Raw genomic sequence first — 72,089 nt, 5'->3', positions numbered from 1 at the left:
TACTCCGCGTAACTTGAACGCGTAATGTAGTTGGCCTGTTCATTTCAGTCAACCAGGGGAGGCAACTACATTACACGCTCAATGGTCCTCATTGACCATTATAAATCAATGAGGAAACTACATTACACGTCAGGCGCTGTGTGCTGCACAGGCGTCAAAGCACGCGGGTGTGACGCGTTCAGTTGATAGTTGCGCAAGTAATATGAAACGATTCTGACGCCATTGTGTGTGTGTGTGTGTGTGTGTGTGTGTGTGTGTGTGTGTGTGTGTGTGTGTGTGTGTGTGTGTGTGTGTGTGTGTGTGTGTGTGTGTGTGTGTGTGTGTGTGTGTGTGTGTGTGGTATTCATGAAGTCTGTGTGTGTAATATAACACTGATAAGGATTGATGGATGACATACAGCTGTGTATTCATCAGCAGGCGGAGTCTCTCAGCAATTACAGACCATCCAGGTTCAGCACAGCAGTCAGCAGACCTTCACCCATCAGACCAGCTCGGACATCCAAACCCCTGCCTCCTCCACAGGTACGAATTAAGCCCCACCTCATTTATTTTGAAGGTGGTTATGTGCCTTTTATTGTGACGGTGATTATGTGCCTTTATTTTGAAACTTTATTCCAAATCTATGTTTTGGGGGTGCTATATTGTCATATATATTATGATTATTATAATTATTGTAATTCTAAAAGATTATATTGATTTCAGTTTATTTTGTTCTCATGTCTTGCTGTTCCTCTGCAGCCAGTCTTCCTGCGTCCATCGTGTCCTCTTCGTCGTCCTCTTCCTCAGTTGCAGGTCACATGATGTACCCTGGTGGACACACGGTGATGTACGCTGCACCGACGTCCTCGCTGAGTGACACCGGTCTCACCGTCCTCAACACCTTTCCCCCAACAGGCCACGCCCAGTCACATGACCCTGGTACCTTCTTCTTCTTATTATTATTATTATTATTGTTATTATTTTTATTACAGTTTATTATTGATCTCTTTCAGGCGCTCTCCCGCAGGTCTTCCTCACCTCACTGCCTCCGGTTGCTGCTCAGATCCCCGTCTCTGCAGTCCAACTGCACCCGGTATGACCTCACTGAGCACTAGTACTACTACTACTGGTACTACTTCTGCTACTGCTGCTGCTGCTGTTCATACTGCTATTTATATACTACTGATACTACTACTAATATAAATTCTACTGATGCCACTGATACAACTGTTGATTACTATTCAGAGTTCTTCTGATACTACTACCAATAGTACTACTACTGATATGACTACTGATATGACTACCACTAAACCTGTTGTTGATACTGCTACTTATAATTCTACCGTTACTGGTGATTAGTACAAGAGAAGTACTACAAATACTTGTTGTGTGCACTTTGTCCAGATGGTGATCAGTCAGCAGAGCAGCAGTAACCTGACAGAGTTGCAGGTCGTCAGTCTGGACGTCCACCAATCAAAAGACGACTGACTGTCTCCTCCTTCCTGTTGACTTTGTCATCGTCAAGTTAACAACAAGACATCATCAGACGCTTCACACAGGAAGTGATGGCAACATCTGAGATTTCCACAAAAGTCTAAAAGAGTATCTTATGAGTAAACAGGATTCAAAATGACTTCTAATCAAAATATTCACAGTCACCTGTGTGTTTATTATGGGTGTGTCTGTTCTCATTATGTATCTCTTTCAGTGTTTTGGTTTCACCTTTCAAAATAAAAGTGGCAAAAACTTTGAGACGCTACTTAAAGCAAAAATCCATCAAAAGGCTACAAGTCACGTGACTTGATCTTCCTGCTTCGTCATGATTCAGATCAAAGTCTGATTCAAGCAGGTTCAACATGTGTTAGGATACTGTCTCAGGACGCTCAGTTACCTGAAAACAGATGGTGGGCACATGGACCCTGAGCAGCTCTCAGTCTGATCACAGGATGTGAACTGATGTGGATTGGATGGACTTCGTCGGACCGGCAGAACCTCGTCAGACCTGCTGGACCGTATTTCTTTGATGAACTTCAAAGACTTTGACCATTAATGCCACAAAGTGAAGCAGGTCAAACCCTCAGCTGTCTGACCCCTGACCTCTTCATGTGTTCATCCTTTCATCCAGTAGTGCTATCATCATTCGTTGTTAGCAGCAGGTTGTTTCCTCTGAGCAGAGCTGAAGGAAACTGTGGAAGAAACACTCTTCAGGTCCAATTCTGTAGCTGGTTCAAATGAGGTTTAATCACTGACAGCGGAGAAAAGAAATTCACAGTGTATCCATGAAGATCCAGTCTGTTGAATGGCCTGGCCGAGTTGGATTTATACAGAACATTCGAGAGAACAAAAGGGAAGGCGTCATGAGTGGAATTGCATTGAATCAACATGTCTCTCTGCAGAGGAAGAGACATCTGTGGATGTCTACAAGGTGTGACTGTTCTCGAGAGCTAGACGATGTCACTACAGGGGTCACCCATCGGGCCTTGATCAATGTATGTGAGACAGATGTTACGGCGACAGTTCAGGAAGAGGGAAAGATCAAAGAGTCTTTTCATCAAGACGGCAAGAGTTAAACACAATAGAAAAACAGCTCAGCAGGACATTTGATGTTTAGAGAGAAAGGAACATTATATGAGATACAAATAAGAATTGTAAGGTAACACATTTTCTTCTACAAAACAATCAATAATCAGTCAATAAAAGATGTTGTGATGTGAAAATGTGTTCAACCAGCAGGAGGGGCTGATCAATGCTAGACTAAGCAACTCCTGGGCTCGAAAATAAAGAATTTTATAAACTGAGTCTGGTGAAAAGCTCTTCCTGAGACTCTGGATAAAAGGAATGAAAATAAAGCTAATTAGTAGACTGTTATGTCTAGGGGACATAACAGTCTACATAACAGTAACAGTCTATTTATTTATATATACATATTTCATTATGCAGTGTGCCTCTCTCTCTCTCTCTCTCTCTCTCTCTCTCTCTCTATATATATATATATAATATATATATAATATATATATAATATTTATTTATATATATATACTGTATATATATAATATATATATATATACAGTATATATAAATAAATAAATATATATATATTATATATATTATATGTATTTATATATATATATACTGTATATATATATAGAGAGAGAGAGAGAGGCACACTGCATAATGAAATCAGAGAGGGAGGACGGGAATGGGATGTAGTGGATTCTGTTCCTTTTTAACATCACAGGGTTTGTGGGTCGGCTATAAGAAATAGGGTCATATGATGTGACGTTACACTTCGCCACAGTAGGGGGCGCTGTGTACTTTCAAAGCTGTTTGCGAGTGAAGAAGAAGACCGCGTCGCTAACAGAGTACGTCATCGACGCGACACGTGTGGCGGTCTTTCTTTCCCCGTGTTAGCAGTTAGCAGTTCTACGGAGAACAGCACAATTATTTCTCCGGATTCTCGGTGAGTTAGAGCGGAATAAAGAGCTCAGAGGAAGATGGCTGCTGCCGGGCTGCAGGGCAGGAAGAGGATCATGAGGGAAGAGGACATGACCAAGGTGGAGTTCGAGACCAGCGAGGAGGTGGACGTAACCCCCACCTTCGACACGATGGGCCTCAGGGAGGACTTACTTCGCGGCATCTATGCTTACGGTAGGTCGGGGATCCGCGCGGCCTCTTGCGGAGCGTTAGCGCAGGATGCTAACGCTAACTGTTCATCACCGCGATGTTTTTGAAGTATCCAATTAAATGAAATAGCAGCTGCATCTGCTTGTATTTCTCTACATAGTTTCGTTAAGGTTATACATGTGTGAAATTTACTTGATTTTGTTATTAAATCGCTCACTTGAGTCAACATTAGCCATTCCCGCTAACGCTCCCTCCAGTTCCGGTTGCTGCGCAGTAAAACAAAGACTTTAAACGTCTGTCTGGAGGTTCGGGAGATGAGCAGAACTACTTTACATCTGTAGATGATGATCGTGTATATTATATATAAATGTTGTTGTTGATAGGACCGACAGAAAATATCACAGTATAATAACCCTGCTGTTTTTACCACATGATTAATGTGACTGACTTTTGTTTTTGGGGTTTCAGGTTTTGAGAAACCGTCAGCGATCCAGCAGAGAGCCATCAAACAGATCATCAAAGGCCGAGACGTCATCGCCCAGTAAGAACTGTGTGACCTGTACTGGTCTATAGTGGTATTTACAGATCTGTACTGGTATTTCATTTTCTTTAGTGGTATTTATTGGTCTTTAGTGGCATTTGCGGGTATTTACTGGTCTCTACTGGTATTTACTGGTCTGTATCAGCCTGTTGTCCTGATCCTGGGTCTACGGAACACAGCAAACCTTGTGACCTCATGTATGGATGTGGATCCTGGAGGAGCTGGACTACCTGTGAACCTGATTGCCTGGCAAATATTAAAGTGTTTCGTGCAGGAAACGTAGTGCTGAAGCAATAACGGTGTCACTGCGTCACGAACAAACCCTCTAAATTCCCAGGTCTCTGCACAGGGCCTGAACATAACATCTAGCAAGTACATCACAACATAGTCACCTTCTTGTCCTGACCAATCCAATAATCAACACTGAGGAGCAGCAGTTAACGGGTCTAAGTTAAAATGAGACGTGATGCCCCCTTAGCAATGTGGCTCTGTGACAGTCAGACAGTGAAATCACAAGGTATATTTCACTTGGCTGGTGGCTGATAACCATTTATACTTCTGTCTAAAATACTGACCAAGTAAATGTTGCATTCAAATAAGTGTCAGTTTTGCTTGTGATCACAACAAATCCTTGTGACTCCACATTCTATTCAGTTTTATTTAGTGTCAAACTGGGGACAGACAGACAGAGCAAAGCCATCATAGCTGTTAACTGTTAAACTAAAGTTGCTACAAGATCTACAACTGGAATTTTGCGGTGTGATTGTTGGAGCAGAAATAGTGTGCGTTTAAAGTGTGAATGCAAGGTGGGGATTATGGGGTATTTTGAGTATGTGTGTATTTTTTACACATTCCATAATAGAAAGATGCGTCTGTGACCCTGGTCCGTCACAGAATATGCAACATCAGCGGGGCAAATTAGACCATGGGCAGGCTGTGGTTCAGTGGTAGAGAGAGTTCGAATCCAGGCTCCTCCCTTCTGCATGCCGAAGTGTCCTTTTGGGCAAGATACTGATACACCATTGGCATGTGAGTGTGTGTGAATGGGTAAGGGTGACTGAATGTAGTGTAAAGCACCTTGAGTAGCTAGTAAACTAGAAAATCGCTATAAAGCAGGTCAATTTACCATCAGGTTAGACATTGGCAGGCCACAGTCTAGGTAATTTATGGGAAACACGGCAATGGTCTACAGCAATCTGCAGTGGTCTGTGTTATCTGTCATTCTCTAAAAGCCGGTCTCTGATCCGTCCAGGTCTCAGTCTGGAACAGGAAAGACCGCCACCTTCTGTGTGTCGGTGCTGCAGTGTCTCGACATCCAGGTCAGTGTTTCTTTCTGAGTACATTTAAGTTCTACTTTTTCCAAATACATATTTATTATTTGTCATCTTTACAACATATGTAACTTGAATGAAATGAAAACTATGATGACACTGTGCCGTGATGCATTTCCTGTCTGCAGGTGAGGGAGACCCAGGCGCTGATCCTCGCTCCAACCAGAGAGCTGGCTGGCCAAATTCAGAAGGTAGCAGCCAACCAATCCTTTATCAGCAGCAGTGATGTGACGCTGATTTCTGGTGTCTGATTGGCTCAGTGTCTTCTGTGTGTTCAGGTGCTACTGGCTCTGGGAGACTACATGAACGTCCAGTGTCACGCCTGCATCGGAGGGACCAACGTGGGCGAGGACATCAGGAAACTGGACTACGGTCAGCACGTGGTGTCTGGGACACCTGGACGAGTGTTTGGTGAGTGTGACACCAAGGCAGAAGCTGTGTTATGGCGGTAAACAAAGTCCATGCAGATGGTAGAAACCTGAAAGGTAGGGAGCTTGTGTTTGAGCTTCTCCGGGTCCAGGTGACAACTGCAGGGCGCCTTTTATCCAACATTCACAGACGCATTCAGTTCACTGTAATGGAACATCTGATTTGGTTCTAAACGGATTTGGTGGATTCATGGATTCCTGGTGACATTTGAAAACATCACATTTGACTCTGAGAAAATTCACAGACAGGTCAGGATGTCACAAACTGTTCAGGGATCAGCTGAGGATCAAACCACACAACATCTACATGAATGTTTTTTTTTTAATCATTCTGTAGCTCCTGTGTATTCAAACCCCAATAATCACATTTTGGTGAAAGTAGCATGAAAATGTTTCCTCGACCTGACGCAGGTTTCTGTGTGATGCTCCATATCCAGAATCTAGATGTCCTTCTTCATATGTTAACTTAGATGGTGGTCGGCTCAGCAAACAGGTCTACTCACATGGAAGCGAAGAAACACTCTGAAAGCGACACAATAAACAACCAAACAAACCGATTGAAGCAGCGGCAGACTACCCTGTTCTAAGAGCTAAAATCATAGTTTTAGATTATGAAGTCTTCACTGAATACACTGGTTTCAGTGTGACTCCGTTCTGACTGCTGGGTGGTCAGCCTGTAACGTAGCCAATGGGAAGCTGACGATTGTCTGTGGGTGTTTTCTGCAGATATGATCCGTCGCAGGAGTCTGAGAACGAGAGCCATCAAGATGCTGGTTCTGGACGAAGCTGATGAAATGCTCAACAAAGGTGAGACTGAGCATGTGCAAGTGTGTCTCCTTGATAAATGCGTGATGTCACAGTGAGGTAATGTCGCACAACTGAACTCTGGGAAACGGAACAGAGTGACAGCGTAACCTCGTCACAGGTGGTTTTCCTGCAGTTTGCAGAAAATCTTAAAACGTCAGTGGTCTCTTTAACCAAGTGACTGGTTTTTGTTCACATTTTATCTGAACGCGATCTGAAGCCACCAGAAACACTAAATATCTGCTTTACCTTCAGTGCCACATACTATTTGTAGGTGAAGCTGAGGGATGCAATGAACCCTGCTGATGGACTGGATTTCCTTTTCTGTTCAGGTTTTAAGGAGCAGATCTACGATGTGTACCGTTACCTGCCTCCGGCCACACAGGTGGTCCTGATCAGCGCCACGCTGCCACACGAGATCCTGGAGATGACCAACAAGTTCATGACCGACCCAATCCGCATCCTGGTCAAACGGTCAGTTCACATACACATCCAGCAAGTCAAAGCATGTAGGAGATGTATGAGATATCTAGAAAGGGTTCAAGAAAAGATCCAATATTGTATGTTTGTGTGCGCGTTTGACCCCCCCAGTGACGAGTTGACCCTGGAGGGCATCAAGCAGTTCTTCGTTGCCGTGGAGAGGGAGGAGTGGAAGTTTGACACTCTGTGTGATCTGTACGACACTCTGACCATCACTCAGGCCGTCATCTTCTGTAACACCAAGAGGAAGGTCTGCTAATCTTCACACACAAGCTTCTTACACCTCTGTATTTCTCCCATCCTTTTATGTAATGGTTTGTGTGTCTCAGTCCAGCCTGCACACGCAAAGCCTGCTGGGTGAACTTGAGTCTTGTCTGTGTTTCAGGTGGACTGGCTGACTGAGAAGATGAGAGAGGCCAACTTCACGGTGTCGTCGATGCACGGCGACATGCCTCAGAAAGAGAGAGAGTCCATCATGAAGGAGTTCAGATCTGGAGCCAGGTAACAAAAACCAGGTCCCAGACAAGGACTCTGTAGTTCATGCTGTTATCACAAGGACCGATGAGACCGACAGACAGACCATGCACGTGTTAAGAACACTTCTGTTACAGTCTGCGTACCTGCACATGTAGATTTATGTGTATTAATCTTCCATCGTTAATATGATTTCAATGATCCCTTTTCAGTCGTGTGTTGATCTCTACGGATGTTTGGGCTCGAGGTCTAGACGTTCCTCAAGTTTCTCTGATCATCAACTACGACCTGCCCAACAACAGAGAGCTCTACATCCACAGGTACGCATCACACCTGCTGCACAGGAAGTAGTCCCACGGACAGCTGTGCATCCACACACAACATATCCCTCCACAGAAAGTCGTCAAAATGTTAAATTAGCCGTGAACCTTGAAGTTCAGCATGTCTAAAATTACTTCTAACCTCCTCCAGGATTGGTCGGTCCGGTCGTTATGGCCGTAAGGGTGTGGCCATCAACTTTGTGAAGAACGATGACATCAGGATCCTGAGGGACATCGAGCAGTACTACTCTACCCAGATCGACGAGATGCCCATGAATGGTACGAAACAACCTGGCAATCTGGCACATGCTCTCACATGTTCAGACTCAGCCAATCAGAATGAGGCTGAAGCTCTGATTCCACAAAGTGTGCTGCTTTGGGTTTTAGAAAAGAATAATGAGTCAAGTGATAAATAAGTCCATGTGTAACACCTGTTTCTGTTGTGTTTCTCTGCAGTGGCCGATCTGATCTAAACTGGACGATGTCACACCAAAGCCCCGCCCCTTTAACATTCTCTTATTTTCTGTCTTTATTTGTTTTTATTAGTTTTAGAGTGCATTTTTTCATTTGACTGTTGAAGTGAAAACAACTGTAAGGGTGATTTTTGTAAATAAAGTTGTTTTGATTCCATGTTGGATTGATCTCTTAAATTCCATCTCAGTGACTCAAATCACATTTTGCTAAAAGCTGAAATAGTTTTACTTGTCCTGGTTTTATTGATAAAATAATGAAATCAAAACTGATTTCAATGGTATTCATAGTGTCATCTGACAACGGCAGTTATCTCAAGACACTTTCCACGTCGAATAACGGCTCAGGATTCAGGAATCAATGAATTTCCCAACATCAGTAGGAGCATCAGTTACAGCTCCACCTATTGGAGAGAAAACACCATCTTAACAGACTTGATGTAGACATCTGGAGCAGACCAGGCTCTTTGGTTCCATCTGCATTTGGTGCATTTGGATCCATCTCCCAACATGTCATCGTAGAGCAGAAAGCAGTCAATGATGAGCAGCATCACAGCAGCGGGTAGGGCTGGGTATCTTGAGAACATTTCCAACACCTTGAATTTGATACACGATACTTGTTTTGATACTTTTTGTGTGAAAACCTCATAGTATAATTATTAACAAACAATAACAGTTTATATATACTTAAACTGTTGATAATGTAAACATGCTGAATCCTTGAAATTATGGTTCATTTTAACAGTCTGACATTGTGAATGAAAGGTATTAGTGTTGGCAAGCAAGCCTTCACGTTGAAGTGGGCTACAGCGCGATGGCACTTATTCTCTGCTGGGAAATAGTCTGGGGATAAGCTCCACTGCTGGCATTGTCAGAGGAACCTTGGTATAAGAATCCAAACTAGCATCCTACTGCTAGTGTAATAGAATGTTGGAATACTCAAAATGCAAAGGAAAGGAGCTCCAATGCTTTCTTTCAGATCTCCTTTAGCATCGGATACAACTCCTTTACCAAAGGAAAGGAGATTACGCCGACCCACAATTCCTTGCAAGAGCAACATTTAAAGTCCTGCACACCTCTGTCGTTCATGAAAACCAATGATATGCCTATACGACATATAGTAATTGTATTGTAATTGTGTTTATAGATGTGTGTGGACAATAATAATTTAATGGTATTTGTATTTATTTATTTCAATTGTTACAAATGTTTTGAAAAAATGAAACTAAAACCACAAATGAAATGTAAATACAGCAAACGGTCAAACAGGAAGGAGGAGCTGCTGGACTGAAGCTGGGGCCTGTTTCAGGTAGCTGGTTTAACATACTCTGGGTGCAGTCGAATAGTCAAAAAATAAGGTCCTAACTCCTATTCCTATCTCCTATTCCTTGACCTCTGGGGAAAACGTCACGGGGTTAAGGAAAGGCGATAGGAGAACTCAAAAGGACTTAGGAATAGTCGACCGCGGTGCTCAGAGAATCCGACCGGACTTTCACTAAGCTACGTCATTATAACGCGGCCGCTGATGATTGACAGCTGATGATCGGCACCAGCGATTGACGTGCGTCTGCACTGGAGAAACTACAATAATGGACTACAAAAAACGCATCGTCCACTTCTCCACATGTTGGTTTTATAAACAGCTGGTTCACTGACCGGCTTCAGGTCCAGCAGCTCCTCCTTCCTGTTTGACCGTTGTTTTATTTACTTTTCATTTGTGGTTTTAGTTTTGTTTTTGTCAAACATTTGTAACATGATTGAAATAAATAATAAAAAAAAACATTCAATTATTATCACTGTCCACACATTTATTATCACTATTCCAATTACTATATGTCTGCATGAAAGTTAATGTTAAATATGCAAATACACATATCGTTTGTTTTCATGAACGGCCGAGGTGTGCGGCACTTTAAATGTTGCTCTCGCAAAGAATTGTGGGTCGGTGTAATCTCCTTTCCTTTCGCATAGGAAGGTCCGTTGCATCCTATGCTAAAGGAGCTCTGAAAGGAAGCATTGGAGCTCCTTTCCTTTGCATTTAGAGAATCCGAACGGCTCTTATCATGGCGGCCACTTGTTTACTTCCGGGTCACTTCTTCAGTTAGGAACCTTCCTAAGCAAAAAAGACTATTCGACTGCACCCTCTGAGTTTAATCCTGCGCTCTGAGTTGGTTGACTCAGAGTTCAGGGTTCAAAAGCAACTCTGGGTTTTCGGTTTGAGAACAGGTGATCAGCGTTGGTTTAATCAACTCTGAGTGTGTTCACGCTGGGTTGGGGGCGTGCCTGTTGACTTTAAAGAGCCATCATCAATGGATCTCTGATAACATGATCAAACATGGACCAAAACCGTAGATCCGCATACTTTTCCCCCACGGAATTAGAAATTCTAATGCACGCACATGCCGAGCAGTTACCAATTTTAACCAAAAAAAGCAATACCGCCGCGGCAGCGAGAGCGCGAGAGAGAGCTTGGCAGGAAATAGCTGAGCAAGTCAATGCGTGAGTAAAATAAAACAGTCAAATAAAATGAGAGGAAAGTTTAATATCTTCCACTTATTGAATATGTAAATTGTGTGTGTCAATATACGCAGGAACAACCCCAGTTGCCCCAAGAGGACTTGGCAGCAAATGAAAATGAAGTACAAAAATATAGTTCAAACAGGTAAACTAATGTTTAATTGAAATCAAATCAATTGTGCTGTTTTGCCTGCTCTACCTAATTCAACAGCTATATTCAACATGTGATGGGTCTATATTTTTGCAGTAAATGTAAGTAATACATTTCTCAGCCACCCCAACACTGCCAATATAGGATTTAGATATATTAGAAGGCTACACCTATAGGCAAAATGCATTATATGTATGTATGTATGTATGTATATGTATGTATGTATGTATGTATGTATGTATGTATGTATGTATGTATGTATGTATGTATGTATGTATGTATGTATGTATGTATGTGTCTTCAAAATAGGGCTTACTGAATATTAGGGTAACATTTTCCTCCATGTTAGCAAATCGAAAAAAAGCAGAGGCCCGGAAGACTGGAGGGGGTCCACCACCTGCAGCCCTCACAGTGGCTGAGGAGATAGCCCTCAGCCAACAGAGTATGCGTCCTGTGGCTGAGGGCATCCCTGGAGGGAGCTCCTCTGATCCCCCCACCCCCCAGGATCGAAGTGCTTTTATAAGAGGTTGGTTATTCAAAATAATTAAATATGTACACGCAACCCAGCGCGTTGCAAATTAGATGGGGCAATATTCTGGCTCAAGTAATAAGTTCACTGTCTAATCATCTTCTTCCAGTTACTGATGGCGTCATCGCCCTACTGGAACCAGATGCCCTCACCAACCTCCATGCAATTGTAACAATTCTTCACCTTCCACAGATTATTAATAATGTATTGATAATTGCTGAACACAACTGTTAATGTCATTACAGGAAGATGATGGAGAAACATTGTCTGCGGCATTTGAAAAGGAAGAGGAAAGGCCTATTGAGGTTAACACCTTTTTAAAAATAACATCTAAAAGTTGATGATAGCGTTGTACAATTTAAAACTGACATCTTCTTTCTCTCAAACAGGATGAAATCGAATTCAATGAGAGGCCAGCCACTTCTAAATCACAGCTTACCTCTGTAAGATTCTCCCTGGAATTATAATGAAACGCTCTACTTGGTACTGTGAAATCCAATGTCATCTTTTGCATTCCTATAGCTTCCAGTCAAAGAGCTCTATAAAATCTATCTGGAAAAACTAATAAACAAAGCAGACTTGGAAATGGACCACATTAGGCAAAAGATGAAAAAGGAAGCTTTGGAGATCCAAATTTTGGAACACAAGTTAAAGGTGGGTGAGGTGCAAACTGGGATACTGTTTCCTTCTCCAAAAACATACCCAATATGACTCTTTTTTTTTGGTGCTTTCAGGAAATAAAGAAATCCTCATAAAAAGTAGATTGTCTTCATTAGAACACGGGCTGTGGTGGGACAAGTTCTTTTATTGAACAGTGTCACCCCCTACCAGAGGCTGGGTCTGTCACATGAGTTTACATACAGGAAGGTGAAAGAATGCCGAAAAACATTTCGGAAATAAAATACATTTAACTACATAGAAAACTCAAACAAAAGGGTTTTGGCAGAGTCTTTCTCGAACCACCCTTCCCTCCTGTGGATTCATGGCATGGTTTGGGTTGATGTGCTGATGCTCATCTGCAACTGTAGGTGGGCAATTTTCCCCTCTCAAAATTGCGATGTTGTGAAGCACCACACATGCAATTATTATGTCGCATGCCCTTTCGGGTGTGACTCGCAGCATTTGGAGGCACTGAAATCTAGCCTTCAGGATCCCGAACGTGTTTTCCACCCTGGCCCTCGTCCTCATATGCGCCAGGTTGTAGCGCTGCTGTGGTCCTGGCACGGGATCGGCATACGGGGTCAGAAGGCAAGGCTGGCAGGGGTACCCTCTGTCACCTAAGACATGACCGTCGAACTCTCCTACGATACAGGGGAAATATTAATCATCTGAACAAATATGGATTATAAGTCCTTCAAATATATATAAATATATATATATATTCATTTAGTGAAGGAGCTTTAATAGGGATATGCGTTCCATCGATGCACCCGATGACACCCGGAAAACCTAGAACATTACAAATTAATTTATTTAATTAAATTGTGCACATTATTTATTAAATTAAAACGTTCCAAGAAACAAATTGTTGCTACATTGTTGCTACTGTTACCTGCAATTCTGTAGAACTCTTCCTTAATTGTTCGTATAGGTCGGTGACTTGGAAACATCACAAACGTGTAAAGAAAACGTTTCAGTGCCAAAGTCACATTTCTGACAGCCCGACACACGGTTGCCTTAGAAATGTGCTCGGCGTCACCGACGTTGTAAAGAAAACTGCCGTTGGCAAAAAAACGGACTGCCACACAAATAATTTGTATCGAACTTAAAGCATGCCCCCGGTGCGTTTGGCAGTTAACGTGGGGGCTGAGAAGGTGGTCTAAATAAATGAGAGATCGCGCTGAAAAACGATAGCGCTCGTGAAGGAAATTGTCAGGAAAAGAAAGTATATCCAACCGGGGTCTTAATAATCGTTCCTCACGGAGATTCCTTCTGAGGATCGCAGCCTCTAGGTCCACGGGCTCTCGGAGAAAAGGACATGCCATTTCTAACACTTCCTTCTGTCGGAGAGCTGCCTTCAGCCTTATAGGCAACAAACTCAGAGTAGGTCTAACCACCTAGCGAGCAGGTTAGACTCACGGCGTATGTTGCCGCAGCAACTAACTCTCGGTTGCGCTGAACCTGCTACCTGAAACGGAAAACCCAGAGTTTCCACTAACTCAGAGTGAACAAACTCGGGGTTGCCTCAAAACCAGCTACCTGAAACAGGCCTCTGGTCAGTGAACGAGTTGTTTATAGAACCAACAACATGGGGAGAAGTGGACGTACACTTTTTGTAGTCCATTATTGTAGTTTCTCCAGAGGGGATGCACGTCACTCACCAGTGTTAATCATCAGCTGTCAACCATCAGCAGCATTATAATGACGTAGCTTAGTAAAAGCACAGCGGTTGTCTTTTCCTAAATCCTGATGAGTTCCTTCCAACCTTTCCTTTAACCTCATGACATTTCACCCCGAGGTCAAGCAAAAGGCATTAGGAACTAATTTTTATTTATTTATTATTTTGCTTAGGAAGGTTCCTAACTGGGGCTGCACGGTGGTGTAGTGGGTAGCACTCTCGCCTCACAGCAAGAGGGTCCCGGGTTTGATTCCCGGGTCGGCCCGGGCTCCTTCTGTGTGGAGTTTGCATGTTCTCCCCGTGTAAGCGTGGGTTCTCTCCGGGTTCTCTGGCTTCCTCCCACAGTCCAAAAGACATGCAGGATGGGGACAGGTTAATTGGTGACTCTAAATTGCCCGTAGGTGTGAATGTGAGCATGAATGGTTGTTTGTCTCTACATGTCGGCCCTGTGATGGACTGGCGTCCTGTCCAGGGTGTACCCTGCCTTCACCCGATGACAGCTGGGATCGGCTCCAGCCCCCCCGTGACCCTGAATACAGGATAAGCGGTAGACAATGGATGGATGGAGGTTCCTAACTGAAGAAATGACCCGGAAGTATATAGCCTAAATGACCGCCATGATAAGAGTCATTGGAATTCTCTAAATGCAAAGGAAAGCAGCTCCAATGCTTTCTTTCAGATCTCCTTTAGCGGATACAATGGATCTTCCTTTATGAAAGGAAAGGAGATTTCGCTGCCCCACAATTCCCAATACAGAGCCAAACTGTGATTCTAGATGACTGGATCAGAGCATCTCCAAACCTGCAGCTCTTGTGGGTGATGTTCCCGGTGTGCAGGGGTCACTAGCTATCAAAAGTGTTGATAGCTAGTGACCCCCCAAAAGGAAAACTGCTGAACCAGTAACAGGGTCATGGGCAGCGAAGGCTGTCATGGTGCCCATGCTGACCCCTGAACTGGGGAACACATGTGGATGTTACCTTGACAGGTACCACCTACATAATCATTGTTGCAGACCAAGTATCTTTAAGTGTGGAAGTGACATTATAGGTCTGAGTCGGTTCACAGAGAATTAAAGAATGCACCATTATTCCAAATCACCGACTCTGTCTTTAAAGGTCCCATATTACACTGATTTTCCTCAATTTCACACAGCTGTCAGAGGTCCAACAACACTGTTTTCAATATGCATTGCCCCAAACCCATCCATGGTCCTGAATGGTCCAGACAAAAAAAAAAAAAAAAAAAAAAACCTTACCTATAGCACTCTGATCATAGCACTGTTGCTCTTAAGGTACTACTTTACTCAGATGAGGACCTAACACTTGTTCTATTTTTAGCTCTTACTTTATCGGCAATGATACGTTGTGGTTTCTTTGTTTCCTTCTTTTGACAAATGTACTTATTGTAAGTCGCTTTGGACAAAAGCGTCTGCTAAATGACCTTAATGTAAATGCTAATGAGCTCCGTCTGTCATCGCCTACTTGGAGAGCGATGGAGAGGGTGCAGCTTAAGCTAGCGGTAGCATGCACCAATGTTTACGTGGATGTATCGCTATGGCACGCCTATGTGGCTCTGGTGAAGTTGCTGGGTCCCGCATGGTCGGGACAGATCCTTTAACAAGGCAAAGCCAGCTTTGTACTGACCCTCATTACTGAAGCAGCCCGATGTGAAGTGGTTAGCACACACATTCAAGCTAACACGAACCGTAGCCGGCACATTGTCATTAAAAATGAAACGCAACCACCGTCTCTTCTGTTCTTCTGTAGCTGGGACAGAATATAAGCACTTATGTTGATTTGTACAACCAACAACAGAGCAATCTGTGTGTCTGGCTCTGAGGGACGACAATGTGAAACACCGATATCTCACTGCTGTCTCACAGCAGGTACACACCGAACTTCACCTCGGTCATGAACGCCCCCTCTCGGATATCTCCTATCATCGCGCCGAAGCAAATGAATCCCTTCGTTACGTTACAACAGGATCTGAATCTGAACAGCCTGTAGGAGCGCCATTGTACCAGTGGGGGGCTGCAGAGACCATGCAGGAGTCGCTTGTTTTCCTCATTCTGTGAGTTGACAGGCTCAGGGAAGACCAGTTTATAGGTGTAGAAACCAGAGTAAACCTGTTTTTCATAATATGGGACCTTTAAGCTGACACAGGAGTTGTGGAAAAATGTGGAACATGCGTTGGACGAACCCCCAGGAGAGACCTGGAACAGGAGTTGGGCAGACCCCCATGGAGAGACGTGGAACAGGAGTCTGGCAGACCCACGTGGAGCAGGCGACGGACGGACTCCCCACATCGGAACTGACTTGGGGTTGGATGTGGAAATATGCAGCTTGGGGGGCCGACTTTTCCTTGAACCCTGCCTTCTTCCTGGAACAGACAGCAGGCTAACTGAGTGGCGACTAGCCAATTGGAAGCTATGAGGCACTCCCAGAAATGGGTCAGTAGCAGGCTATAGCAGGTTGTGGTGCAGATAGGAGATTTCCTGACTGAGTGGGCCTGACTCAAAGAGATAACTAGAACAAAGGTTTAATGATGAATGAAAACAATAGCAGTATGTCTAAAAAATATATAAAAAGTCATATTATAGTATGTTTAAAATCATTTCCAACGTTTTCTGTGGACCAATCAGAGAGGAAAACATTTTTAACATTAAAGAGAAAAGAGAAGTCTTTTGCTCACAGTACTTTAATATTTGGAGGAAAGACACTGCATTCTGTCGTCAGATATTATGCAACAGCTCTCATGTTTTCATCATCCAATAGACAGCTGCTGTTTCTAAACAACCTGTCACACACACTCACACACAAACATAGGAAATTGTATTTTTCAAACATTTTAGATCCAATGCCGTAGCAGCTCGGGTTCATTTCCACCAAGTGTAGTGTCACTGCAATGTTGACTCATAATCAGAGCGCTACCAACTGGCGATAGGAAATGTCAAGTTTTTCCACTTTTATGCACTCCTCCTCATGTGTTGGCCTCGTACCCCTCAAATTTGGTCAGAAAAGCCTCCAGACATTGCTAATGATTACTGTTGAAGATTGGGATGATGCCTTGATCGCTGTTACCGCTGCAATGCTTTTTCGCCATATAAGAGAAAGTGATGTTTCCAGTGGGTTGCTACAGTCCCAATGTCGTGAAACTTTGTACACCAGTCAAGTATGACCACTTAAAATGTTTGATAAGGTATGGGTGGTGGATGGGTAGGCGGCCGCAACACTGGCAGGGGGTCGTAGCACTCCCGACTTGCGTGTATGCGAGGGACCATGCATCACTACTTGCGGTTTTAATTAATTAATTTTTTTAAATAAACTACATTTTCAAACTCAAACAGATATTCATTGAGATGCAATGCTACTGCTCCAGTCGTCTTCAACATCCCAGGTTTTTAGAAGTCTCCTTCATCACTTCATCGCTGTTTTGTCAAAATGATGAGATCAGACACAAACAGAAACAATCAATAAGAATTTGGACAAGATGAAGTTCAGAAACTTGCCAGAAAACTCAGATATTCCGCATTCACCCCAAATGCAAATCAAATTTCCGCCTTGTGTTACTTGCACAAAATTGACCACAGGATATTTGCGTCACTCGCACTAGACGAGTACGCCAGTTTTGCTGCTTTGTAATGTTGTGAAGTCCCAGATACACCAGGAACCCAGAATAAACTATTTAGCTGTGATTTAATATCAATAACCAGATGAAAAGGATGCTGAAATAACTCCATAATGATGGTGATCAGTAAAAAGTGTGAAGTCATGCTTTGTTAGGTCTGTCTGCAAGACCATACGCTAACTACTTTTACTAATTATGCTTGTACTCTGAAAGGAGTCTGGATTGATGGGTTGTCACGGCCCATGGCTGTTATGCCCTGCCCTGGGGCCTCATGTATCAATGTTGCGTACGCACAAAAACATGGCGTACGTAATTTTCCACACCAACATTCAGATGTATCAAAAGTGAAATGAGCGTGGAAATGTGCGGTGTCCCACGGCAGCTTCATGGCTGGCGTACGCACGTTTCTACAGCTATTGTTCCTTTGGCGACACTCTGAGGTGATGCTGGGAAACTGTTAATTATGTGAAAACAATTAGTCCTCAGAGTAATGTGCACATCAGAGACACATTAATGGACAATTAACACACACGTGTTTGCAATCATATGGATGGATATAAAAGCATGCGCAAAGTGATGAAAAAATGGCATTAACAATGGCAGCATGGCCTTGTTAGAAGACATCGCAAACGGTAACATCAGACGTGAGAGGGTGTTTAGAGAACGGGAGGATATGTTAGCAAATGACGACAACTGGCTCATGAGTCGTTTTAGGTTGCCGAGGCCAGTGTTACTGGAGCTGTGCGCAGAGCTGCGGCCGGCCCTAGAAAGAAACACAGCCAGGAGCCAGGGGTTGTCCGTGCCCACACAGGTGCTGACCACTCTGGGGTTTCTGGCAACAGGAGCCTTCCAGAGGGAACTGGCCGACCGGTCAGGAGTGTGCCAGTCCACTCTGAGCCGAGCCATGCCAGCGGTGTGGGACGGGATCATAAGAATGTCATCCAGGTACATCAAATTCCCATACAATGCTGTTGAACAGGCCAACATTAAAGCGCAATTTGCAGCAAGAGCCGGTTTCCCTAATGTAATCGGAGCTATTGACTGCACACATGACACATGTTGCTGTAAGCGCCATCACAGGATGAATTTGTTTTTGTCAACAGGAAACATTTTCATTCAATAAATGTTATGTGATGCGCAAATGCAGCTCACCAACATCGTGGCAAGGTGGCCTGGTTCAACGCATGACTCGTTCATTCTTACTAATAGCATGGTTGGTAACAGGCTGGAGGCTGGCACGGTGCGCGATGGGTGGCTTCTCGGTGAGTAAATGTATCCGTTTAATTGCGCCCCGAATGTAAACCAGCACGATGCCCATTTGGGCACGTGCATTCAAATATGTGCATTTGTTTTTCCCTGGTGAAAATAGAGTGGCAGAGCTATCTAACAAGCCCTTTATTGTCTCCTTGTGTTCAGTATTTGTGTCGATAAACGCGTGCGTAAAGTTGGAAATGTCACACTGCAGTAGCCACGGCGCACTTCTGCAGTCATTAATATATATAATAATATAATATATAATATATTAATATCCTCCTGTCCCCCCGCCCGTTGCGGTCACGCTTCGGCGGTGGGCCGAAATCCTCCGCTTCACCTCCACCTTCACGTCGGACCATTTCTTTTTTATTTCAGGGAGTGTGCGCTGCTCCGACCCCACAGTATTCACTGCCTCACACACACGCTCCCACTCACATTTCTTTTTTTTTGTGTTTATGCCTGATGAGAGGCTACCAAATAATACTGGTCTTCGAGTCTCGACTTCGTTTAAGAGCGTTTCGAGCTCAGACTCGGTGAAGTTGCGCTTCTTCCCTTTTTCATTTTGTAGATCTGATGGTGCAGAGAGGGGAATCCCCGGTGCAGGCCCTATTTAAATGCATTTGCATATTTAAATGGAGGCGTGGACAGGGAGGAGTTTAGCACTTCCACATGTGCGCTTAATTCTACGTTGATTGGGATGTACAAAGGAAAAGTGCTTGGATCCATGTGTACGCACACTTTGATACATCCGATTTTTTTTGTGCGTACGACCGTTTCTGGATTCTAGCGTACGCCATTTTTCAGTAGGAAATCCACGCAATTCTTAGTACATGAGGCCCCTGGTGTCTGTCATCTCGCTCCAATATGCAGATGGAGTGTGCCAGCCCTCGCTCCTGATTGGTGCCCCTGGTTCCTGCCTCTCCTCTACCTGCTCGCCTGCCTGGGACTGCCTTCTCTCTCCTGCACTGCGATTGGGTCGCCCTGCTTCAGTTCGCCGGACCAATCCTGCCTTAGCTCGTTATCTGCCTGTTTAAAAACCAGCAGCAGAGAGTCACTCGAGGCCGCTGTGATTTAACGTGAGCAGTTGGCCCCTTCTATCTCCTTGTTGGTTGCTAGTGCCTTGTGTTTTCTGTGGACTCCTGTAACTCCTGTTTGTTAGCCAGAACGTGCACGGTTCCTTTTGTGTAGTGTGTGTGATTCACGTTGATGGCTCTGAGCTTAGTTAACCCGAATTAACCTGATTATTGTGAAAACGCTATTTCTCCCACGTTGGACTTAGGGGCGCTACTCCTGTTTTGTATTTCAGTTTTGTCGTTTTTGTACCTTTTTGTTTGGGAATAGCCTCCTCCTCCCTTAGTTCATTGTGTTTTCTTTTACCTTCCCTATTAATAAAACAATTTAATTGTTGCCTAACCGATTCCATCCGGTGATTTGTTATTTCCCCTTTCCCCAACAAGCTGGGGTCGTAACATGGGTGCTATGCTAACATTTGTAGTTGTTCCATCAACACTCCAAATAAGGTCATCTAGACATAAATACTGCAGCGACCTTGTTGTTTCGACCACAGACAGTCTCTGGTTTCTCCAGTCTAGTCTGGTCTCTGGAGTAATGTGAGCTACTATCGTAGACCTCTGGGGGACCGAAGACACAGGAGACAACATTTTGTTCCTCCATTTAGAATTCAGCAACATCAGGGCGATAGACCTTAGAGACACAGCCTTTAATGAATTTATTAAAATGCAAATTATGTGAAATTCACTTATTAGCCTCTTTCACATCGTGTCATTCACATATTGGCAGTGCCTAGAGAGTATTCGGGTCCATTCAAGTCTTTGCATTGCATGCAATCGTGTCCTGTGACATTCAGGAAACTGGAAGAAGCTTTAGAATTCTATCCAAATGTTTTTGAAAAATAACAAATTACAATATAGGAACACTGAGAAACCTAGTTGAGTCCTCAAAAGTTTAATCAGCCCCTTAGAAAAAAATACCTAGACCCTGTCACAATAACCAGGAATCTACTGCAACATTAGAAATCCATCAACTGAGAGGTTAGGTTAGAACATTGGAAAATGCACCAGAGCTGTCAAAAAGCAGTACAATCCTCCGGGATATGTATGAACTCATCAAAGTTCTTTGAACATGTTAGAGATTTACAGAACATGAAAAAATGGTCAAGCAGAATATCTTATCTGTATTGAGAAACCTAAAACAACGATTAAAACTATTAGGAGTCGATCCAAGTTTTCATAAACCTGTCAGCTTTAGAAAGGCATCAACTCTCAGGAACCTGTCAGAATATGCGGGAACCTGTTGGAATCTTTAGAAATCCATCCAAACTTTTATCTATAACCTTTAGACAAATACGATAAATTATAAAAACCTGTATGTACAGGAACCTAGTGGAACCTTTAGAAAATCCACAATCAAATCATTGGACATCTTTCAAACTGTAACAGAAATAGGAACTATAGGAACCTATTGGAACCTTTAGAACCTTTGGAGAACTGTCAGAATCAGAACCTTTAGAAGCCTTCTATGTGGCAGTATGCTTCCAATGAGGAGAAGACAATGTACATCAACCACAGACTGAAGAACAGGCAAGTGGTGAGGATCTTGGGGACTCTGGGTCCGCCAAGCTCCCCACCAATCTCGGGCCGGCGGCGGTAGATGAGGACGCCGATGCAGATGAAGGCAAAGATGGTGAAGAGTGTTACGGAGAAGGCGAGTGTGCCGGGGTCAACCTTGAACTCCTGGCCCTTAGAGTAATGGTAGATGGCAGCGATGGACCAGGCCACGCCAATACCCAGGAAGACATTGACAGCATTACTTCCTGTCACGTTGCCGATGGAGGCATCGGCGTATTGGTCCTGTATGGCTGACACCTTACTGGCAAAAGTGTCTGAAGGAGAGAATGTGAAAAAGAGAGAGACAGTTTGCATTAGGTTAAACTTCACACACAAATGTTTACTGATCCTGGTTAGCCCTCCTCAGCCCCTTAAAACAGCTGTATAATGTCTTCTAATGTCTATAATGTCTGGCCATTGAATGTGATATCTCAGTCCCTCTTGATTCATTTACATTTTAACAGGCCTCGATATTTTGAATCTGTGTATATTGTTGATGGAATCCGAAATCAATATTCATACTAGAACTGGAAACGTACTGAATTCTCTCGAATTGTTAGGAAGGAGTCTCCGATTGGAAGGACCCTTCCTACCAAGGAAAGATCCTTGGCATTAAGAAACACCCGCTAAACCAGGATTAAGAATTCTGCCTTCACTGCCATCTAGAGGTTGTACAATGCTACATCATATTTGGGTATTGTTACATGTACAGCTAACCCCACCTGTACACACCTGTGATGTTGGTGGGGTTGCCAACTTTTCAAAGAACCTTGGAGGGAGATTTGGTGGGGCCAACCCAAATGTTCCCGCATACAATGCAATTTTTTGTTTGGCCCATTCAGCATCACATTTACATTTAGCAGACGCTTTTGTACAAAGCGACTTACAATAAGTACATTTGTCGAAAGAAAGAAACCATGACCATCCGGTCCGCATGGCTACTATTGGCTAAATATTCTGATCCAGTCCTCGCTCACTCTACTGCTCCTGCTCACATCTCGTCCCGACTCACTTCCGCATTAGAAACTACGAGCGATCGCCGAGCAGTTTGGGATCGGGGACGTTCTGCAGTCGGGGTGAGAGAGAAATCCGACCAGCACCCTCTGCATTTACACCGATAATGTTTCATCATTCATGGCCATAATAAACACTATTACTGCTTTGTACATGTTGTGGAAGTCCCAGACACTCCGGGAAACTAAACGGCGTCCTGCCTGAGTTCATAAGTGGAGGGAATGTTCCCATTCATTGTCTATGTAAGAAGCCGTGCAATACCGTCGCGGAGCGGCGAGTTTCGAGAGACGGCGCCTCCTGCAAGCTCTCGATAATCTTTTAAACTGACTGTTGTCGATTTAAAATAAAGACAGATTCAGCAACTGCATAGCTTATTTCTCACATAAAATGTCTTCTGAAACACATTTCGGTGATCTATTTTGGTAAAATAAGAGGGAGGTGGGAGGCTGCGAGGGGAGAACGATACGAGCTTGGAGGAGCACAGAGGGGAGGGGTGTGTGTGTGTGGGGGGGGGGGGGTGGATGCTTTTTTCAAACCTTTCAAATCGTAGACTAGAGCTTTAAATACAACAGTGCTATGATCAAAGTGCTATAGGTAAGACATTTTTTTGGGGGGGGGGTGGGGGGGGGGGGTGGTGTTAGTGGGTCATGCTATGCAGAGTCGAGGTGAAGTCTGAACAGGTGAGTCTTGAGCCTTTTTCAGAAGATGGCAAGTGACTCTGCTGTCCTGACATTGGTCGGGAGTTTGTTCTACCACTGAGGCGCCAGAACAGAGAAGAGTTCAGACTTTGCATCATTACCATACAGCAACAAAAAAAAATCTCAATACATGGTTCTCAATGTATTAGCCTAACTCAGACTGTACAAATAGAACCTATTGACCCAACAGTAAGATACAAGACAGCATGGCTCATTTTGTGCATGTTTACTTTTTCTGGCATAGAGGCCTTTTATTTAGCAGTGGATAAAGAGGAAACATGGGAGAGAGAGGGGGCAAAGGACCTCCGGCCGGGATTCGAACCTGGGTCGGCTGCGTATATGTGTACATGATAGATAACAGATAACAGAATAGATTTGTTTTGGTGCTCGGATGGAAACTTCAGCGTGAGGAATCGGGGGTGTGGCGTGAGAGCGTGTGAAGCCAATCAAATGCGTGTCTCATGGCCAATGCGTGAGAGTTGGCAGCCCTGGATGTTGGGTGTGGTCAAAATGCATCTATTTCTTTTAATTTCTTTTAATTTCGGTTAAGACTTGGTTTACACTTTAAGATTAGAACAAGTCTGGGTTAAGTTAAGGCTATGATTTAACTAAGTACGTCAGCCCAATGACTGTAATGTTAGAAGTGAGGTTTGCATCAGACCTGGAACTGATGTGCCCAAAGCTACGAAAACCACAGCAGTGACGGAGTCTTTGAGACCGACGGTGCAGCCAAAATGCGATGCCAGGTCACCGATGAACGCCGTCAGTAAGCCGATGACAGAGATGGAGACGACGAAGCAGGCCCAGCCGTTCAGAACGTTGGTGGGAGGAACCAACACAAAAAGAAGCTTCCAGAAGACAGTGAGGAAGTGCATGACATAGTCAAAACAGGAGGGCAGCTTCTCCTCGCCGCATTGATCATCATCATCATCATCACCTGGGCAGGAGAGGTAGGCAAAGCCAGAAGTCAATTCATTTACATTTAGGGCATTTAGCAGACAAATTTTATGAAAAAAAAACTTACAATAAATCCATTTGCCGGAAAAAAGTGCAACAGTCTATCGCTATCAGTACAGTAAGGACTTCACAATAACAAGTTTCAAGCACACCCAAAGTGAACCCTTAGCTGGTATACAACAGACATAAGATATAAAAGTGCACAATATTCAAGTAAGTGCCAGTACATACAAACAAGCAATGAGGAGGGGGAGGGGCTAAGCAGAGTCAGTTCATACTTAACAAGGACTATGTGAGTCAGATCACATGTACTACCACTGGAATTACCAACTAGGCATGAGACTGGCTCGGGTAGTTCCTACCAGAGCTGACTGTGATGGCTTCCATAAACTGCTCCCTCCAGCTATTAGTTCCGATCACCAGGGCCAGGTTGGTCTTCTTCAGGAGTTTATCCACAGTGCTCTGAAAGACAGCAGGAAACCACAGTTAAAACAAGTTCTAGCTGATCAGATTGTTTCAATCTGAAAAACATGGTTGAATTATTATTATTATTATTATCGTCATTTAAACAGTGAATGATCCCACCTTGAACTCGTATGACTCCTCTATGATAACCTCCAGTTTGATGTGCTCACCGAGCATCGGTCTGCCCAACTCTGCAATCCGCCTCTCCTCCTCCTCTTTCCTGGTCAAATCCTTGTCACCCCCCTCCTCTGAGAGACAGGGAGGGGGAGAGAGACAGAGTGAGAGAGAGAGAGATGGAGATAGAGACAGACGACTTAAATGTTAAATTAAGAGAGAAAAACCTCTTTTATTGAACTTTGAAATTTGATGGAGCAAAGACACCTTAAAAAGCCCTACCCCCCAGTCACACCAACAGCTTGGTACAAATACACATTAAATATCAGGTTACCACCACCAGCTACCAAAATCAGACCCTTGTTTACACCATAAATGTGGAAAAAAGGCTGTGTTATTAGTGACCTCAAAGAAGCTATAATCAACTCTGACCCTTGATTCCACTAACACTTTAAACATGTCCACTCATTTCACACTTTGGCCCTCCTCCAACATATTACTCTTCCGTATGGCCAGTTATGCTTGTCCAATAAAAAGGTGCAATCAAGTACACAACTCCATCTTGTTTTGGGAGTACTCGACCCACAGGATAAACAATTATTTTAAAAAGAGTAACCTGAAGAAGAATACTAAGTCCAATAGTTGAAAAAGAAAGAGCAGTTTCAGTCATGAATAAAAACAATGTTATATCACAAAGCCTCCACAGGGGAGAAACATCAGGCCTCAACTTTGCAACAAAGGCCTTTGTGGCCATGGCACAATGCAGCACACACCACTGAAGGTCACCAGAACATTTAGGAATGGGAACATAATACAATACCCTCCATGAAGGTGGCTGGTTCTGGCCGTTAAAAAAATTAGTCCTCCAATTTGTATTCAGTCTCTCTTTGAGTACAAAATCAAAATAACACTGCACAAAACCTTTTTTTCAACTGTTGCAAAATTTAGATCATTCATCCCCTTAAAGGAGGGCAGTCTTTCTGTGTTTTCACATACATAACTGTTGGGGATAACAAGTAAATCTAGAAATGGGATATCCGCTGGCCCACCATCAATATAACTATTGAGGAAGTCCAAAATGCAGTCTGGGAGACCTGCGTTCAAGCTCCTCAGTATGTCCCCTACCATCTATTCAGACCTACAGCCAAGAGAGGATACAAGGTCACGTACAGAACACCAGCATCTTTCAGTCAGGTCAAAAAAGGTGCCCAAGTTGTGTTTTTTGTGTTATGTCCGTGACACTCTAAAGTGTCGCCATGCCCAACAGACACACAGAAACTGGTAGGCAGCATATGAACAGAGTAAGCGTGTGACAATAAAAACAACTGTCGATTGAGGAGTTCCAGGACTGGCAGGTCCACCATTGATGCCCCATTCTCTTCACAGATGAGAACAGGTTCACACGTGACAGGCTGAAAGAGTCTACCAATGCCGTGGTGAATGTTATGCTGCTTGTAACATCATCCAGCAGGACCGGTTTGGTGGTGGGTCAGTGATGGTCTGGGGAGGCCTTTCCTTGCAGCGTCACACTGACCTCCATGTCCTAGCCAACTGTACCCTGACTGCTGTTAGGTACCGGGATGAAATCCTCAGAGCGATTGTCAGACCATATGCTGGTACAGTGGTCCCTGGGTTCCTCCTGGACACCATCCTCCGACTCTTCAGGTTTCTCCTGGTGCAGTGGGTCCTGGGTTCCTCCTGGTGCAGTTGGTCCTGGGTTCCTCCTGGTGCAGTGGGCCCTGGATTCTTCCTGGTCCAGGATGAGCTCACCCTCATGTGTCCAGACACCTGTGGGATTTTATGTATCGATGCATTTGACGCCACCAAGTACCGCCACAGACTTTCCAGGAGCTCACTGATGCCCTCATCCAGGTCTGGGAGGAGATCCCCCAGAAGAACTTGTTGCGAGTTCATCCAGGAAAAGGGCCAAATTCACTACTGAATCACATGATGAGCTGCTCTGTTGAAATTCGCACCAGTTGGATCAGCCTGAGATTTCAATGTTTCACCGTGATTTTAAATCCTGCCTTCGATGGGTTGATGGTTCTGGACTGTTGTAATGGCATTTTGTCCATCCATCACCCATCAACCGCTTAACCTGTATTCAGGGTCGCGGGGGGGCTGGAGCCGATCCCAGCTGACATTGGGCGATGGCAGGGTACACCCTGGACAGGTAACCAGTCTATCACAGGGCTACAGCATTTTGTTCTCAACAACGTACATCAGTAAAGATTTTCAACTTGAATAATAAGTTAATCAATATATGATGTGTGATTAAGTATTTCCTTCAATTTTTTGAGCAGTGTACTAATTGATGCTAATACTGTGTGCTAATAGATAAAGGAGCGATACTGGATGACATGCAGCAGATGTTAGAATATTAATTACAACTGGACTTATGAGTATCTTTGATACACTACACAATCTTTCTTTTATGATGCCATTATAAATGTAATGAAAAGTCAGAAAAAGTGATAGCATAGTAAAAGTCAGACTGGAGAAATGGATGGACCAAAGACTAAAAGACAGATTGATGGATGGCAGGACAGAGGAATGAATATGGACCGATGGGTGGACAAACAGATGGATGGACGTACCTGTGATGCTGATGATGGCAGAAGGGGCGGGATGGTCTCGGCCCTGGACCTTCCTGTAGACGTCTCTGCCTGAACAGGTGACCAGATGTCAAAACCAGAACCTGAACCAGAGATGATCACAGCCTCCACCCACAACAACAACAACCACAACCACTAAATAACTCAATCTGACGACTTCCATCTGTTGTTGCTGGTTTCTGACTGGATGGAAGAGCACCAGCATCAGAATCTGTGAGTGTTTCAGGAGGAGATGATTTCCCATCAGCCTCAGCCGTTAACAAGGTCAGACTCTGAGTCACCCAGTGACATTATCGCATCACAGATATGTGAGGTCAGCAGTAGTTGAAGGGCAGTGTTAAAGTATCCAGTGATTATTATTATTGGATTATTTTCAAATGCAATTTCATACAAAAAATATCTCTTTCAATCTCTGACTCTGCCATTGTCTGCGCTGATGTGTACATAGAAACAAAACAGAGACATTTAACATTTCCTTCAAATCAACGTAGCAGGATTGACAGAGCAGCCATTTTAATGTTTTTTTTTCATTTATATCTTTGTTTGTATCAATTTGTTCGGAACAATTGGCAGAACAGTAAATCAAACTGCAGCTGGCTAGCTACCCTTAACTTTATTGCTACACTGGTTACAGAAAATCAGCTGAGCAACAGGCTGGTGAACAGCAGCTGGGCTGAGTCTAATGGTCCCTCCTCCTCCCTGGAGAAGGACAAGATACAAGGCTAAAAAGCTAACTACATAACTAGCTAACTAGCTAGCTAGCCAAAACATCTGTCTCCAGAGCTGCGTCCTCTCTCTTCCTGGTGAGCCGTGACATCACTTTACAGCCACGTGACGTCACTTTAAAGCCACGTGTCACCAGTCCCGGCGGCATGGGCAGGCATTGCCCGCCCACAGAGTCAGCCATGCCCGCCCTGGGCTGGAAGCTGTTTATTTTATTTGGGTTTTATTTTTTACCTCGGAGTGGCCAACTCTCTATTATTCCTATCTCGGTTTGTCGATACAATTCAACCAATCCAATCAACGAACAAACGTGCTGGCCAATTACAGGTGTTGGGGAGGCGGAGTCACTCATGAGAGGGACGCTGTTAGTACTAGACGTCCATGGTCGCAGTTGCTCATAGAGTCGCTAGTTAGCTGTGGTGTTCGGTATGGATATCCATATTTTTCCCCCCAAAATACGCGGACAAGAAGTGAGGACCCGAACGGGAGCGAGCAGGAAGCAGCGATATTCACTTCTACTGGAAACGTCAGCACTGAAGTCAACAGTAACACTGGAGTAAACATTCATGCTAGGAGAGGTAGCTCCCTAGCTGCTGTAGCTACCGCTCCCAGTATGAATGTTTACTTCAGTGTTCAGGTTGACGTCAGTGCTTCTGTTTCCAGTAGAAGTGAAGCTGTATGGTGCTATCTGAATGCCACAAACCTTGTTGCTGTTCTTGAATAAATGCTTCAGTTGAATAAATGGACACAGCACTACAGTATTTTCTTTGTTTGATTTTTAGATTTTGGGATGAACTGCCCCTTTTTAGTAAGAGGAAAATGACTTCTCCGCACTGTAGGAGTGGTCAAGAAGCCATTGTTCAGCCTGAAGCAAAAATGTAGGTTGAAAAAGTTTGCCCCCCTGAAAAAATGTAATGCCCCCCTTAATTTTTTTTTCTGCAGCCGGGTCTGGTTGTCACCATCACAACTAACAACAACCACCATTTTCTTTTGTACTAGTCATTTGACCAATGAGAACAGTTCAATGTCTGTACTACTTCTGTTGTATCATGTGCATCATATTCACGATAGCTGCTTGGTAGCCGGGAGAGAGACAGGCTGCCATGCAATTGTCAAAAACTGATGTCTGGGACCTGAGTCATTTCCTAACCACTTCTCCTTGACCTCGATGGAACGTCATGAGTTCAAGGAAAGATGGGAATGAGAATTAATTGGGAAATACAACCGAGGTGCTCAGAGATCCCACTGCACATACAAGTAACTTTATTCATAACACAGAAAATGAGTGACCAACTCATGCTGTAAAACCCTCACCCAAACTAATTCTAATCCACTAGCAGCTAGCAGGTTTAGTTCATTTTTAAGTGCCAAAACACTTGAAAGCAAACATTTACACCACTCAGAGATGTCTTACCATACTGCTGCTTGTCTGCTAAGAAGCCAAACAGGAAAATTAACTCAGATCAACAACAGTATATGTTCCCATATTACAACATTAGAAATCAGGGCCCGGTTTCCCGAAGCCTTCTTAAAGCCTTCTTAACGCTACGTCATTCGTAACCCCTACTTAGAGTTCCTACTTAACATTTTGCCTGTTTCCCCGTTCTTTGCTACGAATCTCTTTCGTACGTCATACGTTGGTCAGAGTGGTCTGGAGCACGAGCCTTCTTAGCTCTACCGTAGTGATGTTTCAGCTCCTGACACTAGTCGCCGCCACTGTACGGTAATCCAGAAATCCACGCTGCGCATGGAACTGCATAATGCCAGTGTTGTGTTTCACCAATGGTTTTAAGTCATTCATGAAGTAAATAAAAATAAAATGCGCATGCATTTCATCACAAGGCTAAGCTTTACCTCAACCTCAGAAGTAGCCTAGGTATATTACAGTGTCATTTAATCAGCCCATTAGGCCTAGTCAATGTCAAGGCATGCACAATCCTGCAAGCAATTTGAGAAATTGGCACATCGTCAAACAATTAAAAAATGTCATAAATGGACGCCGGTGACGCTTGTGAACGGTGGCAAAACTGTGGCAGCGATACAACGTATCCTCGTGCTGAACCAAAGACGTCGCCGTCCTCGGAGCCGTTGAAATACATAATTTCATAAGGATCAACTTCAATCCCATGGATATATTGACCGGCGCGGCTATATTGCATACGTTTCGACTACAACGGCAACAAATACGCATGTAATTAAGGATGTAATTGGCTCAATCTCCTCCGCTGTTTCTATATTTATTATATATTTTTTTAAGTCAGTATAGGCTATGGTAGTATGTTCGACCATGGTTAAATAAATGTTTAGGCCTAGAAGGATTTCTAGCAATGTTTTATTCGCAAACACTGCAATAGCGCATGAAATGGAAAATCGAACTTTGAGCAATCGATTTCAGCACTTTATTTTTTTATTTTTTATTTATTTATTTATTTATTTATTTCGGGCATGTCAGTTAAATCATCATCATCACACTTTGTTCAAATAATACAAAACACATGGCCGAACGGGAAAGCGGGAGAAGCCAAGGCTTATCTAGTCCCGCCCCCATTACCCACAGGATAAAATCGTCATCATAATATTATCTTATCTTTAGCATTTTCCATTTGACATAACATTTTCTTTTACTTGTGACATTTGACATAACATGTTACAGCAGTAGGTGGTACAGAGAGCTGTACTCCCTGCTACGTACATCTGACATCGTACCATACAAGCTTCTCAGGTTCAACTTATTGTTTGGGTACAGAATGTTCATTAGTTATGCTCCCATCCCGACATAACACCATGTCTGCTGATTCGTGTCTCGTGACCTTTTTCAACTCTCATGCAATAATCTGTACCGGTCAACGGTTGAAGTTACATACTTTTTCTTGAAGACACTTAGTGTTGCTAATTTTTTGACTTCTTCTTCTAACACATTCCATTGTCTAACACCTGTGACCAATAAGGAAAAGGATTTTAACGTAGTTCGTACCTTCCTTTGCCTGAAAATCATGTTCCCTCTAAGACTGTGTCTCTCCTCTCTTTCTAGGAAGAGTATTTGCAGGTTGTGAGGGAGGCTTTTTCTAGCAGCCTTGTACATCATTTGTACTGTGCGATAGTTTATTAATTCATATAGTTTGAGTATTCTTGATTCGATAAATAACTGATTTGTGTGTGCCCTGTAGTTGGCATAGTGTAAGATTCTCAAGGCTCTTTTTTGGAGAATTAACAAGGGCTGTGTGGAGCCTTTATATGTGTGTCCCCACACCTCTGCACAGTATTGCAGGTGTGGAGAGACTAGTGCGCAGTATAACAGATGAAGTGCTTTTTGATTTAGTATTTTTTGTACTTTCCAAAGTATGGACACACTCCTGGCCAACTTCCTTTTTAATTGTGTTATGTGTGGCTTCCAACTTAACATGTCATCGATAATCAATCCCAGAACCTTATTCTCACGGACCCTCTCAATATTAACTCTGTTTACTTGAATGTTGGGTCTGTTGTTGCAGCCTCTTTTCCCATATAGCATGTATTTAGTTTCCCCAAGATTTAGTGATCATTTATTTATATTAAACCACACTTGAAGTTTAGCCATTTCCTGATTTACTGTTTCCACAAGTTGGTTCAAGTCACTCCCCGAACAGAAAATATTTGTGTCATCCCCGAATAATATTAATTTCAGAGTATTTGACACTTTGTATATATCATTTATGTATAGCATAAACAGCTTTGGACCCAGAACTGACCCCTGTGGGACCCCACAGACTATGTCCAAGCTAGTCGATGTGCTATCATTTATTTTGACATATTGGGATCTATTGTGTAGATAGCTCTTGACTCACTGCAGTTCTACACCTCTAAGGCCATATCTCTCCAGTTTAGCTATTAAAATATCATGGTTAACGGTGTCAAATGCTTTTTTCAGGTCTATGAAAATTCCTATGGAATAATGTTTTTGGTCAATGGCGTCAGTAATGATTTCCACAGACTCAGTTAAAGCTAGGGCAGTCGAATGGTTCCTTCTGAAGCCGTATTGGCTGTCATATAACAATTTATGTTTGTTGATGAAGTTGTCGAGCCTATTGTTGAATAGCTTCTCTAGGATTTTTGACAGTTGTGGCAGTATTGAAATTGGTCTGTAGTTGGTAAACTCGTGTGTGTCACCATTCTTAAACAGTGGCACAACCTTGGCAACTTTCATTTTGGTGGGAAAAGTCCCGGTTTGAAATCACAGATTGAAAATGTATGTCAGTGGTGAAATGATTCCATCTAATACTTTCTTAATAAGCCTCATGTCCAGGTCGTCAGCATCAGTAGAAGTTTTGGCTACGCATTTGTTGACCAGGTGTCTAATCTCTGTGTCTTTCACTGGTGTGAGAAACATTGAGCTGGGATTTCTGTCTCCATCCTTATCAAAGTGGCTCCAGTGCAGGGGTGAGTCAGGAATGTAATTCGCCAACTCTGGCCCGATGTTTACAAAAAATTGGTTGAATCTATTTGTTATGACCTCCGGGTTATCCTCCTGCATGTTGTTATACTTGAAGTAGGGGGGGTAGTTTGGTTTTTTACTTTTATTATTAGTCACGTTGTTTAGAATATCCCATAATTTTTTAGTATACTTCATGTTTTCTGCTAGTAAATTGCTGTAATATTCTTTCTTGCGTTCATTTAGGATAGTGTTTAACTTGTTTCTATACCGTTTGTATCTCACTTCTGACTGGGCCGTCCTTGATTTAATGAACGTTGCGTTTATCAATGTTTTTGTGAGCCATGGTTTCTGCTCCTTATTCCGATTTGGGTGTCTCTTTTTCACAGGACAGTGTCTGTCGTACAGTGTTTTAAATATTTGCAAAAAGGAATCATATGCATCATTCACATCTGTTTCATTGTAAAAAAATTTCCAGTTTTGTATCAGTAGTTCATTTTTCAGTGTATTCATTCCTTCTTCAGTTCTGACCCTTATGTATATGTTTTTGTTCGGTGTCTGTCCCACAGTGAATTTGCAGTCATAGATAGCAAAGATAGGTAGGTGGTCACTTATATCATTTATCAGGAGTCCACTTGCTGTGTCAGTAACGTTAGTAAAGATATTATCAATCAGAGTAGCACTGTGTGTAGTGATCCTGCTAGGGCGTGTGATGAGAGGTTGTAAGCCCATTGTATACATCATGTTAATGAACTCATCGAACTTTCTTTCTGGACAGCGCCGTGTACGTACGACGTAAGGAGTGTTTCTTAAGAAGACTCCTAAGAGACCGTTCGGGAACCATGACTATAGAGGTAAACAACCTTGGTAAGTCATAACGTAGGAGTCTTCGTAGCGCGCTAAGAGTGGAAGTTATCGGGAAACCGGGCCCAGTGTAGTAGTCAGTGTAAACAAAGTGTTTGTGTTCACCCACCTGTTTTGACGAATCCACCTAAAAGGTAAGAAAATATGAAATAAGACATTTTTTTCTGATTTTACAGTCATAGGCCTTTTCATTTAAATAATACAAAAATATGTTGAACGAGTAATGCTTAATCCATCCCAAAGGCAAAGCTGATTTTAGCCTCCATTAAAATACCTTTGCACATGAAATTTAAAATGTATTTTTCTGGCAATTAAATTGCATGGTCCTATTATTTTTCAAACTTGTATCCAGTCAATGCTGTGTGCAGTGTTCACATCAGCAACGGAATTTGTATTTATTTATTTTTCCAGACCGCGGCTGAGTTTTCAGAATTTTCGTTTCCGACATGTACATGTATCGGCCCAATCAAAAGGCATGTTTTTGACATCCCTTCATCAAAACATTCAACATGGTGGATCGCTTTATTGTTTTTGTCTGGCCTTGGTCCAGTTTAAGGTCCTTAACCAAGGAGTGGAACTCTCAAAGATCTCTTTTTTAAAAATAAGGTTGAACCCAGGTATTTAGTTTTGTTGTCTTTTTTTTTATGAAAAAAAGGAGCACTCTCGATATAAATACGGCAGTGACCTTGTTATTTGTACAAAAGACAGTCTCTGGTTTGTACTCAGTTTGGTTTGGTCTCTGTATAAAACGGAAGATACTATCGTAGAGCACCAGGAGACCACAGATGCTACGCTGTGTTTGCCTCCATTACTGACTCACTGACAAGTGACGACACAAAGAGAATCTTAATTGATTGGCTTTGTGTCAGAGCGTCATACGTTAATTTGTTGAAAAATGTTGCCTCATTCGCGCCCAGAAGTCTTGTCACGCAAACCCGTCTGTGCATGGACTTGTAATTTGACTTTACACAATATAATTATGTTGCTGTTCATATTGATCAGCAAATGATTCATCAATTTAAGCCCGGCGGGTTAGACACAGCATCAAGCAAATTTCCTGCTTGGGTAAAAATATATCAACTCTTACATTACGCAAATACAAATACGCTTCCTGTCATATGCTTCACATCATTTGTGCGGTCCAATACAAATTCATGTCTATTTGCATTTTTGCATGAAAAATTGGCTTTGCGTTTGGTGTGAACATAGCATGAGACAGAATGACAAACACAGCAAGGCAGAAAAGGGAAAAATTAGAGCAGCTTACCAACTTCCTGAAGCAACACAGCTGAAGAGAAGAAACAGATGAGACAGAAGTTGTAAAACAAAGGGATGAAAACAAACATGAACAAACAACAAAGTTAAATCAAGAGGAGACTTCTGAGGAGTTAAAATGATTCATCGCCCCTCTAACAAAACAAGTCATTAACTTCTCAAAATTCTTTGTTCATGGCCGTTCATTTAAAAAATCCCACATCAATAAACCAATACCTTTAGGGCACACTGACAGGAGGCAATCTGTACCGTTCCCAAACATGTTTCACCCCAAAGTCCGTTTTTTTTTACCATGAGTGCTCCGTAGCGTATCGGTCCTGGCACGGTTGGAAGAGTTGTGCTTCAGCACGGTACAGTTGCTCATGCACAAGTACATGAATGGGTACGCAATGTACACAGTGGAGTGTGGCAGGAAAACAACATGTTAAGACTGTAAGAAACCATACAACTGTGTGTTAAAAGCTGTAAAAGTTCAAACCAAAAGTCTGTTAGATGAAATCACACCGGCAGGCTTAATAAGACAGGGACAGACAGACAGGGGTCACATATTCAAACCTCTTCAGACAATGTCCTATAACCAGTCCCTTGTTCATCTGTTGTCTGTGAAGTTTCTCAGTCATCCAGGTCATGATCATCTTTGGAAGTTTTATCATAGACAGCTGGACTTACTTTAGGTTTCTGAAAATGTTTCTCTTCTCATCCAAAAAAACTTCTTAAGTTGGAGTATTAAGTTTAGGTATTTAACTTCTTGTAGGGTCGTTAATTCTTTGAGAATCATGACTTGTTGTTGAACATCTTCCTGAGTTTCTTTGTTCTGTTGATGAAAGCCCAGTTTGGGTATCCACAAGTTTTAGAGCTTTCCTGATGTGGTTTTGCTCTTTCTCCTTCCCCTCTGTACTTGTGGGTACATTTTGGGCCGATGCTGGAGGGTTCTGATGACCCCTAACTTGTGTTTCAGTGAGTGGTGGGAGTCACAAAGCAGGTACTGATCAATGTGTGTGGGCTTCCTGTAGATTTCAATGTTGAGGCTTCTGTCATCTTGAATGAGGTGGTATAACACAGCCACATACACTACAGTCCTCAGATCAGTCCCTAGCGTACCTATGTTCCCTGGTCCTATGTTCCTCAGGTTCTATGATCCCCGCTTGTATGTGACTGGGGAACATAGGACAATTTCTTTTTTTAAAAGAAATGGTGCTGGGGGATGTGCATGGCTTCGTTGTTCCACTTGTCCATGTCCTGATGGGCCAACGCACAATTGGACACTATCGCCAGGTGTTCCATAGTGTCAAAAGTGCAACAAGGTGAATCACACGCCACCATTGGCGACCTCTAAAAGTCATCTGTGACTTTGAACAGCTGATGACTGTGCTGGAAACAGAGCTTCCAAGGACACAAGTGTGTGGTTGCTACTTCCACTTCAACCAGGCATTGTTTTTGGGAAAAACGTGGAACATTGGACCCAGGGAACAAAGGGGTGACCCTGACTCATGTGGAGCAGGATGGGTGACCCATCCAACACTCATTCACTAGAGGTCTGGGTGGGTCCAGGAGTCACATGCTTCTCAAAGTATTATATACCCTACAGGAAGTTAAATACCTGAACTCCCCACTAGACAGTTAGAGCTGAAGTAGTCCTCTGGGATGAAAGGAGAAATGTCTTCAAAAAGTTGTTGTAACGTGTTCCAACTAGTTCCGATTTCTCCAAACATGTCTATACCTGCTCCAACTTGACCAAACCAGTCCATTTCCACAATATTGGAGTCAAGTCTTGTCGGTCTCATCCTGCCCAAACCTGCTTCAACTTGCCTGACCACGCTCTCACCGTTCTAGCCAGTCCCAAGTGTCCCATTCTGTCCAAAAACTTCTCCAAAACTATGGACAGTCCCAGTCCGTCCAGACCTGGCTTATGGTGTCCCACCATGTTCCACCCAGTTGAAATGTCTGTCCTAACAGTTCTAATCAGTCCCAACTTCTCGAAACTGTCTTGAGATTCCCAATCTGTTCACACAAGTCCATAACTGTCCCATTCTGTCCCAACAGTCCCAGCCTCTCCAGACCTGTCCTAAAGTGTCCCACCACGTTCCAACCTGAATATTGAAATGACCCCAACCTACCTCAACTAGTCCCAATGCATTCTAATAATTCCTAACCGTTCCAAGCCAGTTTTCCCCTGTCCCCAACAACTCCCAAAGTCCCCAGCACTTAACTGGTTACTTGTCAAAATTAATTTTAATCAGTACAACCCACTGTCTGATCCAATCCTGACTGATTCTAAAATCCTTCCAATCACAGCTTCTACCAACAGGGCCTAGCCGATGGTGTTCCGACACCGGCTTTGAAAGATATCAGCTGATTAAATGCTCATTTTCAGTCGCATAGATGTGGTCGCCCACACAACAAAACATTTTTGTGAATTTAATTTCCATCTAAACGTGGCTGTGGCTGTGCCTGCTACCATGGACGTCTACTGTTAATACTACTACTACTGTGAATGTTACTACTACTACACTACTATATATATATATATATATATATATATATATTAACCTCAAACATGATCTTTTAACTACAACTAACCAAGTGGTTTTATTTCACTTTTGAGGGCAGTTTGGCCCATCTGCAGCATCACAACATGAGTAATGATAACCGCTGATAGCGGCCATTCAATCAGCTGATACTATTCAGGACGGGTGGTGAAGGAGGAGACAGCGCAGCGATAGCAACAGGAGTAAAAGCAGAAAAAGAGTGTCTCGAGGTAGATGAAGGAAAGGTCAAAGGTGTCTCTTCACACCTGTCCATCTCCTTTTGTTCCAACATGGCTCCTGCAGCTCTATGTAGAAGCTGGCCTGCTTATCGTACTCCTCATGGTCAATTACTCTAACTGTTATGGTCTTCCTGTGGACGAAAGAGTACAGTGGGAGGGAGGTCAGAAGACAATGGTCATGCATGAGTTCATTAACACACATTCAAAAACACTCATAGAGGCTGATGGACACAAGACTCTGTTGTTAAGGTGGATGAGTCACTGTGGCAACAGGGATGAGCTCACTTCACCACCCCTGTTTTTATCCGAGCCAGACCAGAGAATATTCTGTTAAAACAGATCCTCATCGTACAAGGTTAAGTTTACAGGAAGTGTTACTTTGAATATCACCCCATCTGAATAATAACTGAGAAGATTGACTTTGGTCATTATAACTTTTTGTATAATATCCGATGGAACAAAGAAGTTATGTTGCTGTTAACTATAAGATTTGTACCATAGACTTCCATTATAAACACGTTTTTTTGACCTCCCACTTTAAATTAAAGTGAAAAAATATTTTTCCTGTAATTTCCCATTTCCCCCAAGCAAACATCATGAAGTTTTGTAAAAATTCAATAACCTAATTGCCCCATTTTAGCCCCTCCCCCACTGACCTCTGTTCTGACTCTTGGCATTGTTGTGTAATTCATGGCTGCAAACCAGTAAAAAAAGAAAAAGAAAATGGTTTTGATATGTAGTGAGAGATCACCTCTTTTAGTCAGAATGGTTTAAGTGAAAATTACTATAAAAGTTTGCTGCAGAGAAATGAGAAATTTCAGGCTAAATAATTTTTCACTTTAATTTAAAGATGGGGGGAGGGTGTAAAAAAATCATGGTTTTAATAGAAGTCTATGGTACGAATTGTGGCCTTTTTTGGCCATAATTTTGTACCAGTGTAACAAAAACATCTCACACTGTCAAAATTCAATGGATATGGATGAAACTCGAAAAATTTCACAATTCATTCAAAAACACACTTCCGGACCTACGTTTTATCGCTAGGGAACAATCATAGCCAAAGGTATACACAAATTTCCCCCTAACAGTACCTAAGGGATAAACAATTTTACATATAGTAGTGAAATGAGCTGTAGTCTTTTATAGAAACAGGTTTTCATTCACACAAAGTATCAAAAAACGTATTGTTATGGTATCGGTATCGAGTTCAAGGTATCGAACATCTTCAAACAATATCCAGGCCTACACCTCAATCTGGCATTTTCAGTTTAAATAATTTGCTATGTAAGCTAGCACCTGTGATCTCTGATAAACATATCATAAGAGGAAATGCCCTTTTGGTTTCTTGTGATAACGAGTTGATTATCTCATGATCTCCAGATAACGGCATAAAAAATATATATAATATATATATATATTTGTTGACCTTTTTGCCTTTGCTGCAATGAGGACTTAATCTCAGTACGTGGGGTGCCAACTTTACCAACTGAGCTGTCAGGCGCCCCTTTTCCATGATTTCATGTAGCCTCATGAAGTAGATTTATGGATGTTTACTCCGGATGGACGTCAAACACAATGATGTCCTTGGAATGTGGGTGTCTATTTATTTCACTATGTTATGGAGAGAAAAAGGAGGGAGATTTCTGATGCATTTTCAGAAATGACGAAGTGTTAAGCATTTGCTGCAGCTTCGCTGAGATCCATTGTGACTACAACTGTCAAAGTCACCCACAATAGATTGATTGCTAATGTTTTTTCCTGTGAGTTCTTGAAGTGAGCTTGAACTTGAACACAGATTAGAGGTCATTAGTGATGTGAGCGGGGATACAGCACAGGAAGGCGACAGCCCCACCTTTCCTCTCACTCATCTCCAGCAGCTGAGGCTCCCCCATCTCGAGGAAGAAGTTCTTGTTTTTCTCATATTCTTCATCATCAATTATATTGATCTGAATAGTTTTACTGAAACAGAAAAAAGAGAAACAGAAAGGTTGCAGAAGTAGAAGTGTGCAGACAAAAACACAGAGGTGGATAAAAGGTGGATAATGTCAGAGACACAGTGTTTGCGGTGGTTGCAGTGACTGCAGGGAAAAACAAAACCACATTTAGAGAAACATTTCCTGAAATGCATGTGATCACTGAAAGTATTGATGGTCATTGGCACAGCTCCAACCCAACGTTTCTCAACCAAAAATATGATTCATCGATATGTTTCCTATCAGTCTTAAATCACGTTAACAGAAACCCATGATACCACATGGTTAACGTTATGAAACAGTTGGCTAGGTTTAGGCAACAAAACTCACATTATGTTAAAATAAATAAAAAAAAACGTAATATACATAATGTAACAGCGTAACAATCTAAAAACATAACATAATGTAATATAACAACATAGCTTGTGAAAATAAATAGCCTTAACACACTCCTACATAATGTTACCTACCAAGCGTAAAGTCATTGTTGACATTTGGTTTCACACAGGACACTTACAGTGGTATCCTTGGTGTTAATACATCCAGTTTGTGCTCAAATAATAATGTAACAACGTAATGCAACAATGTGACTTAACACATATTGGCAATGATATGTTTACTTTCTTTCTTTCAACAAATGTACTTATTGTAAGTCGCTTTTAACAAAATCATCTGCTAAATGCCCTAAACGTAAATGTAAATGTTAACAATGTAATGTAACAATATAATGTATCAATGTATCACAACAATGTAGCGCAACACTGTAACGCAACACTGTAACGCAACAATGTACTGCAACGATGTAACACAACAACATAATGAAAAGTGTAACGTAATAATGTAATGTAACAATTAAACATAACATAATGTGATAACCTATGTTGCGTAGATAAAATAAATGTGCTTCATTTACTTTCTTATGTAACATTACCTAGCAAACGTAAAGTCAACATTGAGTTTTTGGTTTCACACTGGACACTAACAGCGTGGTGAAAGTCCTGTTTGTTTGACACAGTCACCCTCAGTTTGTGTTAAAAAAAGTAACATAACAATGTATAAGAATATAACAATGTATTGTAACAACTTTATGTAGCAATGTAACATGACAATGCAATGTTATGTAATGCAAAGTAACAATGCAACGTAACAATGCAATGTAACAATGTAACATGACAATGTAACAACAATGTAATGTAACAAACAACACTATTACGTAACAATGTAATGTAACAATGTAACGTGACAATGTCACAATATAAAAATGAAAAAACATAACAGAACGGAACGAAATAATTGAACGGAACAACAGAACAGAAGGATGAAATGAAAGGAGATACCTAGTGAAAATAAATAACCACCCAAACAGACTTTCTTATGTAACGTTACCGAACAAGCAAAAAGTCAACCCCGACTTTTGGCTTCACAGGACACAAACAGTGGTCTCCTGGGTAAAAGTCCTGTTTGTTTTATGCATCAACCCTCAGTCTATTCTCTGACTTCTTCTGACTAATTATTATTACACCACATTACTTTGAATAACAGTCGCTCCATATATAATGTCACCTGCTCTGACCAAATGGAGAAACGTTACCATTCAACATATCCGTAGTTTAACATAAACACACAATACCACCTTTAAAAGCTTTATTGTAGGCAACTGGACTCGCTCTAGGTTTCTGCAGACATTTCTCCTTTCGTCCAAGAGGCTTCTTCAGTTCTAACTGACTAGTGGTGAGTTAAGGTATTTAACTTCTTGTAGGGTCGTTAATACTGTGAGAGACTCCTAGACCCACCAGAGACATTGATCCATCCTGCCACTATGTGACTTGTTAAGGTCACATGAGTCCGAGTGTGGATAGTTGTTGGTTTATGTAGGGACTGATCTGAGGACTGTATTATTTTTTTATTTGTGGCCTCTGTTGAGAGATGATTGTTCGAGGTTGACTACAATGGCTTTTAACTCTTCTCTCAAACCAGAATGTGAACATTGGTGTCCTCAAAGGAGTGTCCCTTGTCCTTAAAATCCAGATGGACTGCTGAGTCCTGACCTGAGGAACCGGCTCTCCTGTGTTGTGCCATTTGCAACGGTTGTTTTGTTTCCCCAATGTACAGGTCAGTGCTATCCTCACTGCATTGGAGTGCATGCACCACATTGAGATGGTTTCTGGGTATTCTGCCCTCGGGGTGGACAAGCTTTTGCCCCAGGGTGTGGCTGGGCTTGAAGTGCAACATGTGGTGTTTGTTGAATATCCTCCAGAATTAGTCAGAGACACTCAGAATATATGGAAGGACGATGTTCTTGTATTACCTAATTTACTAATTCTAAGTTAGAAAAATAAAACAGGACCCAGATAAAACCATGGTCTCATATTATTTCACTTCACTTTTCTATGTATTCCCGCCTCAGAAGCAGTGACAACAGTGAGGAAACGACTGTTAAAGGACAGCACCTTGACCAGAGGTGACAAGTAACGAAATACCAATACTGTACTTAAGTAGATTTTTCAGGTATCTGTACTTTACTTGAGTATTTATTTTTCTGATGACTTTTTACTTTTACTCCCTACATTTATACACAAAAATATGTACTTTCTACTCCTTACATCGTAAAAACAGGAAAAAACCTCCACAGATGACGACAATACGTAAAAGCATACATAAAAGACGTGACGAACTCTAGAGGGAAAGAGGGAGAAGAGGGGGGAGGGACAGGTTACAGCGGGAAGAAGTCGAATGAGTGAGGGGACGGTAGAGAACTTGCACTTTAGCAGCGACATGGAGGAAGGAAGCGAAGCGGGGTCCGGGAGTATTGCCGACGGCGACGCTTCAGAAGATTCAGAGAAGCAAGACATTCCCCATCCATGGCCCTATTTAAAAGAGTTGTTCGATGTACTGTGTTTCATTAACGGCAAAAATTCATTTTGACTTTTTACTTTTACTTTGAAAGTACATTTCAGAGCCTGTACTTTCTTACTTTTACTTGAGTAAAGGAGTTGAATCAGTACTTCTACTTTTACCAGAGTATTTTTTTACACATGTATCTATACTTCTACTTAAGTACAGAATATGAGTACTTTTGCCACCTCTGACCTTGGCCAACAAGACCAACCTCACTGTCAGCTACATGTGCCCTGCTAGACCTCTGCCTAACAACCACGACTTTCAGTACAATGACGTATTCTACAGTGTGTTCTGTGTATGTAGATTGGGTTAATCTGTTATGGGGGATTGGGTGACTTTGATCAGGGGTGGGTGTTTGGTGTCTTTGTCTTATGGTTTGAATTCTTGTTATGTTGTCAATGTAGTGATTGCTGATGTAGTTGGGGAGTCGGTGTGATTATTTGCGGGTGATTATTTGTAATTGTCTGCGTAGTTTTCTTTCTTTTTTTTTTTTTCATGGCTCCTCCCACCATCAACTCCTCTCATGGCTTTGGATAGACATCTTTGGATAGAAAAGGGCACAAGCCCTGAACTATCTATCATATATATTTAGACTAGTCAGTTAGAATGGAAGAAGCCTCTTGGGTGAGAGGAGAAACGTCTTCCAAAACCTAAACCAGGTCCAGTTACCTAGGATAAAGCTTTCAAAAGGTAACCAGGACCTGGATGACTGAGAACCTTCACAGACACAATATGCCAACATTTTATCTGTTGACTGAGCTGCACAACTATTCTATCAGTGTCTCAAAATGATTCACATAAATGTATGTTTGACTTGTGGTCTGCAAATGCATCATTATACAAGCTGGGGATTAAAGCTATATGTTTCCAGTTCAGACCAGTTTATTATTCACTGATCCAACATGAAGAAACCAGTTCACACAGTAAGAAGGTTTATTTGGAGAATTAAATGGGCTGCAGCCTACGGCAGCCCTCATTGGACGCATCCACGCTGTGTGTGTGTGTGTGTGTGTGTGTGTGTGTGTGTGTGTGTGTGTGTGTGTGTGTGTGCCGGCAGCGTGGAAACAAAAAGTGGCCTTCATCCAACTCCATGTTTGTATATAATATGAGCAGATTGAGGGTTTGGAGGTTTTTTCTTATGTCACAGTTTCAGAAAACTTCAGGTCTATTTCACATTGAATAAACTACTTCAGAATAAGAGTACTTCTGAAATATAAAGTCCTGCAAATATATTTAAAGATTGATTCATCATACAGCAATCAAATATATTTGAGATTTTAATATTTCCTGACTCTAATAAATGGTTGTAATGTTTTACAAATACAGCAGGAGAACATGACAATAATTTGCATAGTAACAAAATAATATGCACGTTAAATTTATATCAAACATATAATTTTATTTTATTTTTGCTAGAACTCTAAACAAAAGAAATAATGAATTTGGAACTAGAAAACCTGTTTGGAGTTCCTCACATTAAATGATAATAACTCATGGCCTCTCTATTATCCATATATTTACATTCACATATTATTTAAATTAATCCTCATAGTTTGACTTTAGCTGCCTAGCTAATGTTATCTCAGTGGTCTCTATCCAGGTCCCTCAATACCTCAATCAATTACAATGTCAGCTTATATTAATTTTGTTATAATTATTATGGAAACTATCACTATTACAGAAACTAGCTGCTCACATCCCGATAAAGTGATGAAGATACGTTCTGAGCATTTTAAGTTTTCGACACACAAACATTCATAGGATGTAATGTAGATTTGTTTTCATTATCTTCCTAACATATGGAGCTGTAGCAATGTCACCATCTTGGTTTTCAGCTGTCACCATCTTGTTTATTTTGTTCCCAATAAGGACAGAGTCTGTTCAGCCGCCTGGAGAAAAATTGTAGCACACAGCGTTTTTTTTCTGAGTGTTCCCCACCACTTTGTTTGTGCAGCCGCTCCGAATGCTACCAAATGGAGAAGAAGCGTGTTCTGTCTGTGTCTGTCTCCAATGAGCTTTATATGTCAGACAGACGCCATCATAACAAAGGAAAGCTGAATACTGTGGACCTCTGAATGTTACCTTTATCAGCTTCCATGGGGTCTCTGACAAGCTCTTCATACAAAATATGAAGCAGCGTCCCCCTGGTCAAACAAACATACTGTAGCCAAAAAGAAAATTAAAACAAAGGGTTTAACACTAGTCTATCATACAACGGGGGATAGAGTGGTCATTTTTTGTCAAGATACTGTTGTCATAGAAACATCAAACAAGCGTTCTGAGTGCTTTTTCAATGAAAAACTGGGATGAAGACAGCCAAGAATGTAAAAAGTAGATGCTAATGAATCCAAAGGAGAGAATCCTTACTATGACACTGAGTCATTTGATCAAACACTGCTTTAAAACATACTGATGAGTGGGGCTGTATGTTGTCAGTCTGGTGATCACTTGATCAGTTTAGTGTGGTGGGAAATATAAGGGTAATGTTGGTGGTCTCTGAGAGGAACTGGCTGCACTTGTCTCTCTGCTTTATGGGCTGAGTCTTGGACAATGAGCAGGATCCTGCTGCTGTTCAACACTGGCTGCCCTTAAAAGGAAGAGAGCTGCGTGATGTTTATCTGCCATCTAACAGGAGCCAGTTGGGAATAACAGCACCACAAAGACAAGTGACACACCAGGCTGGGAATCCACTCACACTCACCAAAGAGTAAAGTTGGGATAAAGAATGGAGATCAATGGTCAACACATCCAACAACCACTTAAACCCCAAAAAATGGAAATGAGGAAGAACTAAAAACATACCAACGGTCTACTTCACTCATTTAGCCTGCTGCTAACACAAATTAAAAGAATATTCCCACATCATATTGATTAAAATGTAATTGAAATATTCTCAATATAATAAAGGCTATGGGCAAAACTTTTTTTGATTATGGCAATCTTGTATAGGTCAATGATTAGCACCATCATTGTTTTTGATGGATGATTACTTTTTGTGTTATGTGTCAATGTCATTTAAAAAAAAGACCCCTCGTCCACATGAAATATACTTTATTATTATTATTTAATATAATTTATTTTTGATAAATCTTTTAACCAACTTCAGTCCTAATTATAACAACCAAATATTCATTCATTTGTATATAACAAAATTCATTTAATGAGAACAAAAAATTCTCATTAAATGAAGGACACCCCGTACCAATCCCATGTGAGTGATGTCAGATGTGATCCTTCACTCTGCTGTAATCTGATCACACTGAAATACTCTAGTCCACATAAACAGCAGCAGAGTGCTTTTATCCAAAGCGACTTACAATACGTAAATTCGGCGGAAATCAAGTGCAACAGTATATCGCTATCAGTACATGAGCCGTTAACATGGAGGTCATCCTCCGTTTCTGAACAGTGAAGCCGACACCGAAGGCCCTTAAACTTGCGTTCTCTCTGCTGGCCATCAGGGGGTGGCTCCTCTCTGATTGTATAAAAGTCTATGAATAAATGAGCCTACTTCTCACTTGATCTATTATCTCAGTAAACATTGAAAACACAAGTTTATGGTCTCAATCTCTAGTTTCAAGTCTTCTCCAATCCAGCATGATGTTCATTTAGTTATGGTTTATTATGGTTCATTATGGTCCATTTAGAGTGCAACAGACCAGAAAGCTGGGGATTTTTTAAGGGTGGGGCTACCTGGTGTGTTTTCACTTGATGATACAGTATTTAATTGACTCAGTGTTTCATTGGTTTGGCTTGAATATATTCAAATATAGAAAATAAACTATCAGTATCTCGCACACGGTGACTTCAGACCAGAGGAGCCGTGAATCAAACCAGTGAGATCCAATTGGAGCATGACTCGCTCTACATCTGAGCCAAAGGAAATCTACTGCTGCCTGGTCTAGGCTACTTGGTCTAGGCTACCTGGTCTAGGCTACCTGGTCTACCGCTGCCTGGTCTACCACTACCTGGTCTGCGCTACGTAGTCTACCGCTGCCTGATCTACCGCAGCCTGATCTACCACTGCCTGGTACAAATCCATGAGAGAGAGCAAAGATAACGGCTTCAGTTCCCTGTCAGAAAGGGTGTCTTGACAGCAAAGAGAAGAGGTGAAAATTATATTTTGATATTGATTGTTTTAGGTTTCTCAAAAACATCCTCAGCAGTCCCTTGTACAACCCCATATTAACACATCACTACTAATATATCAACAAGCAGTAAATGTCCAGCAGCAGCTGAACTGCTCGTGGGCTGATACCTTGATCGCTCTATATAAGGCGCTCCCTGCAGGCTGAATGAAGCGCAGTGTCCTCATGAATAAACTGAGACAAAGAATGAGAGTGGCACCTTTTCCATTTCATGTTCCGCTTCCTTCACAGCCAGCGGCTGTGTTTATGCTCTGGAAATAAATGTGTTGTCATTACATTGCTACATGGATAGGGTCTGCCTGCAGCCGCTATGACAGGCATGTAAACCTGAAGCTGGCAGTCACATGACAACGTGGAGGTGGAGCAAAGGTCTGCTGCTGGTTTAATGCGAAAGGACAACAAAACATGACTATCCTCAACTACATTCAATAAAGAAACCAACTAAGATTGAAAGAAGAATTAAAACCAATCTGACTGAATTTCACAAAAAAAATATATATAGCGGTAGTTCAGAGAAAATTAGTAGTCAGATCGTTAGATATTTATCTACGTCAATAGAAAATCACAGAAGTCTGTATGATAAAAAACGTTTTTATCCTTTTGCTCAGTTGTCATCTACTGTATATTGGTTATGCACATTAAAAAGCATTCCAAAAAGCTGGTACGTTAAACAGCTCATAATTCCCAATACATATTTTATATTTCTGTGAAAACATGTCCTTGGATTTATTCAAGTTTCTCAAATGAAAAACTAAATTTAAATATAATATAATATGATAACATTAATAATTTATCTTCGCCTCATCATAACGTAATTTTAGCCGTTTGCTCTGTTAACATACATTTTTACACCGTTAACGTTAGCTGTTCGCTCCGTTAACGTTAGCTGTTCGCTCCGATAATTAGCCTACAGGACTGCCTGGCAGAAAGACATGATATTTTATCATCATTTTTAAGTGGTTTTGTTGCCTAAACCTAATTTTTCTTCAAGTATATTTTGATAAGACACTATGCGCAGACAGACAGACAGGCAGACAGACTGACAGGTGTAGCATGGTAGGTAGCAGCTGTTCACATAGATATATGTATCATAGATGATACAGCGTTCTTGGTTTCCATTCAAAGCAGCCACATCACTCAGCATCAAACGCATCTGCAGGTTTCTAGATGATCATGATGAAGATGACCGTATCAGCAGAATAGAAGCACGCCGAAGCAGAAGAAGAAGCTACAGATTTTGTCCAAGTTCTTAAAAGTTGAGTAGATCCATCCATCCATCCATTTTCTACCGTCTTATCCTGTATTCAGGGTCGGGGGGGGGGGGCTGGAGCCGATCCCAGCTGTCATTGGGCGAAGGCAGGGTACACCCTGGACAGGACGCCAGTCTATCGCGGGGCTAGTTGAGTAGATTCTATTCAGAAACACTTTCTGTTATATTACTTGAAATCCTCGTACTATACCAATAGCAATGAATGAATGTAATGCTCTGACATACTAAAATAAAAAAATGTCATCTGTGGCCATGGCAGGACTGTAAAAAACCCCGTCCAATCCAAAAAGTCAGGCCGGAGAAAATAATTGTCTGCCTGCTTGTCAATGCTTACTGGATTGCCTGATTGCACTCTGTTGAGCACCTGTTTGGTGTTCTGGGGGAGGGGCTTTGGACAGAGGTGAAGGGGGGGGGGGGGGGGGGGGGGGGGGCAGGACTATTTCGGTTCAGCAATGCATTCAAATTCAAAGTCTCTGTTTTTTTTCAAATTACCTACTCTGCCTTTAAAGACACAGTGTGTAGGAATTACTCCCAACTAGGAGTGAAATTGTATTTTACATTCAAACGAATATTGCTCTCTAGCGCATCGCTTTGTTGCAACAACGGTAGCGTTATGTACCAAGAAGCTACGACAACATGTCATCCAACACCACTTCACCAGTATTCTTTCAGATGATGAGGTTGATATTTCAAACAAACATGTGTGAGCATGTATAAGTAATTACACCTCGAGCAAGATAGTGATTTATGTTGCCATGTTTATATTGGTTTATTTTTGGGAGCCTACCATTACTATGTCGTAGCCTATAGCATCAGCTAACCCTAACCCTAACTAGACACACAACAAACACAAACAAATACGACTAAAGCGCTTATATTGCTCTACAACACTGACTGTAAAAGGCAAGAGGTCGTGTCTGGTACGTTCACCATGGGCGGATCAAAACACTCTGTAAAAGTTGCTCCCCGGGAGCTCCAGAAGGGACAGCGGGACGTGGGCACACCCCATTTTAACTAAAAAATTACTCAAAATGTACACACTGTCCCTTTAAGTATAGGTAATTCTCATTTATATGTTTACATTCTTTCATTTAATTGACCTATTTTAAGCCACACATAATAAAATGTGCACTTTACCTGATAAACTGACCTTAACCTGAACCTGACAGATATTGTAATGACATGTTTGTAGATGATGTAATATTCTTTTTTTCTTTAAAGTGATGTTATATAAAGTATGTTTTCTGTAACTGTAAAGCATGCAAAAATTGTCATTGTTTTGTGTGGATAGTGGACATTTGTAGGAATATTGGAAATAACTGGGAAGGAGTAAAAACATAAACCTCAAGGAATTACATGGTAGGTTACAGAATGCTCAGGTAACACATATATTCTCCCTCAGAAGTATGTTCAGATTGGACAATTAGCAAAGCAATTATTTATGCCCAGTGCCAACACTGATTATCAATGTAGGAAATAGATGCATCATTTTACAACACTTTGGGACATACAGTGTCCAGCTCTGGTCTTGTGGTTAAAAAGTCCTGCTTTGTTGTTTTGTTTTGTTGCATATATCTAATGTATGTATATTTGTCTAAACCTAAAGTTGATTTTGTTGTCAAACTTTAACGTTGGTTTTGTTGCCTAAACAAAACGTTAGTTTTGTTGTCTTAAGTTAAAGTTCATATTGTTGCCAAAACCTCATGCATGTTTAATTGTCTAAATGTAACGTTGGTTTTTTTTGTCTGAAACTAACGTTGGCTTTGTTGTCAAAAGCTAACATTGGTTTTGTAGTCAAAAGCTAACGTTGTTTTTGTTGTCTAAACCGAACATTTGTTTTGTTGCCTAAACAGATGATTTGTGAGAAGATTTCTACTTACAGGATCTCGTCGTTCTCAAACTCCAGGACACCATGTGTGTCCTCAAAGTCCTCGCCACCTCCTTTAGCTGTTCCATCCATGGTTTTGTATGGCACAGCCACAACACCGCGAGCTCCTGAGGTTCGGATCACCTTCACCTCCATCACCCCAATGCTCTCGCTCACGGTCACTGCTGGCTCTTCGAATGTAAAGATCCCTGCATGGTCGTCATCAAAGATGGTGATGATGGCTGTGCACGGCAGGCCTAAACTTGCGAGGGCATCCATGTGGTTTGCTTCGCACTTGCCTGAGCTTGTGCCCCCTGATATGACCTTTACGTTGCTCAGGTGAACCAAGAAATGCTCGTCTTCCTCAAAGATATCATCATCAATTATGTCAATGCGGATTTCCTTTTCGGTCTCGCCTGGTTTGAACACTATAGTTCCTTCAGTGAACTGGTAATCTGAGTCTGCATTTGCTGTGCCGTCTTCAGTCCGGTAATCCACTGAGACTGTGCTAGTAAGGTCTCCACCGCAGCGCACAACGTTGAGCGCTACACTTCCACAGTTCTCCAGACACTGGTAGGTACCAGGGTCGAAGAACACTTTGGAGGAAAAGCTGTTCACCGAAACCTCTGAGCAGATGTCGTGGTGGGTGGCTCTCTTGGCTTGGTCGGCGGCATGCTTCTTCAGGATGTTGCCTGCTCCCGTCATGATCCTGGTTGCCTGGCAACGGTAGAAAGCCCGACTTTTCTGCTGCTGGGTTAAAACTTGATAATTGGTGAGCTCCATCAACTGCTCCATCTCCTTCTCAGGATGTTTCTGTTTCAGCTCCTTCAGGATCTTGGCCACCTCTCGGCGGGCCTCCTCCTCATTCATCTCCTTTAAATCAAACCCCTTTTCCTCTATTTCGGAGTTGAGCATTTTCCCATCCATTTCGATGTCAACCTTTGAGGGAAGCTCCGGTTCTCCTTCCGTTTCGATGATCATTCCTTTCTGTCTCCCTGCTCTGTATCGTTTGTACATGTATTTGTAGAAGAGGAGTCTGCGATCGGCCACGTATGCCAATCCGACACAAAGGGGGAAGAAGAAGAGTGTGAGCAGCCCCTCCCATATCTGGACAACACCTGGTGAAATGACGGCCAGGATCAGGTAGAGCCAGATATATGCAAAGACACTCCATGCGGCTGTGATGAAGAAGACCCTGAGGTGCTTCACCTTTCTGGTTTCTCCTTCAGGAATGACGGATACACAAAGGCCAATGATGACAAACATGTTGAAGGCGGCACTTCCTACAATGGTGTTGGGGCCCAGCTCACCGGAGTCAAAGTTGTGACCACAAACCTCCACAACTGACAAGAGGATTTCCGGGGCAGAAGAACCCAGCGCCATCAGAGTCAGGTTGGACACTGTTTCATTCCAAATGCGCACCGTAGTGGTGATCTTCTCACCATCCGGCTTCTTGATGGTGATCTGTCTCTCCTGGGAGGTGATGACCTCGATGGACGCCATAAAGCGGTCAGCGATTATGGAGACGCCCAAGAACATGTACACCAACGCCACAAAGTATATAGTGGCTCTGGCTAGGCGGTCAGGAAAGTCTGGGTTTTCTGGCTTCCATACTGGCAGGATAACACCTTCAACACAGACACTACCTCCTCCACATTTAGTGTGGTTGCTGAGTGTATTGTTGGCCATGACGATTGGAGTAGAACCTCCTGCTGCAGAACATGGAAGCCCAACTGAAATGATGGTAAAGAAGAGTAGCTGAGAGGTGGAGAACCATGATGAGGTCCCAGTTTGGCTCATGGTGATACTTGAGCTCTTTTAAACCTGCAAAACACAGAAGGAGACTTTAGTATTTCTGGTTTCCGTGGTTATTAATGAAAACGAAAAGCTCAGAGTTCTGTGTGGAAGCAACACTAAACTAAATGTCATCGACCAAGCAGAGTGATAAACAGAGGAACTATAGTGAGAACAGAAAAAGGACTAAGGTGGACCTTAAACAGAACCGAGTAGTCTTTCATATGAGCCGACAATATGAACACTATCAGAACTAAGCGTTAGGGTTAGTTTCTAATAATTACACTAAGGGAGTTTTGTAGTCATATTTCGAAGTTATGATCAGACTACTACTGCTAATACTGCTACTGACACCATATCTTAATGAACCCAAGACCCTGGTATGCTCCAGATTTCTACCTTAAGTCTGTTAGCCCTCCTGTTATCGTCTGGGACAATTTGATCCCATTCAATGTTCATTATCTTTAAAAAGGGGGTTAATATTGATAATATTGATATTCACTTTTCCTAATTTAATGGGGGCAAATAGGTTACAATAAAATTAGCATGATGATATTTTTTCACACTTCGGACGCATTTACAAAAAATGTGTTTACTTCCAGAAGTGGAAAGTCATCATTGTTCAGCTCCCCACTTGGACTGAGAGATTTTTTTGTGACTTGCCTATTTTTATATGTATTGTGGATATATAAAGGGCTAGGAGGGGGGAGGTTATGTTTTATTTAATGGATTATACTAGTTAATTTTGTGAAGGTTTATATTGCTGGGGTCAAATTGACCTGAAGGATAACAGATGTTAGAAACTGTCTCATCTTCTTCACACTTAGTATTGCATATTACTATTGTGCTCTCAAATTAAACGTATAAAAATGATTTTTTTTTATTTACATTTTTTTTATCTAAACATCATTTGATTGACACTATAAAGACCATTTTACAATCAAGCCATATAAACACAATACCATATCATATACTGCCATGCTGCAATATTACTTCAAATGTACTGCCACCTGCTCCCTTGCAGTATTATACAAAAACACACTGTGTTAAGGGTACAGATCTGTGTAGGAAATCAGAAACCTACCGTCACTCAAACCCTTCAGTACCTGACTTAAGCACCACACTACTATCCAACAGTTGTCCAGCTCCTCCTCCTCCTCCTCTCTCTGTCCACACTTTCACTCCACCATCTGAATCTCCATCTCCAGTATCTCCAACAACAGAATTACTCACAACTCAACTGAACATTTAAATTCATTTCACTTATCCAATGTTTTTTTTTTTTTTTTTTTTAAAGAAGTTGTCTAAATTGGTCAACAGTGGCTGAAAATTATTCTTTTTGTTCATTCTATATTTGATTTTTTTATTAATGTTTCATGAGACAAAGAATCAAAAATCTTATAAATAAAGATAGAAATATATAACGTGCTTATTTCCAATATGGTCCCAAGATGTCTGAAGAGGAATAAAGAAGCCCAAGAAATAATACCACTTTAAAATGATTTACAAAAATAAATCTAAAAACACAAAATGTGTTTGAATAGCAACATCAGTGCAAAAATTCCTATGAGTCTGTTGTCATGTTTAATAAAAAAAGCACTAACCTGACTTAGAGATATTATAGACCTTATTTGGGTTTGTATCATAGACACATACACATCATATTGTCACTCCGGTGAGGTTTGTCTTGTCTTGGTTTTTGTCTTGTCATTTCCTGTTTTATTTTGAAAGTAACTCCCCTCTCGTTCCAGGTCACTTGCCCTTCCTCATGTGTTTCCTGGGCTGTATTCGAAACCGCATACTATACTGCTAGTACGTACTGATTTGGCCAAAATGTAGTATGCAGTATGCAGTATGCAAACAAAAGCAAAATCTGCAGTATGCGAAAAGTTCCCGGATGTCGTACTGATTCGGAGAATATTTCCAGTATGCATCCGACCCGTCTACTCTGCCTACTGTTTCCCACAATGCAATGCGCTGGAGCCTGGATAAATCGAGTAATGACGGAGCAAGAGAGCGTTTCCAGGGGAATACAAACGCCGGAGCTGTGACGAAAAAAAAACAAACAAAAAAACGCCGGAGCAGTACAGCGTTTATATTTGTTATATTTGTTTACATAAGTACAGTGCATAGGCTACTTGATTATTGTGACGAAAGCTATATAGGTACAATAGAAATCCAGGCTGTTGTACATATGAAATGAAAAAAAGTACTCTGTTAATTCAAACTTTTTTTTATTAATATTTGGTGATTTCTGTACATGCAGAGCTCCCGAGACAGCGCTATACTGTATACTGTCCACTACAAACAGCAGTTAAGATAACTGGCTTGCTGTCTCCCCCGGGACGACGACGCATGTTGGCCGGCGGAACACCTCTGGAGACGGGCTGCTGCCTCTGAGACGACCCGCTCCTTCCGGAGCTTCACTTCTCCGAAAACATCGAGGCAAATTACTAAACAGCCGTCATTTGGGTAAACTAACCGCACATTGGGGATCTAAACGGTTACTTTCTCGCATGAAAAAATATTAAAATGTAATAAAGTGACATAATAACAGCGCTACAGCGGGAAATAAAACAGCTTTGCGCCTGTGTTACAACTACCGCTGCCGGTCGCCACGAAATGCATTCTGGGAAACTTGCATACTGCATACTGCGGTGTGAACGGCGTCGGTCTGCTGAAGTAGCATACTGAATCCCACATTCAGTACGCAGTATACAGTATATACTAACGCAGTATGTAGTAGGCAGTACGGTAGTATGCGGTTTCAAATACAGCCCTGGTCTGATGTCATCCCTGATCCCCGATTGTTTTCACCTGTTGCCCGTTATCCGTCTGTGTATTTAAATCTGCGTCTCCCCTTGTCTTGGGCGAGTTCGTTTCGTCTTTCGTCAAGTCAAGATTCAGCCATGAGCCAAGCTACCTTTGTGTTTTTGCGTCTTATGTTTGTAGATTTATGTTTGTAGCCCGTAGCCTCGTTTTTCCTCCCCTTGGAGCGATCTTTTGTTTGTTATTTTTTTAATTTAGAAATAAAGCCTGTTTTAACTGCCTCTGCCCTGCAATTGAGTCCTCCCTCCTTGCCCAAAGCCTGACAGAACAAACTCGCCCAAGACAAGGGGAGCCGCAGACTTAAATACACAGAGGGATAACGGGCAACAGGTGAAAACAATCAGGGATCAGGGATGACATCAGACCAGGAAACACATGATGAAGGGCAAGTGACCTGGAACGAGAGGGGAGTTACTTTCAAAATAAAACAGGAAATGACAAAAACCAAGACAAGACAAACCTCACCGGCGTGACACATATTGTCAAAATAGTTTTGTGTGTTCTGGACCGACGTCCTGACGATGTCCTCAGTCATCACATTGGAACATCAATGCTATTATGTTGAGTTTGTTCTCAGTCACAGTGGAAAGCAATTTCGACAGTTTCATCACAGAGAGAATATTACCATATGTCCCAATAATTCATTGAATACTTGCATAACTATTGAGTGGTACTCATAATGTTAGCTGGCTAAACTATGGGCAACATGTTTTTTTTTACGTATAACTTCGTTGACGTTGTCAAGGTTGATCAGTGATGTCATAATGTTAGCTAGCTGAACTGGGCAACGTGGTTTGTTTACATGCTACTGCTGTTGACATGGTAATGTTTCCAAGGTTGATCAGTGGCATTTACAATTAGAAAACAGAATGACAGCTTTGTGGTTGTTGCTAAATTTATTACTTCTGCTTACATGCTGACATTGTGAAGATTGTCATTGTGTGATACAAACAGTGGAGAACATTGATATGAAATGGGCAATCCAGAGAGGAGAATTCAGGGTGATTTGATTTATCCAGTCAGTCCCTCTAATGGCTTGCAACTACGTTTTGCATCAATGGGCGTCTTTTGATATTCTATTTCTATTTTGACATTCTAGAGCACAACAATTAATTACTACAACACTATCACAGTATTACAGCAATGCTGCTACAGTATTACTACCACAGTATTACAACAAAGCTACGTCATATAACGAGAACACTAATAAAGTATTACTACTACAATTACTGCAGTACAACACTACCAACATTTTTCTACACTACTACAGTGTTGCAACAACACTACTGCAGTTTTACTACAACACTACTGCAGTGTTACTACAACACTACTTTAGTTTTACAGCAACGCTGCTACAGTATTACTCGCACAGTATTACAACAAAGCTACTATTGTATTACGAGAACACTAACACAGTATTACTACTACTATTGCTGCAGTACCACACGAGCAGTTTTACTACAACACTACTTCAGTGTTGTAACACTTCTACAGTGTTACAACACGACTACACTCTTACGACAACACTACTACAGTTTTAGTACAACACTTTTACCACAACACTACTACAGTGTTACAACAACACTACTTCAGTTTAACATCAACACTACTGCAGTTTTACTACACGGTTACAGTGTTACTACAACATTACTGCAGTATTACCACAACACTACTACAACAGTTTGACTACAACACTACTGCAATGTTACCACAACACTACTTCAGTTTTACAACAACACTACTACAGTGTTGCAACAACACTACTGCAGTTTTACTACAACACTACTGCAGTGTTACTACAACACTACTTTAGTTTTACAGCAACGCTGCTACAGTATTACTCGCACAGTATTACAACAAAGCTACTATTGTATTACGAGAACACTAACACAGTATTACTACTACTATTGCTGCAGTACCACACGAGCAGTTTTACTACAACACTACTTCAGTGTTGTAACACTTCTACAGTGTTACAACACGACTACACTCTTACGACAACACTACTACAGTTTTAGTACAACACTTTTACCACAACACTACTACAGTGTTACAACAACACTACTTCAGTTTAACATCAACACTACTGCAGTTTTACCACACGGTTACAGTGTTACTACAACATTACTGCAGTATTACCACAACACTAGTACTACAACAGTTTGACTACAACACTACTGCAATGTTACCACAACACTACTTCAGTTTTACAACAACACTACTACAGTGTTACGACAACTGTATCATTTCATCCCATCCATCACAGCAGCAACAGCATCTCCTCCACAGCTGATAAACAAACCCAGTGAAATCGGCACCTGGTTTTGTCCCTTCTGTGATCCGTTACTCACGTCTGGTCCTGATGCAGCGGCAGCAGAAGAAGAAGAGAGTGCGTTCAGGAGGGAGAGCTGCATCCGATAACTGCTCTAAATTTAACAGAAACAGACATTGCTCTAAACATGGCCGCATTGCTGGTTGCAAGCTGCTTATCATCCCTCTCCAAGCGGGCCATGGCCATACAAGGTCTCCTGGGCCTGGGGCCATTCAGCAGCTCCTCGTCCCTGCTGACACGTGGGGGAGATAACGGCTAACAGCTAACGGCAGGAAGGCAGGAATGCTGGGATAAGTGTCACCCCCACATAACGTGTGTAACCTTCACAGCAGTGATTTTCCACTCAGAGAAGGTGAAATCCAGAGACCTGGACCCACAACAGGAAGTCTGGAATTAACCTTAATGTCTGTCATCTGACGGACAACAACCAGAGAGATTTATTGTAATATGGTGAAAACTTCCAACACTGTCAACAACAACAAAACTGCCCATCAGGGTCCAGAATACAGGTAACAAAACGATAGGAAAATAGGTTAAAATTTACTTTTAAAATGATCTCCTCAGGTAGACAACACAAAAACAAATATGACTGACCTGGAGTCTTTCTTAACACAACACTTCCATCTGTGTGTGTTCATGCATCATTGAATCGTTTACTCAACCTGGAAATAAAATCAGTTAAATCTCAGGGGGGTTCGTTGTAACACATCAAGTCAGAAAGCATGACCTTCAGCTGCTGGCTGCTTTTACATCTAAACCTCCTGAAACAACAAGTCTAGCAGACAGAAAGCAGCTGTAAAGAGAGGGAGAGAGGCGAGTCATCCAGCTGTTTAGAGTCAATACAATCACACAGCAGACATTTAATTTAATGTCATGTCACACACACACACACACACACACACACACACACACACACACACACACACACACACACACACAGTACAGTACAGTCAGTTCCTGGTCTTATCTGTTTGTCCTCTGGAAGCATGACTCATGACTCAATAACTTCTTTATTAAGAAGTCATCATGCATATTTTAACTGAAGCAAATACAGGAAAGGACAATTTAATGTTGATTCAAGTCTTTGCATTGACTTTGTATGCAACTGCGGCACAGGAACATTTTTTCTTTGCGATTGGTATGAACACAACATTACAACAGATTTGTACAGATTCAGAAGTGTCAAACGCTGAGAAACTCTGCCCCCAGTGGACAGTTAATGTTATTAAACCAGCCGAGAGGTGACAGACATTATCTGCTAACTGATTATCATCACTCACATACCTCCACTCTTTTATTTTTACCCAAGTGTGTCTGTGAAATCTTTCCTGTTCCTTCTTTGATTGTTTGTTACGGTGACTGAGGGCTCAAAACACTACCATTAAAGAAAACAAACAGCAAAAATACTAAATACAGAGCTGCAAAGAAGACAACAAAAGTAAGTTACAAAACAGGAGAGACTAAAAAGTGATGAAGAAGATTTGTTTTAGTGTTAACATTCTGCTTGCTTGACTAAATAATGATCAACTAGAATATTAAAGCAGAAGATCAAATTCCATTAAAGGCACAATAATAATTCTCAAGTCACTTGACTAACAACACTATTAGCTTTGTTCGAGTTGAACTGCGCCTCGCCTGGAAAGTGGATGAGAGCGGGCGGGCAGCAGCAGCGGGCGGCAGCAGCGGGCGGCAGCAGCAGGAGGCGGAGCCTAAAGCTGCGGTCCAGTGGGACAGTTTCCATAGAGTGGCGAAGTCCCGCCCCTTCGGCTAGACTCCCATGGGACCTCTGAGATCGTAAAAAATGTATGGGTCTCAATGCAGATAATATAATTATTTGCTGGTCCCAGTCGTCATATGCCCTGAATTAGAAATATGTTGTTTGTGGATTTAAATTATATTTTTTCACGTCAAGAGTTTGACCGTTTATTGTGCAATTGTTCAGTTTAAGGCTGTAGAGAAAACACAATGAGAAAGACTACATGACGCGTATGTGCATCACGTCATCACCCTTTCTCACAGCGATTCAGTGCCGATCAAACAAAGATGCCGGTGTGTTTTGTTCCTGAATGTTCCGTTCCAGCAGGTACGACTGTTCATGCTTTCGGTTCCCGTCCGATGAGAAGACGAGGAATCTCTGGCTCAAACTGACGGATATCATTCGCGTCGAGAGCAGCGAAGAGCTGTAGTTCACAAAGCGGCCTCACACAAAACCTACCATTATCAAACTTCTTCGCCATGAATCATCGTTTTCTTTTGCATGAAAATTATCTTTAAAAACCACAAAACAACATATGTGAATTCAAACGGGACCAGAAAATAATTTCTGATCTAGCCATAGGAATACATTTTACATTTCATTTTGAGGTCCCATGTACCAGAAATAGAAAGAATCGGCCTTCGAGGAATTGACAAGAAGTCATAGAAAAAGTGACATCCTGTTAGACATTATCTGTAGGCCATCTGTAGTTTCACCACATTCTCATTTATATTTGTTCGCAAATATCTGTGGAAATCAGAATCAGAACACTTTAATAATCCCTCGGGAAGTTATACAGCTGCAGTTGCTTCATAAGAGTTAAGAAAGAAAGACGACGCTGAAGTTGGCTTCCGATTCGCCAGCCTTCGACTCTGCACTTAAGGGGAAAGTTAAGGCGAAATTAACTTATTGTGCAGTGCGACTGTTTATCCACTGATTGACTGTTTTTTGTGACACTTCTTGACGTGAAAACTTTTTAGACATTTTAGGTAAGACATCAGCTTTGCCTGACACCTACTATTGTATCTGTGAAACTTTTATTTTATTTGTGAAAATGCTAAAGGGGAGATTTCGCTGTTTTTGTTTTATACCAAGACCTCATTAGACCAGGTCCAGATCAAAAACCACTGTGCCTAGACATCTCAAATCTGGACTAGATTATCCTACAGAGGCTAAACCTTCATTATAACACAGTCTCAGATTTGTGAAACCTTTATTCTATTTGTGAAAATGCAATAAAGACACATTTCACAGTTTTTTCAGCATGTAGACCACATTAGACCAGGTCCAGATCAAAAACCACTGTACCTAGACCCCTCGAATCTGGACTGGATTAATGTACAGACCCTGAAGATTCATAAAAACACAGTCTCTGATTTGTGAAAACTTTATTCTATTATAAAGGCACATTATACTGTTTTTTCAGCATGTAGATCACATTGGACAAGGTCCACATCAAAAACCACTGTACCTAGACTTCTCAAATATTTTTACACGGAGAAGTTGTAGAAAAGGCACAGAGTCTGTAAAAAAAAGTCAGCAATTTTCATTCTTTGAAGTTTTTATGGTCTCACCTCTGTTTTTGTAAGGTTGTGTCTAGGTGCCTCTTTGTTTTCTGCTTCTCTGCTTTTCTTTTCAGGTTCCAGGTCATGGGAGGTTCATCCTCTTCATGAGGCACCTGGACTGGTGTGGTGTCTAGATAAGGCTCTCCATACGTTTGATTTATTTGTTTGACACACTCACACACAAGGCCGTAGCTACCATTGAGGACACCGAGGTCATGTCCTCGGCATTTTTTTTCCACTGATTTCACTTTCCAATTTTTAAAAGTTGACTTTTTTTTCCTTCCATAACCAAGGGAAAATAAGTATAGCGGTACAGCTTTTACAGCTGTTATAGAGCGTGGTCGCAGGTATTATTACAATGTTTCCATTTCATTGTCTTCGCGACAAGTCTATTTTTTTCTCACGAGATATTGTTTTTAACATTCATTTTTTTATGCCGACCGGGGGCGAGCGCGCACGCACCAGATCAGGCACCGATAAAAAACTAAAAAGGAGCCGGTTAGAAATGAAGATAGGAAAAGCACAAAGAATGTCCAGGAGACCCGTCCTCACGAACGAGGGAGGATCAGATCAGATGGTGGCACAGGTTTAGCGATGAGGAAATCGTCACTGTCAGCTGCACATTCTGTCAGCAGGTCTGCTCCATGCAGACACTTTACAATTGATTGGTGCGACTGTTTGATGTGATTTAAAATAAAAGATTCTTCTGTGAATTTCGGGTTCGTTGTGGTGGTATGTCTTCTTGATGCTCAGCCAGGTACACAGGACAATCAAACGGAGAAACGGAGACGTACTTTTCAGTGTTTACTTTCTTAACTAGCCGGCTTCATCACCATGACAGCGACCAAACAATCACAACTACTAGGCTACTGAACCAATCACAGGCCAGGGGAACAGGGTCTATGACACACACGTAGGAACATGAATAGGCCGATACAAAATATCTAACAACTAATTTACATCTGTCAACAATTAATTAAATTTACTATACCCAAACATATCCCAACTTAACACTATTTCATTGGTTTGTGGTTGGGAATTATTGAAACAGGGTGATAAGCAACTGCAGAGCAGTGCAGGGATGTAAAACCAAGGGGGCCACTCCCCCCACCGCCCCCCTTCCCAATCCACTCTCTCTCTCTACACACACACACACACACACACACACACACACACACACACACACACACACACACACACACACACAAAACACACACAGTAGTATAGGCCAGGCCAGCCATATACAGATGTTAAGGAATTTCAAGACATGAATTTTCATTCCAGTTAATTAATGATAATCAAGTTAAAACCTTCTCTCTCACACAGTTTAATATAAAACCTCATGTTCATCCACTTAACGTCAGAATTACATGACTGTTTATACAACCAGATGTTCAGCATCACTTGATGTTCCACCTCTTCCTTTTCAATCAACGACAAAATGAACGTTGCAGTTCAACATGTTAGTTATTACTGAAAATAAAAGTGTAATTAGCCACACTGATCTGTTTTATTCGTGCTTATTTCTTTCTTTTTGACCTTGGGGTGGGTCAGGGGGGCAGTTCAGGCCAGGAGGACTTTTGTTTTGAGGGTTGAGTTGGGATTGACCTCGGTATTTGAAAAATCCTGGCTACGGCCTTGCTCACACACATGCTTACATCACTGATTACGGACTTTTATATATGTTCTCCTCTGTTAACACTCCTGGGTTGTGAATAAATGCTTGGAATAATTTCACTGTACAGTCTCAGAATGGGGTTGTGACAAATCTCATAATGAACATAGTGACAACATGGCATTTCAAAGCATTTAATTAAAAAAAAAAAAATGTAATATGAGTAAATGAACATAATTTGGTGTTTAAATTATAATGTTGACATTCTATATGGAAAAGGTTTGGTTTTAATTTTTTTTTTATTAAGGTCTCTTTTATTTTTCAAATATAACAAACAAAAATACACAATTCACGCATGAAATAATCAAGTCTAGTTCCTGACCATACAAACAAACAGACTTCCCAGTTCCCCCCACCCCAGGTACTGGACCCAAACAGATTTCAGTGCATACATATTCAAATATGAGTTTGCAGATTCATACATTTATAGTTAATATATCTAGGTTGCGAGAGAGAATGCCTAAAAGATAGACTGCCAAAAATGGTATAGCTTAGGGCACAACCAAAACATGTGCAGCAGTGTGGCAGGAGCCTGCCTGCACCGATCACACGTAGGGTCAATACCCGTCTTAACCTTAGACAATCTATCCTTGGTCCAATGAAGACGGTGCACTTCTTCATTGCATTCGGTGCATCTTAAACTGAACCAGTGTGTCTGAGGCATATAGAGGAAGAGTAGATGCGCTGTATAATTTTTTGCCATATTTCTTCTGGAATCGTTTCATCTAGGTCGGTTTCCCATTTGATTCTAAGGCCATCAAGACTGTTCATATCATTTGTATTGAGCAATGTGTAAATTCTGCCTATTACTTGTTTTGTGTTAGCTTTACATTTTAAAATTGTTTCAAGCAGAGATTCAGGAGGGCTTAATGGGAAACAATCAGAGTTAGAGGCCACAAAGTTTCCAAGTTGTAAATACCTGTAGAACTGTGATTTATGAAGACCATATTTCTGTTGCAATTGTATAAAAGAGGCAAACCTATTATCAATGTAGAGGTCAGAAAGTGTACCTATTCCATTTCTTGCCCAGACATTAAAAGCTTCATCCATCATTGAAGGGGCAAACATATGGTTCTTTATCAATAATGTAGCAAGTGAAAGATCAGTGAGATTCAAGGTCCTTCTAAACTGGTTCCAGGTTTTCATTGAATGGATAACAACTGGGTTAGTGGTAAAGGCTAAGATAGGCTGTTTGAAAGGTAATTTGGAACATAATAAAGCTGCTGGGGAGGTAGATCCAATGGATTCCCTCTCTAACACCGCCCATTCAGTACTATTGACATCCGTGCAATCATTTCTCAACCAATACAGTAGTGCTCTTATATTAGCAGCCCAATGGTAATACATAAAATTTGTATTACCATTGGCCATACCACCCATTGCGCAAGGCCTCCGTAATATAGTTTTACTGATCCTGGGCTGTCTTTTATGCCATATAAAGGATGAAATCTGGCTGTCCAATTTGGAAAAAAAAGATTTTGTTAGATAAATAGGAAGACATTGAAATAAATACAAAAACTTAGGGAGAACATTCATGTTAATCGTATTGATCCTCCCTCCTAAGGAGAGAGGCAGAGGGTCCCAGCATTCCAGGTCCTGTTTAAGATTACTTAAGAGGGGATGATAGTTGGCCTTAAAAAGATCCTTGTGGTTACGTGTGACCCATATACCTAAATTTAAAGGGGATTGACCCAAAATATGATCTGTCTACAGAGGAGATAGGCATAAGCTCACTTTTTTGGAGATTAACTTTATAACCAGAAATTCTTCCGAACTTTGTTAGTAGAGTCGATAATTCAGGAAGGCCAGAGAGGGGGTCTGATATAAATAATAACATATCGTCCGCATAAAGTGAGACTTTATGCTCCAAACCCGCCCGGTGAATCTCCTTGATGGTGGGGCACTGTTTCAGGGTTAAAGCAAGTGGCTCAAGTGCAATGGCAAACAAAAGTAGTGAAAGAGGACACCCCTTGTCTTGTGCCCCGCTTCAGCTTAAAGTAGGTGGATAAATTATTATTGGTGCGAACCGCAGCCACTGGGAGCGTGTATGGGATTCTGATCCAGGAGATGAATTTAGGGCCGAAATTAAACGCTTCTAAAGTCTTGAAAAGATAGTCCCACTCCACCCGATCAAACGCCTTTTCAGCGTCGAGTGATAGCATCACCTCAATGTTCCCAGGGTCGGGCGGAGTGGGACAATAAAGGATATTAAAAAGGCGCCTTATATTGAAAAATTAGTAATGATTTTTTATAAATCCTGTCTGGTCGGGCGAAATAATAGAGGGGACAATATTTTCAAGGCAACGCGCCAACATCTTGGCAAGAATCTTTGCATCTGAGTTCAGCAATGAAACAGGGCGGTATGAACTGCAATTAAGGGGATTTTTATCCTTTTTAAGTTATAGAGAGATAGATAGTAATTGGCGGATAGAGATTCTTCAAATACTGACAGTAACAAAGGAGATAACTGGTCAGAAAACTTTTTGAAGAATTCGGTTGAGAAACCGTCTGGCCCAGGAGATTTGCTACTTTGCATGGCACCGATTGCTGACACTATCTCCTTGACTGAGAAATCCCTTTCCAGTTCAGCTGAGAATTCTTCACCGATAGATGGCATTTTCAGGGATTCAAAAACGTTTTCCAGGACAGCAGGATCGGTGGGCACATCTGAAGTATATAATAATTGGTAGAATTTCCTGAAACAGGAATTGATTTTCGCATTGTCAGTGCATTTTAATCCACATTCATCGTTAATTTCAGGGACGGTTTGATTCGCAGTTCTTTGGCGTAGCTGGTGAGCAAGTGCTTGGCCAGACTTTTCCCCATGTACATAATAACCATGTCTTGATTTGGAAATAAGGTATTCAGCATGTCGGGTGGACAGGAGATCAAACTCTCTGTAATGACAAGCATTTCTTAATTACATCTGCTGAAGGGGAATGGCCATGTAGCCTGTCTAACTCTAATATCTCATCTGCTAATTTTTTAATACGCTCAGTGCTAGTCCTTTTTTTATTTGAACAGTATGAAATAATTTGACCCCTTAAATATGCCTTTAGCGACTCCCAAACAGTAGATGGTGACATCCCTGGAGTTTGATTGATTTCAAGAAACATTTTTATTTCAGACGATATGAACTTAGTAAACTCATCTTCTGACAGAAGCAAAGGGTTAAACCGCCATGGACGGTATATAGATTGTGTATCAGGGATGTACATTTTCATGGTTAAGGGACCATGATCCGAGATGACCATAGCCCCGTAATCACATTCTTTCGTGAGATGCAGAATCCTTTTATCCAGGAAAAAGTAATCTATACGTGAATACGTCTTGTGAACCGGGGAGAAGTAAGAGTATGCTCTAGAGGTGGGGTTGCGAAACCGCCATACATCTGCTACACCATAAGTCTTCAAGAAGAGCTGAATAGAGTGTGCTGACTTTGACAGGGATGCCCTCTTAGAATTACTCCTATCTAAAAGAGGAGATAGTGCACAATTAATGTCACCACTGTGACGGCCTATTGCCTTTAGGACCTGTCGTGTGGTTGTGTGTCTGTGTTTATGTCTCTGCAGGTTGGCAGTGGGTGTGGCTCTGACGCCGGTGGACCTGGCCAGTCCAGGTGTTCTTAAGTGGCTCGTTTCCCCCTCCTCGGCCTTGCTTCACCTGGCTCCAGAGGGAGAGCGGAGTGCAGCTCCGTCGCAGCCACTCGTGTTCCTTTGTTCTTTTGTTGTGCTTATGTTTAGTTGATACATTCTGTTACCTTAATAAATTGTCAGTTTATTGTTTCACCTTTTCGTTTCGTGATATTTGTCCGGCCTAGAGCCGGGTCGTGACAAAAGTGGGGGCTCGTCCGCTCGTTAACTCGTGTTTTCAGCCCGGTTCATTCATGGTTTGTGGCTACTACGATCAGTGAATTTATGAATGGACTCGTCGGCTTCCGCGCTGCGAGTGACGTCAGCGTTGGTAGTATTTCGACTCGGCTGTTGTTTACGAGTTGCTTGCGCTTTGAGTAGCGAGGTTTAGCTACTGTTTGTAAGGTGAGATGTGTTGTAAGGTGGTCGTGTTAAGTTGCTGAGGACGTGACCAGTAAAACTACAGGTAAGGTGAGTGTCGGCCGGTGTTCCCACCACGTCATGGAGCCATTTCCCCCTGCTAGGCTGTAGCAGCGTTGCTCCTTTGGGCTTCGCTGGGTTTGTTTTTTTACTAGTGCTGTGGTGATAGCGGTCAGAGCTTTGTCTCGGGAGCATGTCCGTGGTTCTGGGTTGGTTGCCAGAAACTGGTCGCTTTCCCAGGCCAGCGGTCTCCAGTGCGTAAATACCCGCCGCAAAGCCGCATGAAGACTAGGGGTGAGTGAGCTTATGTAGTTTTTGGTTAGGCAGTTTAGTGAGTGGGGATTGTGTGTTCCGCCTGCGGTCTTGTTTGACCGCGTGATCACGGTGCTGTCGCTCGCTTCTTCCTGTTATTGAGAGGTGTAACTTTTTGGGCTTTTCTCTGGCTTGCTGCAATGGCTGGTGTGGCCGATTTTGTTAAGGCTCCAGCGGAGGAGTTATTGGATGAGTGCACGAGGGAGCAGCTATTCAAAATAGCGGAGCATTATGGTATTGATATCCCTGATAAAAGAGTGAAGGATGTTACTATTCAAGGTATTGTGCACGCTAAGTTGTGTGAGTTGGGTGTGCTGTCTGCGCAACCTGGCCCGGCCAGGGTGGAGAGGTTGGCTCCACAGGTTGGGTCTGGTAATCTCACGTTTGAGCAACAGAAAGAACTGTTAGTGTTGCAACTGGAGCAGGATAGACTGAAGCACAAGACTGAAGAATTGGCCCTGCAGAAAGTGCATTGTGAAACAGAGCAGGCTAAGATTGTACTGCAGCAGCAGAGGCTGGATTTGATTAGAAGTGGAAAGACGGTGGGATTGTTGGATTCTTTTGATGCGTCCCCGTCACCTGAGTCGCCTGGCAGTTTTGATGTTTTGGGTAATCTTCGTTTGTTGCCTAAATTTAATGAGAAAGAGCCGGAAGCTTTTTTCTCTTTGTTTGAGCGAGTAGCCGAGGCGAGGAAGTGGCCTGAGTCAGCCCGCACGCTGATGCTCCAGTGCGCACTGACTGGCCGTGCGCAAGAGGCTTATTCTGCTCTGTCAGGTGCTGAGGGCCAGAATTATGAGTGTGTAAAGTCTGCGGTGTTGAAAGTGTACGAGCTTGTGCCGGAGGCTTATCGTCAGCGCTCGAGGGGTTTTGAGAAAACCTGCAGTTATTGTCATAAAAGAGGTCATTTTAGAGCGGACTGTTTTGCACTTAAGGCCAGGGCTCCCCAGGGGGGTTCCATGGCGCAGCCGAAGGGTGCCTGTTGCGCTGCCTCTTTGCCCTGTGTGCCAGCAGTGTGTGCGGGGGGGCGTGCCAGCTCGAGCTGAGTCCGTATCGGCGGGTTTGGCGTCTTTTCAGCCGTTCATTTCGGATGGTCATGTTTCTTTGGTGGGGGGCAGTTTGAAGGTGCCAGTTAAAATACTGCGCGACACAGCGGCCTTTGATTCCTTCATTCAGGCTTCTGTGCTGCCTTTTTCCGCCGAGACTCACGCAGGTTGTTGGGTGCCTGTGGTGGGTATGGAAATAAACGTTTTGCAAGTCCCTCTTCACAAAGTCACATTACACTCTGATCTTTTCCAGGGCGAGATGGCAGTTGGTGTGAGGCCAGCGCTGCCTGTTGAGGGCGTCACTCTGATCTTGGGTAACGGCGCCGCAGGTGAGCGTGTGTGGGGTGGTGCGTCACCGCCTCCAGTGGTTTCCTCCGTTCCCCTGGTGAGGAAACAACCAGATAAGGATGAGACAAGTTTCCCCGAAGTGTTCACGGCGTGTGCTGTGACCCGGTCCATGTCCCGACACTCTTCCCCAGCAGCGTCTGAGCATGGCGTGTGTGATGGTGAGGCAGTAGATGGGTTGTGTTTTTCCCTGTCTGATGTTTCGCTTGCAGTTACGCGGGAGGAGTTGGAGAATGAGCAGCGCGCCGATGCGTCCCTGAAGGGTCTGTTTGACATGGTGTTGCCTGCGTCGGAGGTAAAGAACGATTCTCACTGTTACTTTCTGTTGAAGGGGCTGCTGATGAGGAAATGGGTGCCTCATGGGAACAATTTTGTAGGGGATCCCGTCCTCCAGATTGTAGTGCCTTCCAAGCTCCGTGAGACGGTGCTCATCCGGGCCCATGATGAGTCGGGACACTGGGGGGTGAGAAAAACGTACAATCGAGTGCTGAAACATTTTTTTTGGCCTAAATTAAAGAGGGATGTGGCTGAGCATATTAAAACCTGTCATACCTGTCAAGTTGCGGGGAAGCCTAATCAGGTGATTAAGCCAGCTCCTCTGTGCCCGATTCCAGCTGTGGGTCAGCCGTTTGAACATCTTATTATAGACTGTGTGGGTCCGTTGCCACGTTCCAGGTCGGGTGCCGTTTATTTACTTACTGTCATGTGCCAAACCACCCGTTATCCGGCAGCATACCCTTTACGCACGATCACAGCGCGTTCTGTGGTGCGCGCTCTGACACAGTTTATTGCTATTTTCGGTCTCCCGAAGATTATTCAAAGTGATCGCGGATCGAACTTCACCTCTCACTTGTTTTCACAAGTTTTGAAACAATTAGGTGTTAAGCACAATAAGGCGTCGGCCTATCACGCTCAGAGTCAGGGGGCCTTGGAGCGTTTCCACCAGTCTCTAAAATCATTGTTGCGCTCTTATTGTGTGCAACTGGACAGAGACTGGGAGGAGGGGCTTCCCTGGTTACTACTGGCCGCGAGAGAGGTGTCCCAAGAGAGCACAGGTTTTAGTCCAAACGATTTGGTGTTTGGGCACACTGTGCGCGGCCCTCTGCATCTTCTGTGCGATCAGTGGAAGGATGCTGTGCCACCAGAAAATGTACTTGATTTTGTGAATGGATTCCGCCATAGGTTGTATGCCGCAGGGGTGTTGGCAAAAGAAAACTTGGGTTCTGCGCAGAGTAAGATGAAAACATTGTATGACCGGAGGGCTGAGAGGCGTGTGTTCAGTGAGGGGGACCGGGTCTTGGCGTTGCTTCCCATCACTACTTCTCCGTTTCAGGCGAAGTACTTGGGTCCCTACGAAATAAAGGAAAAAACGTCTGAACATAACTACATCATTGCTACGCCTGATCGCAGGAGGAGTGTCCAAATGTGTCATGTGAATTTATTAAAACCTTACTATGAACGTGTCCCTCCAGGTGAAGCTGTCTCCGCCCCCTCGGGTCCTGCGCGGCCTGTGTGCTCTGTGAGTAGAGTCTCTGCTGTTTACCCTCCGCAGTCGGTGCCTCCTGGGGTGGAGGATGGTCTGCCTGATGCTGATGCTGGGCTGCAGCAAGGTCGGTTAAAAAACTCAGAGTCTTTGAATAATTTACATCTCCTGTTGGGGCATTTGTCTGAGTTACAACAAGCAGATCTGGTTGAGGTAATAAAGTCCTTCCCGTCTCTGTTTGGGGACACACCGACTCAAACATCTGTAATTGAACATGATGTAGGTGATGCGCAGCCGATTCGGCAAAGGTTTTACCGCGTAAATCCTGAAAAACGTGTGTTCCTTGACGCTGAAGTAAAATATATGTTAGATAATGGTATTGCTGTTCCCTCCTCCTCCAGTTGGGCCTCTCCGTGCATTCTAGTGCCGAAGCCAGACAAGACGTTCAGGTTTTGCACTGATTTCCGTAAGTTAAATGCTGTGACCAAACCAGACTCCTTCCCCTTGCCTCGCATGGAGGATTGTGTTGACCAGGTGGGTCACGCCGCATTTGTAAGTAAGTTTGACCTACTAAAAGGGTATTGGCAGGTTCCGTTGTCCGAGCGGGCTCGTGAACTTTCGGCATTTATTACACCAAATGGTCTTTACTCGTACAATGTCATGCCTTTTGGATTACGCAACGCTCCTGCCACGTTCCAGAGGCTCATGACAAGAGTCTTGGGGGACTTTGAGGGGTGCACTGTTTATTTAGACGACGTCGTGGTGTTTTCAGATTCATGGTCCTCTCATGTGGAGCATGTCCGTGCATTGTTCGTGCGTCTGGCTGAGGCGCACCTGACAATCAACCTCGCCAAGTGCGAGTTCGCACAGGCCACGGTAACCTACCTCGGCCGGGTAGTGGGCCAGGGTAAAGTTCGTCCTGTTGCAGAAAAAATAAAAGCTGTCCAGTCCTATCCTCCGCCCACTACCAAAAAGGAATTAATGAGGTTCCTCGGTTTTGTTGGGTATTATAGGGGGTTTTGTAGAAACTTTTCAGAGGTCGTAGCACCGTTGACTGATTTGCTGAAAATGCGTGTTACATTTGTGTGGTCCTCTCTCTGTCAGCAGGCGTTTGAGAGGGTGAAGTCACTTCTGTGCGAAGCACCTGTCCTGGCAGCTCCGAGGTTCGACCGTCCCTTCGTCCTTCAAGTGGACGCTAGTCATGTGGGAGTGGGGGCAGTTCTCCTGCAAGCAGATGATTTGGGTTTGGAGAAACCAGTGAGTTTTTTCTCAAAGAAGTTTAATTCGTATCAGTTGAATTATTCGACGATTGAGAAGGAGGCACTGGCGTTAGTTTGGGCTCTGAGATATTTTGAAGTGTACTTGGGCTCTGGTGCGGTTCCTGTAGTCGTTTACACTGACCATAATCCTCTCATCTTCTTGAACTCGTTGCAGTGTCCGAACCAGCGGTTAATTCGCTGGTCGTTGTTTTTGCAGTCGCATTGGCTCGATATTAGACACATCAAAGGCTCTGAAAATGTTGTAGCGGACGCGCTATCTCGCGCCCCTCAGGATTGAGGTTGTGAGCTATAACTTTATTGCTGTCTGTTGGATTTTTGCTCTCTGCTTCTTTGTCTTCTCTCCACTTCTTCTCTTAAACTGCTTCCTTTGGTACCAGGTTGCTGAGGTGGGAGTGGGTGAATGATGCGCGGAGTGGAGGTGTGGATGTCCACCGTCGGCTGGGGGTGTTCCTGTTGCCCTCGTGTATGTGTGCCCTTTTGTATGTGTGCCTTGCGTAAAAGGTAGTAAATTCTATGCAGGTAAAGAAATAATAATCATAAGTTTTAATAATAATCATAATAAAAATAAATAAATAAATAAAAAAAACATTTTAAAGTATTTAAAAAAAAGTTATGTTGAAGTATTCTGAGTTCGGGGTTGGGACCCGTTCTTCTGGAAGGGGGGTGTGACGGCCTATTGCCTTTAGGACCTGTCGTGTGGTTGTGTGTCTGTGTTTATGTCTCTGCAGGTTGGCAGTGGGTGTGGCTCTGACGTTGGTGGGCCTGGCCAGTCCAGGTGTTCTTAAGTGGCTCGTTTCCCCCTCCTCGGCCTTGCTTCACCTGGCTCCAGAGGGAGAGCGGAGTGCAGCTCCGTCGCAGCCCCTCGTGTTCCTTTGTTCTTTTGTTGTGCTTATGTTTAGTTGATACATTCTGTTACCTTAATAAATTGTCAGTTTATTGTTTCACCTTTTCGTTTCGTGATATTTGTCCGGCCTAGAGCCGGGTCGTGACACCACCAAGTATAAGATGATGTGATGACAGATCTGGTAAGCGGGAAAAAAAATTGGTGAAAAATGTAGGGTCATCCCAGTTCGGGGCATAAATACAGGCTAAAATAACTGGGAGTGAGTATAATTTTCCTACCACAATGACAAATCGCCCTGCAGAGTCACATGAGATGCTGTGAACTGTACGTTTTTACCTATCATAATAGCAACACCCCTAGCCTTTGAGCAGAAATTGGATTGATACACCTGGCCAGCCCATCCCCTAGCAAGGCGAGAACTATCACAAGATCGTATATGGGTCTCTTGTAAGAATGCAATATCTGCCCTGAGCTGTTTTATGTGTGAGAATATTTTTTTAAATTTCACTGGATGATTAAGTGATTTAACATTCCAATTTATGAAATTAGCAGGGCAACCATCATAACCTCTTGTATTATTTATATTGGCCATATTGTGCATACAGAGAAGTGAGCACCATATATGAAACCCAAAGACACAAAAACAAAGAAACATAAAAGTCTGTCAGAGTAGCATGAATTCGTAGATAGGCCCAGTAGTATAGATAGAGTATAGATAGCCCTCTATCACCAACGTGAACAAGGTGATTACTACAAACTCCAGAGAAAAATCCAAACATTAAGTGTTTGTGGTTGGGAGGTATAAAGCTAAGCGCTGGGGCTCCCGTCGAGCCTCCAACAAAAAGATAATAAGGAATAGTAAAGTGTAAAGTAATACATTTCTCGGTATAATGCACAGTAAACTTAGGTTATTATTCTTGGGAGAGAATCTATTAATCATGCCGAATATCAAGACTATACAGCATTAACTTCCTTAAATAACACTGCGTCAAGTGTAATGTCTCTCACAAATAACCAAATGTGGCCGACCCACTTAACCCATAATAATAATAATAATTAGGAACTGAACAGCATGACTTTCATTTTAACTCGGGATAACCTTTAAGTAAAAACAAGTACTTTGGTAGTACCTGAGATAGTATGTCAGCACACACAGTTCACGCTGGTCAGCAGTACCAATAAGCAAGTGGAACAATATAGAAAACGTAAACATTGTGTTATGAATT

The 72,089-nt window shown here is 42.5% G+C and overlaps 3 protein-coding genes across 7 annotated transcripts in view; 2 read left to right on the top strand and 1 right to left on the bottom strand.

The window, feature by feature from the left end:
- Positions 1-2,756, top strand: part of LOC311010539 (serum response factor-like) — a 6,573-nt gene extending 3,817 nt beyond the window's left edge. The window contains exons 4-7 of one of the 4 annotated variants that reach the window (XM_084005071.1): positions 415-522; positions 739-918; positions 993-1,072; positions 1,384-2,756. In XM_084005071.1, the coding sequence (XP_083861197.1) occupies positions 415-522; positions 739-918; positions 993-1,072; positions 1,384-1,467 (452 nt within the window). In that variant the 3' untranslated portion in view covers positions 1,468-2,756. The remainder of the gene's footprint in view (positions 1-414; positions 523-738; positions 919-992; positions 1,073-1,383) is intronic. The other 3 variants (XM_084005070.1, XM_084005069.1, XM_084005068.1) reach the window with 3 other exon arrangements.
- Positions 2,757-3,362: 606 nt separating this feature from the next.
- Positions 3,363-8,611, top strand: eif4a3 (eukaryotic translation initiation factor 4A3). Its single transcript, XM_084006375.1, has 12 exons — positions 3,363-3,627; positions 4,072-4,144; positions 5,397-5,463; positions 5,604-5,666; positions 5,754-5,886; positions 6,630-6,710; positions 7,040-7,181; positions 7,299-7,437; positions 7,573-7,688; positions 7,874-7,981; positions 8,133-8,260; positions 8,438-8,611. The coding sequence occupies exons 1-12, from the start codon at positions 3,474-3,476 to the stop codon at positions 8,452-8,454; spliced, it is 1,221 nt and encodes a 406-aa protein (XP_083862501.1). The 5' UTR covers positions 3,363-3,473; the 3' UTR covers positions 8,455-8,611.
- An 11,237-nt stretch (positions 8,612-19,848) lies between these two features.
- Positions 19,849-56,661, bottom strand: slc8a1a (solute carrier family 8 member 1a). 2 transcript variants are annotated; one of them, XM_084006363.1, is made up of 11 exons: positions 56,528-56,661; positions 49,567-51,377; positions 39,247-39,353; positions 34,620-34,640; positions 33,462-33,479; positions 29,495-29,512; positions 27,340-27,408; positions 24,749-24,876; positions 24,526-24,625; positions 23,868-24,143; positions 19,849-21,769 (listed from the first exon to the last, which is right to left on the bottom strand). In XM_084006363.1, the coding sequence occupies exons 2-11, from the start codon at positions 51,351-51,353 to the stop codon at positions 21,393-21,395; spliced, it is 2,901 nt and encodes a 966-aa protein (XP_083862489.1). In that variant the 5' UTR covers positions 51,354-51,377; positions 56,528-56,661; the 3' UTR covers positions 19,849-21,392. The 2 variants fall into 2 exon arrangements, with proteins under 2 accessions (XP_083862489.1, XP_083862490.1); XM_084006364.1 differs by having other exon boundaries at positions 29,495-29,509.
- Between the last annotated feature and the right edge of the window lie 15,428 nt (positions 56,662-72,089).

Source organism: Eutrigla gurnardus, assembly GCF_963514095.1.
Source record: "Eutrigla gurnardus genome assembly, chromosome: 3".
In the NCBI taxonomy this organism is placed as follows: domain Eukaryota; kingdom Metazoa; phylum Chordata; class Actinopteri; order Perciformes; family Triglidae; genus Eutrigla; species Eutrigla gurnardus.
The sequence above is the reverse complement of the archived record's forward strand: the minus strand, read 5'-3'. Positions and strand labels throughout refer to the sequence as shown.

What these genes read in the sequence shown, in the direction of transcription:
- eif4a3 (XM_084006375.1), top strand. Translation starts at nt 3,474, where the DNA reads ATGGCTGCTGCCGGGCTGCAGGGCAGGAAGAGGATCATGAGGGAAGAG. An exon ending in TGGCTGGCCAAATTCAGAAG is followed by an intron (nt 5,667 to 5,753) that starts GTAGCAGCCAAC and finishes CTGTGTGTTCAG; the next exon opens with GTGCTACTGGCTCTGGGAGA. An exon ending in GAGTTCAGATCTGGAGCCAG is followed by an intron (nt 7,689 to 7,873) that starts GTAACAAAAACC and finishes ATCCCTTTTCAG; the next exon opens with TCGTGTGTTGATCTCTACGG.
- slc8a1a (XM_084006363.1), bottom strand. Translation starts at nt 51,353, where the DNA reads ATGAGCCAAACTGGGACCTCATCATGGTTCTCCACCTCTCAGCTACTC. An exon ending in TTTGAGAACGACGAGATCCT is followed by an intron (nt 39,354 to 49,566) that starts GTAAGTAGAAAT and finishes TTTCTGTTTCAG; the next exon opens with TAAAACTATTCAGATCAATA. An exon ending in GGAGATGAGTGAGAGGAAAG is followed by an intron (nt 34,641 to 39,246) that starts GTGGGGCTGTCG and finishes TCTTCTCTTCAG; the next exon opens with CTGTGTTGCTTCAGGAAGTT.